We start from the raw sequence: 72,089 nt of genomic DNA, 5'->3' as shown, positions 1-72,089 counted from the left end.
GGAGTTTTAGAAAGCAGGCATTCTTTATTGCAGTGCTGGGCGCACAGGGGATCCCTCCACCTAGTGTGCGCACCGGGCTGCTCAACTATGGGAGTTATGTACAATCAGAATATACATATTCATTAGATTTCTGAGAAATGATTAGCATATTCATGTTATTTCTTGGAACTCATTAACATATGCAAAAGTCTTGAACGCATGCGCTCTTACGTTCATTGGTGGTCTTCCAGGGTCCTCTGGTGGTCGTCGATAGTCTTCCTCACTGTGTCCGCTAATTGAACTCAGTCTTTTCGCCTAGTTGCAGTAGCTGATTTCAGCATAACTTCCTTATCCATTCCACCCCTGTACGCACAGCTTCAAGGATTCCTTTTATCTATGGAATGTCCAGTCTGCAGAACATTTAGCTACTTCGCTTCGACAAAGAAAACCGTATGTCTCCTTCGTATTTCGGTATCACTGTCCTCTATGCAGTAAATAATCAAGTGTACCTCACCATCGAATCTTGTTCACTGTTGCATTTACCATTGAACTTTGTTAATTCACGCTTTAACTCACTGTTTTCTATCAATAAAGTGTATTGTTGCTTCTCTCTTACAAGTGAAGTGCAGTCTCGCTCCATCTGCAACAGTGCCTCAATGATATCAGGTCTATTCATCAAGTAGAAGCTTTCCTGGCCTAAGCTCCCTGTACACTGCTGTGCAACACAGTTACAGAACTCAGTTTACCTAGTATATTGGGTTTGCATGGCAAGGTTGTGGTAGCAGGGGCTACAGGGGTGGCTTCTGTGAGAAGCTGCCAGAAGCTTCCCCCATGTCCAATAGAGCCAATGCCAGCTGGCTCCAAGACGGACCCCACTGCTGGCCAAGGCTGAGCCAATCAGCGATGGTGGTAGCGCCTCTGTGATAACATATTTAAGAAGGGGGGAAAAACAACAGCTGCAGCAGCAGCCGGAAGAGAGAGAGGAGTGAGAATATATGAGAGAAACAACTCTGCAGACACCAAGGTCAGAGAAGGAGGGGGAGGAGGTGCTCCAAGCACCAGAGCAGAGATTCCCCTGCAGCCCGTGGTGAAGACCATGGTGAAGCAGGTTGTCCCCCTGCAGCCCATGGAGGTCCACAGTGGAGCAGATATCCACCTGCAGCCCGTGGAGGACCCCATGCCGGAGCAGGTGGATGTGCCTGAAGGAGGCTGTGACCCCATGGGTGCCAGAAAGGACTGTGGAGGGTTGTCCCCAGTTTTAAATGCAGTTTTATTGATGGGTCGGCAAAAAGTTCATGCAACCCTAGACTCTTCTGTGGAGGGTGAGTTGGAGGGCATATAATGGTTCACTTTGCATCATGGAAACGTTTTCCTGTTTTATTAGTTAGAAGCAGTTAAAGTTTGAAAATAACATCGGGTGCACATGAATTCCATTTTGGCATATTTTTCAAGAAATCAATATGAAATCAGGTTTTAAAATGTCCTGCTATAAAAAAATAAAGCTATAAAATTAAATCAATGAAAATATTTAGAATTTGTGATAGCATACATTTAAAATCGTAAATCAGTCTAGGCAGCAGATAATATAACTTATCACCAACTGGAGAAAAGCAGGAGGAAACAGAAGAAAGAAAGAAAAAAAATCATCTAATCTGTGATAATGCTCAACATGAAGTCAAAGTAAATCAGACAAAAATTAAATAGGATAGAGAAAAACTGGGAGAGAGAAATGAACTATGCAGATAACAAGATCTCACAAGTAATCAGTAACTTGTCTAGCTTTCTGTTCAAAAACTTTAAGGGAGAGAGGGAAATCAACTTTAAAAAAAAATTCCTCTTCAATTTGTTTTGCGTCTACCTGAACCCAACAAAGTGAGCAGAACCAATACCATTTAAGTCCTAGAAAACACATTTGAAGGAGAGAAAGCATCTGATGATGTATTTTAATTCAGCATGATGTATTCATCAAGTAAAATAAGTTCCCAAGGAAGTAGTGGGAAGAAACTTGCTGTTCTGTATCAGGCTATCCTCCTCACTATTGAAAAAATGGATTCAAGCATCTGCACAGAAGTGACAAAACTTTGACCGTATAAGCTTCACTGATGTACTCTTTCATTTATATTGGATTGGAAAATGTTGTTAACAGTAACATGCTATGAAAGAATATAAGGCCTCTCAGGTTATTACAAGAATGTCCCTCAATTTCTAATGGCAATAAGGAAATAATTTTTAAAAGAATTGAAAGATACTATTCCCCCACAACCTTCTGAGTAGGGAAGTGATCGTGCCCCTGTACTCGGCCCTGGTGAGGCCGCACCTCGAATACTGTGTTCAGTTTTGGGCCCCTCACTACAAGAAGGATGTCGAGGTGCTGGAGCGTGTCCAGAGAAGGGCAACGAGGCTGGTGAGGGGTCTGGAGAACAAGTCTTATAAGGAGCGGCTGAGGGAACTGGGGTTGTTTAGCCTGGAGAAAAGGAGGCTGAGGGGAGACCTCATTGCTCTCTACAACTACCTGAAAGGAGGTTGCAGTGAGGTGGGTGTTGGTCTTTTCTCCGAAGTAACAAGTGATAGGACGAGAGGAAATGGCCTCAAGTTGCGCCAGGGGAGGTTTAGATTGGATGTAAGGAAAAATTTCTTTACTGAAAGAGTGGTTAAACATTGGAACAGGCTGCCCAGGGAAGTGGTTGAGTCCCCATCCCTGGAGGTATTTAAAAGACGTGTAGATGAGGCGCTTAGGGACATGGTTTAGTGGGCATGGTGGTGTTGGGTTGACGGTTGGACTCGATGATCTTAGAGGTCTTTTCCAACCTCAATGATTCTATGATTCTATTAATAAACTGAGGTCTCCTGTCTTTCCCAGGACATACTATTACATCCTACTATTGCAGGACTGGCAGATGCAGTAGGGAGAGAAAACTATACACCTGATCTTAAATTAGGGTTTTCTGTACCAAATAACTTGTCTAGCATTCCTCCTCTTTTCCAGGGTGAGTGCTCCAATAGTAACAATTCTACAGAAATGATACTATTTCATATTTTTTCCACAAAGATTTTCTATCATAACATCACAACAGTCCACATTTCTCATTCACAGTTAAATAACATCTCTATCTGTAACTATAACAAAGATTTAATGGAAAGGTAAAGTTAATAGGAAATTATTGAATATGCTTTAATACAATTTGACAGTTGGAAACCAAGGTCATGAAATACTACAGAAATTGTTTGAGATTTACCAGTATGCATAGATGAAGGTCTCATGAACAGCTCAGCTGATTTAATAGTCTGCTGACACTGAAAACGGAAGGTCTTACACTACTGTTCCCTCCTAATCTGCTCCTCCTTCCACTACCACAACATTTAGTTTAGTCAGCCTTATTCCCTTTCCAAAAGAGTACTTTTCATGTCTTTTGCTCAGTTAATTTTCTTACAGGATAGTGAAATAAGTCAGTGGGATTCTGATGAGGGCTGGAACAGGTGCTCACAGTAAATGCCAAAAATGTGCAAGCAGGTGCTGGGGGTATGGTGGGGGGAAGTCATTAAAAAGAGTTAGGTAAATTAATTCGGTCTATAAAACTGCAGACCTGCTCATTATTTTACAAGGAATTGACAAATTTTCATATTCACTGAGTAATCTGGTTACCCCTCTATTGTTTAGGTTTTTAGGTAATTCTTTAAATCCTCACCACCAGTAAGCTAGTTTATGGTATTTGTCAGATTTGTTATCTGTTCTGCTTCTGTGTACCTACGTTGAGGGAACATACCCTTTCAGCATACAACCACAAAACCTGGAGATAAAAAAAAATACATGTGATTAATACTTATATAATGAATTTATGCTATTGGGAAGTTCACTTAATTGCATGTATTTTATATCTTGATTTTAATGTTGAAAAAATAAGTTTAGTTTTTTTAAAAAAAAGGATTTGAGGGACATCCCATAATATAAATTGCTCTCCAGGTCAGATTTATGTGACAGTTAAAAATCGTCTCTGATTAAGGACGATCATATTATTTTGACCATCTTTGTTGAAGAATTGCCAAACAAAAATAAGAAGATTCTAACAGTTTTAATAGTAATAATAATCCTTTAAAAGTAGCATTGGATTTTGATTCATACATAAAACAGTATAAATATTGCTTTCTTGGTAGGTATAAATTTTTTTTTCAAAGAGGTTTGAATTCAGTTATTCAGGAAGGATATAAAGTGGTGTCTCAATGTTGCTTTAAAATCCTGATAAAATTCCATCAACTAAAATTCTTTTTTCTGGGTGGGGGTGGTATTAAAAAACCCAAAAGCTTCAATTAAAAAGATTGCTTTCATTGGATCATGCAGTTGTTTTTAAAAATAATAATTTGCTTTTAATTCAACTTTTACAGCAATTGAAGATGATTGCCACATTGAATTCAATGACATTTTCCATTAAAAATATTTATCATAAAGATAGTATCCTCAGCATGAAATACAAGAGAGGCCATGACATGAAAAAATACAGCTATTTTAAGTAACCAAAGATTTATTTTTCATTTAAGCAGTTACTTTTGCAAAAGAGAAAAACATACTTTGTTGATGAAGGGTTACTTTAGCTTCAAACATACTGTAACCCTGATATAAAAATTCGCATTTTAGAGGGATGAAGTGATTTATTTGTTTTAAATCTTACAATCTGCTTTTGTTTGGGCAATTTAACATAATGACTAGTTTCAGATACTATATCTTATAATCAAAACAGTTAGCAACTTGAACATATCTAAGAGATAGTTTAGCAACTATCCGTCAGGCTACTGTGAATGAACAGTAAATTGCTCAATGTTGAATTACAAGAAAAAAATTAGTACATAAAGCATCTATGAAACAATCTGAAACCTGGATCTCATCTTCATTATATAATAAATCATCAGAATACTCCAAATTATAATTAATATCCCTAAGTAAGCCTTGAAGAAGCTGTCAGTTTGAGTCTTTCACAGATAGTATGCATTAAAATGAAGAAAAAAAACCCCCAAACTTGCAGTTCAGAGGAAGCTGAACATATTAAGTCCATCCTATTTTCCTGGAGGTGATTATGCAAATGCTGACCTCAATTCAAAATAAAAGTGGTTTTTTTTTTTCCCCATTTTGTGTTCTAGTCACTAAAACAGCCATACAACTTCCTTGTTTGAGAATGCTATCTTAAAGAGGGCAAATATATTCATAAAAATTAACGTGTCCCCATATCTTCTACCACAACAAAAGTGGCAACAAATGATTGATTCACTATCATCTATTCCATGTACAGTGGCTTAATTACGGTATATATATACTTTTAAAGAGAATATTACCATAACAATGTAACAACGACATGCTATGCTTAAAGTCACTGCTACCACTTGCCAAATTTTTTCAGAAATAATGAATCACAAGCACTGGTACTATAATAGCATTTAATGTACACTAATTCCGAAATATTCTCCATTCCATATACAACTAACCACTTCCAAATTAGATGTTATGATCTCTCAATTAATATTCAAATTTGAAATCCATCATGAAAACCCTACCATCTTATTCCCTTCTCTGAAGAAACGATTCATCTTCCTGCAGCCCAATGGGCCAGGAGATGCATCTCAGAACTGTGCATGTGAGAGAGAATGAGAAAAATGCATCCTTGCCTTCAGTCAGATTCTCCATTATCTATCCATTCTCACTCTATCCTGCCAGTCACTTGAATTTCCTTACTCATTCTCCAAGAAGCCCCTACCCATCACAGTCTAATCCTGGCATTCTCATTCATGTACTCCTCACTGCCTGGTCCTCATATTCTTTTCATATCTTCAATCTTCCTGGTTTTCTCTACCATATTCTTCTCACTCTTCACTTTCTTGCCTACTTCTATCGACATCCCTCATCCCTTGTTGTTCCCACCCATACTCCTCTCCTGTTTTCTGAGAAGATGATCTCACTTCAACTCCACAGGGAAGACAGAGGCAACATTTTTCCGTGAAGCATCTTCATTTGGGCCATCTACGTAGATTAAAGGAAAATGGGGACCATTTTGGTCAGATCAGGATATAGTTTTAATATCATTAAAATATCACAAATTTGCAAGTACACAATGAGTCAAAATGAGAACTAATGGAAATGGTGATGAGAGTTATGTGTCAGTTTAAATCTATCAAAAAAGCATACAAGAAACCAAGTACTTGCAATAGAGCCAAGCAATGAGCATGAACAAAATATTTTGATATCACAATTTGGAATACAGTGTTCACTCAATTTCAGTTCTTCTCCATGACGGTCCAAACCATTTTTAGAAAGAGTTCAAAACTAAATCAGTCTATACTCCTATCAATAGTCCTTTCCTAATGTTAGTTACCACATAATCTATAGTGATTGTTGTGGTTTAACCCGGCAGGAAGCTAAACACCACACAGCCATTCGCTCACTTCCCCCCCTGCAGTGGGACGGGGGAGAGAATCAGGAAAAAAAAAAATTCATGGGTTGAGATAAAGACAGTTTAATAGGACAGAAAAGGAAGGGAAAAATAATAATAAAAAAAGAATATACAAAAGAAGTGATGCACAAAGCAATTGCTCACCACCCACCGACCGATGTCCAGCCAGTTCCCAAGCAGCGGTCACCCCTCCCCCGGCTAACTCCCCCCAGTTTATATACTGAGCATGATGTCATATGGTATGGAATATCCCTTTGGCCAGTTTGGGTCAGCTGTCCTGGCTGTGCCCCCTCCCAGCTTCTTGCTGGCAGGGCATGAGAGGCTGAAAAGGCCTTGACTAGTGTAAGTACTACCTAGCAACAACTAAAACATCAGTGTGTTATCAACATTGTTCTCATACTAGAATCATAGAATCATAGAATCATAGAATCATTGAGGTTGGAAAAGACCTCTAAGATCATCGAGTCCAACCGTCAACCCAACACCACCATGCCCACTAAACCATGTCCCTAAGCGCCTCATCTACACGTCTTTTAAATACCTCCAGGGATGGGGACTCAACCACTTCCCTGGGCAGCCTGTTCCAATGTTTCACCACTCTTTCAGTAAAGACATTTTTCCTTACATCCAAACTAAACCTCCCCTGGCGCAACTTGAGGCCATTTCCTCTCGTCCGATCGCTTGTTACTTCAGAGAAAAGACCAACACCCACCTCGCTACAACCTCCTTTCAGGTAGTTGTAGAGAGCAATGAGGTCTCCCCTCAGCCTCCTCTTCTGCAGGCTAAACAGTCCCTGTTCCCTCAGCCGCTCCTCATAAGACTTGTTCTCCAGACCCCTCACCAGCCTCGTTGCCCTTCTCTGGACACGCTCCAGCACCTCAACGTCTTTCTTGTAGTGAGGGGCCCAAAACTGAACACAGTATTCAAGGTGCGGCCTCACCAGGGCCGAGTACAGGGGCACGATCACTTCCCTACTCCTGCTGGCCACACTATTTCTGATACAGGCCAGGATGCCATTGGCCTTCTTGGCCGCCTGGGCACACTGCCGGCTCATGTTCAGCCGGCTGTCAACCAGCACCCCCAGGTCCTTTTCCGACAGGCAGCTTTCCAGCCACTCTTCCCCAAGCCTGTAGCGCTGCATGGGGTTGTTGTGGCCGAAGTGCAGGACCCGGCACTTGGCCTTGTTGAACCTCATACAGTTGGCCTCGGCCCATTGATCCAGCCTGTCCAGGTCCCTCTGCAGAGCCTTCCTACCCTCGAGCAGATCAACACTCCCGCCCAACTTGGTGTCGCCTGCAAACTTACTGAGGGTGCACTCGATCCCCTCACCCAGATCATCAATAAAGATATTAAACAAGACCAGCCCCAAAACCGAGCCCTGGGGAACATCGCTCGTGACCGGCCGCCAACTGGATGTAACTCCATTCACCACAACTCTCTGGGCCCGGCTGTCCAGCCAGTTTTTGACCCAGCGCAGAGTCCACCTTTCTAAGCCGTGAGCCGCCAGCTTCTCTAGGAGAATGCTGTGGGAGACAGTGTCAAAGGCCTTGCTGAAGTCCAGGTAGACCACATCCACAGCCTTTCCCTCATCCACTAGATGGGTCACCTGGTCATAGAAGCAGATCAGGTTGGTCAGGCAGGACCTGCCTCTCATGAATCCGTGCTGGCTAGGCCGGATCCCCTGGTTGTCCCGCTCATGCCTTGTGAGTGCCCTCAAGATGAACCGCTCCATAATCTTCCCCGGCACCGAGGTCAGGCTGACAGGCCTGTAGTTCCCTGGATCCTCCTTCCGGCCCTTCTTGTAGATGGGCGTCACATTGGCAAGCCTCCAGTCGTCCGGGACCTCCCCCGTTAACCAGGACTGCTGATAAATGATGGAGAGCGGCTTGGCGAGCACCTCCGCCAGCTCCCTCAGCACTCTCGGGTGGATCCCATTGGCCCCATAGACTTGTGAGCGTCCAGGTGGCATAGCAGGTCATTGACTGCTTCCTCTTGGATTATGGGGGGTTCATCCTGCTCGCCGTCCCCGTCTTCCAGCTCGGGGGGCCGAGTACCCTGAGGAGAACTGGTCTGCCTGTTAAAGACTGAGGCAAAGAAGGCATTGAGTACCTCAGCCTTTTCCTCATCCTCAGTGACAATGTTCCCCCCTGCATCCAATAAAGGATGGAGATTCTCCTTGGCTCTCTTCTTGTCATTAATATATTTGTAAAAACATTTTTTGTTGTCTTTAACGACAGCGGCCAGATTGCATTCTAGCTGGGCTTTTGCCTTTCTCATTTCTTCTCTGCACGACCTAACGAGATCCCTGTACTCTTCTTGAGTCGCCTGCCCCTTCTTCCACAAGCGGTAAACTCCCCTTTTTTTCCTGAGTCCCAGCAAAAGCTCCCCGTTCAGCCAGGCCGGTCGTCTTCCCTGCCCGTTCTTCTTACGGCGTACAGGGACAGCCTGCTCCTGCGCCTTTAAGACTTCCTTCTTGGAGATCGTCCAGCCTTCCTGGACCCCTTTGCCCTTCAGGACTGTCTCCCAAGGGACTCTCTCAACCAGCATCCTGAACAGGCCAAAGTCCACCCTCCGGAAGTCCATGGTTGTGGTTTTGCTGGCCCCCCTCCTTACTTCACCAAGAAGCGAGAATTCTATCATTTCATGGTCGCTAAGCCCAAGACGGCCTCCGACCACCACATCTCCCACCAGTCCTTCTCTGTTTGTAAACAGCAGGTCGAGCGAGGCACCTCCCCTGGTAGGCTCACTTACCAGCTGTGTCAGGAAGGTGTCTTCCACACACTCCAGGAACCTCCTAGACTGCTTCCTCTCTGCCGTGTTGCATTTCCAGCAGACGTCCGGGAAGTTGAAGTCCCCCACGAGAACAAGGGCTAGCGATTGAGAGACTTCTGCCAGCCGCTTATAGAACGCTTCATCCGCCCCTTCATCCTGGTTGGGTGGTCTATAACAGACTCCCAGCAGGATATCTGCCTCGTTGGCCTTCCCCCTCATCCTTACCCATAGACACTCAACCATACCATCATCACAATCGTTGAGCTCTATACAATCAAAACACTCCCTAACATACAGGGCCACCCCACCGCCTCTCCTTCCTCGCCTGTCCCTTCTGAAGAGTCTATAGCCATCCACTGCAGCACTCCAGTCATGAGAGTCACTCCACCATGTTTCTGTGATGGCGACTAAGTCATATCTCTCCCGCTGCACAATGGCTTCCAGCTCCTCCTGCTTGCCGCCCATGCTGCATGCATTGGTGTAGATGCACTTGAGCTGGGCTATCGATTTCGCCCCCGGCATCGGCACGCCACCCCTAGGCTCATCTCTAGTGAGCCTGGTTTTATCCCCTTCCCCCTTCAAACCTAGTTTAAAGCCCTCTCAATGAGCCCTGCCAATTCATGAGCCATGATCCTTTTTCCCTTGTGAGACAGCTGGACTCCGTCTGTCACCAGCAGGCCCGGTGCCATGTAAACCTCCCCATGATCAAAAAAACCAAAATTCCTCCGATGGCACCAGCCCCTGAGCCACGCGTTGATCAGGTGTGTTTTCCTGCTCCTTTCAGTATCCTTCCCTGCCACTGTAGGGATAGAGGAAAACACTACCTGTGCTCCCGATCCTTGAACCAGTCGCCCCAGTGCCCTGAAGTCCCTTTTGATCGCTTCTGGACTTCTCTCTGCAACCTCATCACTGCCAGCCTGTATAACCAGCAGCGGGTAGTAGTCAGAAGGCCGTACCAAACCAGGGAGCTTCCTAGTGATGTCTCTGACCCGGGCCCCAGGGAGGCAGCAGACTTCCCTGTGGGACGGGTCCGGTCGGCATATCGGGCCCTCTGTTCCCCTCAGAAGGGAATCGCCTATGACAATTACCCTCCTTTTTTTCTTAGCAGCGGCAGTCGTAATGCGTGGGGCTGACTGCCTCACCCTAGGCAACCTCCTGGATGGACCTTCGTCTACATCCTCGCTTGCCTTGCCCTCAAGTTCCAGGGCCCCATATCTGTTGTGTAAAGGCAACCGGGAAGGTGAGGGAGGCCGGGCGGGGGTTCGCCTGGCACGCCGAGCAGGGACCCGTTTCCATCCCCCCCCGTCGCTTAGGTCCCCTCTTTCTACCTGGTGGCAAGAAGGCAGGGGATCCTCTGCTTCTCGCGGAGCCTCCTTCTGCTGCCTCTGCCTCAGGGATGATAGGGTGCAGCTCCACCAATCTATCTCCCTCTCACACTCCCGGATACTCCTCAACCTTTCCACCTCCTCCTTCAGCTCTGCCACCAGGCCGAGCAGATCATCCACCTGGTCACACCGCACACAGGTGGTGTCTCTGCCGCCCTCCGGCACAGCTGACAGGCTCAGGCACTCCCTGCAGCCAGAGACCTGGACAGCTGTATGCTTGCGTGTGAGCTCCGTCTGGGTCACCACATGCCTTCTGGCGACGGCTTTCGGCCGAGTGGAAACCATAGCCGGTCCTCTTCTCGGAAGCCTACGATAACCAGTTGAGTTGGCCTCTGGAGCCGGGAGCGGGGCTGCGCCCTGCCCGCTCGCCTTCCCTGCACGAACTGCCGCGCCACGTCCTGTTTGCCCGCCCTGTTCGCCGCGCTCCGGGTCGCTCGCGCTCCCTGGGGCTGCTCTTCTAAGTCAGGGGGTTTGGCTGCCGCCCCTCTTGTCCCCGCCCACGCTGAGTCAGAGCTGCCGCTCGTCAGGAACGCCCTCCTCCGGCTCGGGGAATGGGGGGGCTGGGGCTCCCTCTCGCTCCCTGCGCTTTTGCTTTTCGCGGGTTTGGCCGCGGTTTTGCCGCTTCAGGAAGGGTCCCCCGTCGCGATACTCCGCTCCGGAGCCCTTCGCCTCTAAAATCCAAATCGCCTCTACTAAATCCAAAACACAGCACTGTACTAGCTACTAGGAAGAAAATTAACTCTATCCCAGCTGAAACTAGGACAGTGATTAAAAATTTCCTGGCTTTATCTTTTATGTTACAATTTGAGGCAGAACTTGTAGGAAAGAATTAAAGGTCGTCTTATCTGAGGATGTATCTCACTATTAAATTGGTCTGTCAAGATCATTACTGTTTCATGTTTTAAACTGTCTTATGTCTATTAATGGATAAATATTATTAATAAACTGTAACTTCTTTGAGATTGATACTTATTTTATTTATCCATTACTTTTCACCAAAAAAAAAAAAATACTGCCATATAAAGTGTTCAAGGCAGCAGTTACCAGACTTTCTGGACCATGAACAACCCCTCAGAGTTAATTATAGACTACAAATACATCCTCAACACACATCTAACTGAATATACTAAAAAAGGTATGTGGCTCTGTAAACTACATATTATAATACCACATCGCAGTCAATGGATGACAACTTGGAACAACTCAGTTATAATGCAGACAAGCTTCCCCCATGTCCGATAGAGCCAGTTCCAGCCAGCTCCAAGACGGACCTGCCACTGGCTAAGGCTGAGCCAATCAGCGACAGTAGTAGCACCTCTGTGATAACATATTTAAGAAGGGGAAAATGTTGCACAACAGCAGCCGGAAGAGAGAGGAGTGAGAATATGTGAGAGAAACAACTCTGCAGACACCAAGGTCAGAGAAGAAGGAGGGGGAGGAGGTGCTCCAGGCGCCAGAGCAGAGATTCCCCTGCAGCCCATGGTGAAGACCATGGTGAAGCAGGCTGTCCCCCTGCAGCCCATGGAGGTCCACAGTGGAGCAGATATCCACCTGCAGCCTATGGAGGACCCCATGCCAGAGCAGGTGGATGCGCCTGAAGGACGCTATGACCCCATGGAGAGCCCATGCAGGAGCAGGCTCCTGGCAGGACCTGTGACCCCATGGAGAGAGGAGCCCACGCTGGAGCAGGTTTGCTGGCAGGACTTGTGACCTCATGGGGGACCCACGCTGGAACAGTCCATTCCTAAAGGACTGCAGCCCATGGGAAGGACTCACGCTGGAGCAGTTTGTGAAGGACTGTCTCCTGTGAGTGGGACCCCACACTGGAACAGGGGAAGAGCATGAGGAGGAAGGAGTGGCAGAGACAATGTGTGACGAACTGATCGCAACCCCCATTCCCCGTCCCCCTGCACCGCTCGGGGGGAGGAGATAGAGAATTGGGGAGTGAAGTTGAGCCTGGGAAGAAGGGAGGGGTGGGGGGAAGGTGGTTTAAGATTTGTTTGTATTTCTTATTAATCTGATTTGATTGGTAATAAATTAAATTAATTTCCCCAAGTTGAGTCTGTTTTGCCCGTGACAGTAATTTCTGAGTGATCTCCCTATCCTTATCTCGACCTACGAGCTTTTCATTATATTTTCTCTCCCCTGTCCAGTTGAGGAGGGGGAGTGATAGAGCATCTTGGTGGGCACCTGGCAGCCAGCCAAGGTCAACCCACCACATTCACTCATGTGAGATACTCTAATGTCCTAATATCCCTGAGAGTAACAAGCTGACTGGATAGCCATCCTGTAGCATTAGTCCAGCCCTTTAACACTTCCTTGGTCATAAAGGCAGTCTCTACAACATGCCATCCTCTACAGAGGATGGCAGTATGTGGTCTAGTTATTAGTAAAGGTAGCTTGGGACAAAGACCATTTTATCATGGTATTCTCCAGAAAAACAAGAAGAAACTACATGAATTCACAATCAGTTTTCTGTGAGGCGTTCATTTAGAGACACACCTATTTTTAATTTTTAACATATTAGAATACAACAGAAATATTATTTTCTAATAACAGTTTCATTTAAAAATATGTCCTAAACATATGATATTTGGCCTTCATATTTTCATTTTACCAGGGCAATACAAAGAATAAATAGCTGTACAGAGAAAAGGGTGAATCTGGTTATTTGTATTTGCTGCCAAATGCCTGAATAAAAAATGGTACCAGACAGGAAAAATATTTTTTTTCTTAATTTGGCCTTGGATGTTATTTTAACAAGATATAAATATAAATATATATATAAATATATTTTTAAATAGAAAAATGATCCATTACATAACCGTTGTCCATTTATAACAATAGACACAGCTAAAGTTATACAGGTATGCATCTTTGAGCACATATAGAAAAAACACATTTTGAAATTTTCTTAACATAAATAACAAAGTTAGGAATTAAAGCCTAAAAATGGAAAAGGACTAACAAGGGGGGGGGGAAGGATTCAATAGCTCTTTCTGTTCTCTGAGAATAATAATACTTTATTATGAAAATATTCTATTCCATTTATTTATTGCATAAATATCTACGATGAATATACACTCATAAGCACACAGGGCACTGAAATGGGTTTATGAGCAGGTAATTCATAAATATATATAAAACACTTTACAAGATTAAAGCAAAATATTAGTCATACTTAATATTCTATCAACATTCTCTGTAAGGCTGCCTCTCAGTACAATGCAGGTATGTTTTCAGAGGTAATAGTTTTTTATTGTCTCTGACTATAAACTCCATGTACAGTGCTGTATGTTGAGACCTAATACTATTTACACTAGAGTAATTCAATGTAAAATTCAAGAGATCAGTATAAAGAGGCAGAAACCAATACATATCATCACTAGTTGCATGTCTATGTTGACAACACAGCTGATCAACTAAAAAAAACCCCAAAAACAGTTACACATGTTTTGCAAGTAAAATGCTTCACTGCTTAAGTGAAGTATGTGTAATCTTAACTGGGATAGTTATGATTAAGTACGTGTAATCTTATCCGGGACAGTATGCAACCAGAGAGTTGTCATTTATATCCAAAATAAATTTGAAACTGTGAAGTTTAACAAATAATAGTAAAATGATTGAACCTGAAGGATATTATTAATAGTATTACTATCTCTTAGCTACCTAGATTAAGGTTTAAATTGTTCATGTAGAAAGCAAAACACTATGTCATATAATTGCATTCACCCTTTACAAAAAAAACCCAATGGAAAAAAATCTAAATTGAGTAACTTGAATTTCTTTATGAGAGCTTTTGCAGAAGCAGCACAAATATTTAACAATATTTAACAAATATGTTTGTGGAAATCCATCAACCAGTAATAAGATATTAATAAAACACAGACTTGAAATTGCAACTACTACCATTTACAACAAAAATTAGGCTGTTTATGGGAGAAACACATACATTGTACACATGTACACATACATTGGTTTAGCTTCCATAGAACTTGCTATATAATTTCTATTTAAAACACAACCATAGCCTTCTCATTCTGGTAGTTCACAGCTGTGAGGAAACAGTATTATTATCACTCAAGAAATCAGAAAGAACAACTGAAAGGCTTTTATAAGTCTGGATTTGTAAAGTTCACTGCAGAATTTAGTCCAGGAATGCTAACCTATAAATATGGTCCACAATGATTCGTTCAGAAATACTTGAAAGTGTTAAAGATTTAGACCATAAGAACAGTGCAATGCTCAGGGTTTGGTTTGTTCCTTTTTTTGGTAAATATTAACCATAGAGAATAGATTTCTAAAAGTAAAAATGCATATTTTACAAAGCATCTCCTTGGGAAAAGTGTGGGTCAATATAGTATATTCTGGTCTTCAGTTCTAGAAAATACCACTGCTTTTTTGCTTTTAAATATAAAGATCAAGTTGTCTATTAAGCTAGAAAAATAATTGCCTTCAACAAAATTGTGAATTTGATTGCTAGAAACATTGAAGAAAGATTTATGAAGAATCATTTAATCTGAAATAGCATTCCTGAAATCAAATCCTTAGGATTCATACAATATCCACCAGAAATATGCAGGCAGCAATGCAACTAACAATCTATAATTAATATAAATATATCTGTGAAAAGTCTTGAAAATGCCCCCTTAAAATAGAAGTAGTAGACTAAATACAACTACCATCATTAGCTATTAAAGTTCCTATCAAATGATTTCCTTTACCATTTTCAAAGAAAACAGATTGAAACATGAGCATACTGGCAAAAAATGTCTTCAAAATTTCTTCAAATATTCTATGCCCACATTCAGAAGAAATAGGAGAAAACCATAAAGCTAAGCAGGTAAATTACCTAGATACAAATGTATTCACAAAAATTAAACATACTTTTATACAGAAATTCTAATTATTATTGTATTTAAGGACAGTCACCATTTAACTTAAAAATTTCAAAGTGATTTAGAAAAGCTGATGTATCATAAATGAAATAACCACCATTTTATTATGCAAATCTGCTTAGCTCACAAAGTTGATCATTTATTTTGTTATTACCAAACTACCAATTACTACTGTTAACTATTAACTATCAAAAACTTAACACAACAACCTTTTAGGCAAGAATGCGAGGGCGAACCCCCGCCCAGCCTCCCTCACCTTCCCGGTTGCCTTTACACAACAGATATGGGGCCCTGGAACTTGAGGGCTAGGCAAACGAGGATGTAGACGAAGGTCCATCCAGGGGGTCGCCTAGGGTGAGGCAGTCAGCCCCACGCATTATGACTGCCACTGCTAAGAAAAAAAGGAGGGTAATTGTCATAGGCGATTCCCTTCTGAGGGGAACAGAGGGCCCGATATGCCGACCGGACCCGTCCCACAGGGAAGTCTGCTGCCTCCCTGGGGCCTGGGTCAGAGACATTACTAGGAAGCTCCCTGGTCTGGTACGGCCTTCTGACTACTACCCGCTGTTGGTTGTACAGGCTGGCAGTGATGAGGTTGCAGAGAGAAGTCCTGCAGTGATCAAAAGGGACTTCAGGGCACTGGGGCGACTGGTTCAAGGATCGGGAGCACAGGTAGTGTTTTCCTCTATCCCTACAGTGGCAGGGAAGGATACTGAAAGGAGCAGGAAAACACACCTGATCAACGCGTGGCTCAGGGGCTGGTGCCATCGGAGGAATTTTGGTTTTTTTGATCATGGGGAGGTTTACATGGCACCGGGCCTGCTGGTGACAGACGGAGTCCAGCTGTCTCACAGGGGAAAAAGGATCATGGCTCATGAAATGGCAGGGCTCATTGAGAGGGCTTTAAACTAGGTTCGAAGGGGGAAGGGGATAAAACCAGGCTTACTAGAGATGAGCCTAGGGGTGGCATGCCAATGCCGGGGGCGAAATCGATAGCCCAGCTCAAGTGCATCTACACCAATGCATGCAGCATGGGCGGCAAGCAGGAGGAGCTGGAAGCCATTGTGCAGCGGGAGAGATATGACTTAGTCGCCATCACAGAAACATGGTGGGGTGACTCCCACGATTGGAGTGCTGCAATGGATGGCTATAGACTCTTCAGAAGGGACAGGCGAGGAAGGAGAGGCGGTGGGGTGGCCCTGTATGTTAGGGAGTGTTTTGATTGTCTAGAGCTCAACGACTGTGATGATGGTATGGTTGAGTGTTTATGGGTAAGGATGAGGGGGAAGGCCAACGAGGCAGATATCCTGCTGGGAGTCTGTTATAGACCACCCAACCAGGATGAAGGGGCGGATGAAGCATTCTATAAGCGGCTGGCAGACGTCTCTCAATCGCTAGCCCTTGTTCTCGTGGGGGACTTCAACTTCCCGGATGTCTGCTGGCAATACAACACGGCAGAGAGGAAGCAGTCTAGGAGGTTCCTGGAGTGTGTGGAAGACACCTTCCTGACACAGCTGGTAAGTGAGCCTACCAGGGGAGGTGCCTCGCTCGACCTGCTGTTTACAAACAGAGAAGGACTGGTGGGAGATGTGGTGGTCGGAGGCCGTCTTGGGCTTAGCGACCATGAAATGGTGGAATTCTCAATTCTTGGTGAAGTAAGGAGGGGGGCCAGCAAAACCGCAACCATAGACTTCCGGAGGGCAGACTTTGGCCTGTTCAGGACGCTGGTTGAGAGAGTCCCTTGGGAGACGGTCCTGAAGGGCAAAGGGGTCCAGGAAGGCTGGACGATCTTCAAGAAGTTGCCAGCTGAGGTTAAACCACGACAGAAGTCTTAAAGGCGCAGGAGCAGGCTGTCCCTGTACGCCGTAAGAAGAACAGGCGGGGAAGACGACCGTCCTGGCTGAACGGGGAGCTCTTGCTGGGACTCAGGAAAAAAAGGAGAGTTTACCGCTTGCGGAAGAAGGGGCAGGCAACTCAAGAAGAGTACAGGGATCTCGTTAGGTCGTGCAGAGAAGAAATGAGAAAGGCAAAAGCCCAGCTAGAACGCAATCTGGCCGCTGTCGTTAAAGACAACAAAAAAAATTTTTACAAATATATTAATGACAAGAAGAGAGCCAAGGAGAATCTCCATCCCTTATTGGATGCGGGGGGGAACATTGTCACTGAGGATGAGGAAAAGGCTGAGGTACTCAATGCCTTCTTTGCCTCAGTCTTTAACAGGCAGACCAGTTCTCCTCAGGGTACTCGGCCCCCCGAGCTGGAAGACGGGGACGGCGAGCAGGATGAACCCCCCATAATCCAAGAGGAAGCAGTCAATGACCTGCTACACCACCTGGATGCTCACAAGTCTATGGGGCCGGATGGGATCCACCCGAGGGTGCTGAGGGAGCTGGCGGAGGTGCTCGCCAAGCCACTCTCCATCATTTATCAGCAGTCCTGGTTAACGGGGGAGGTCCCGGACGACTGGAGGCTTGCCAATGTGACGCCCATCTACAAGAAGGGCCGGAAGGAGGATCTGGGGAACTACAGGCCTGTCAGCCTGACCTCGGTGCCGGGGAAGATTATGGAGCGGTTCATCTTGAGGGCACTCACAAGGCATGAGCGGGACAACCAGGGGATCCGGCCTAGCCAGCACGGATTCATGAAAGGCAGGTCCTGCTTGACCAACCTGATCTCCTTCTCTGACCAGGTGACCCATCTAGTGGATGAGGGAAAGGCTGTGGATGTGGTCTACCTGGACTTCAGCAAGGCCTTTGACACCGTCTCCCACAGCATTCTCCTAGAGAAGCTGGCGGCTCACGGCTTAGACAGGTGTACTCTGCGCTGGGTAAAAAACTGGCTGGACGGCCGGGCCCAGAGAGTTGTGGTGAATGGAGTTAAATCCAGTTGGCGGCCGGTCACGAGCGGTGTTCCCCAGGGCTCAGTACTGGGGCCGGTCTTTAATATCTTTATCGATGATCTGGGTGAGGGGATCGAGTGCACCCTCAGTAAGTTTGCAGGCGACACCAAGCTGGGCAGGAGTGTTGATCTGCTGGAGGGTAGGAAGGCTCTGCAGAGGGACCTGGACAGGCTGGATCGATGGGCCGAGGCCAACTGTATGAGGTTCAACAAGGCCAAGTGCCGGGTACTGCACTTCGGCCACAACAACCCCATGCAGCGCTACAGGCTTGGGGAAGAGTGGCTGGAAAGCTGCCCAGCAGAGAAGGACCTGGGGATGCTGGTTGACAGCCGGCTGAACATGAGCCGGCAGTGTGCCCAGGCGGCCAAGAAGGCCAATGGCATCCTGGCCTGTATCAGAAATAATGATGTGGCCAGCAGGAGTAGGGAAGTGATTGTGCCCCTGTACTCGGCCCTGGTGAGGCCGCACCTCGAATACTGTGTTCAGTTTTGGGCCCCTCACTACAAGAAAGACATTGAGGTGCTGGAGCGTGTCCAGAGAAGGGCAACGAGGCTGGTGAGGGGTCTGGAGAACAAGTCTTATGAGGAGCGGCTGAGGGAACTGGGACTGTTTAGCCTGGAGAAGAGGAGGCTCAGGGGAGACCTCATCGCTCTCTACAACTACCTGAAAGGAGGTTGTAGCGAGGTGGGTGTCGGTCTCTTCTCCCAAGTAACTAGCGATCGGACGAGAGGAAATGGCCTCAGGTTGTGCCAGGGGAGGTTTAGATTGGACGTGAGGAAAAATTTCTTTACTGATAGAATGGTTAAACATTGGAACAGGCTGCCCAGGGAAGTGGTTGAGTCCCCATCCCTGGAAGTATTTAAAAGGCGTGTAGATGAGGCACTTAGGGACATGGTTCAGTGGGCATGGTGGTGTTGGGTTGACGGTTGGACTCGATGACCTTAGAGGTCTTTTCCAACCTCAATGATTCTATGATTCTATGATTCTAATGGAATTTCACTTCTTTTTATTCATGCAACATTATTAATTATAAAGATTCCACAACCAGAATCTGATAACCAACATGACTTGTTCTACATGATATTAAAAATATCTATTACCTATTTGGCTCTTTACTATTTTTATTATTTTACATGACTTACTACATTATACCACAATTTCACTGTCTAGAGACAAACAGCAGATGTGATGAATAAAGAAAATGTTTTTAACATACTGTAGTCATCCTTCACTGCAGTACCACTAAGATGTACTGTTCACATTTACAAAAAATGTATTCTGTAATAGAAACAAAAACCTCAAAGTGTCTCTTCGCATGCTACTCAACTCTGAAACAAAGAAAGGAAACAGAGCACGAACATTTAGCAATTAAAAAGTACATGGCTATACCACTGTTAAATCCATCTTGTTATGTTACCAAAAAAAAAAAAAAAAAAAAATCACGTGCAGCTAAACAGCTGAGAGCGCTCCAGCGCTGAGATGATATCTTGCCCACAATATAGTGCTAACAATTCACTGTATCACAAGGATTACACATTCTCACTTTCCATCATGTTAACTGCATTTTCACAGGTTGTCTACACATCCTTTTTTTCAGGTGACTGGATGAATGCACAAACTTCACCTAAAAATATACTGAGTCTTGCCAAGTAGCAGCAGGATGAAATATACCACAGTAACAATCCCATCTTTGTCCCAGGCTAACACTATACCTATTAACATGCTTTGATGCTTAGCCAAGAAAAATCTCAGTGCTGGGATTCTGGGTTTTGTGCCCAAACAATCTGGGTTTGTGTTTAATATAGTATAGTCTGCTTTTAAATTACTGCCAATCATTAACTCTACAAAGAGTATGTCAGATTATTTTTTATTTACAATGAATGTTATTAAGATAAAGAATACAGAAAAACCTACATTATTTTGAGAAGAATAAATGAATCATGCAATTCTTAGCACTAAGTAAATGCTCTTATTCAGAAAAATAAAGTATTTCTAAAACCAATTCTGAAGCAATCTTTCTTTCCCGTATGTCAGTTATACATGTCTGAAATACTGCATTTTTTGAACAAAATATAAAAATACAAATGAAAAAGAACACACTAGTTTCTTAAACTTATAGATAACTGAAGGATTGATTTTTACCAAAGGAAAAGATGATCATTCTTTTCATTTTCTGAAAAAATTAAAAAGAGGATCTCATCAATTAAAAAGTAACTGACCACCAGTTTTAAAGAAGAGTGGATAAAATTTAAAACATTACACTTAGCTAAAAATCAAATATTAGAATCATAGAATCATTGAGGTTGGAAAAGACCTCTAAGATCATCGAGTCCAACCGTCGACCCAACACCACCATGCCCACTAAAGCATGTCCCTAAGCGCCTCATCTACTTGTCTTTTAAATGCCTCCAGGGATGGGGACTCAACCACTTCCCTGGGCAGCTTGTTCCAATGTTTAACCACTCTTTCAGTAAAGACATTTTTCCTCATGTCCAATCTAAACCTCCCCTGGCGCAACTTGAGGCCATTTCCTCTCATCCGATCGCTAGTTACTTGGGAGAAGAGACCGACACCCACCTTGCTACAACCTCCTTTCAGGTAGTTGTAGAGAGCGATGAGGTCTCCCCTCAGCCTCCTCTTCTCCAGGCTAAACAACCCCAGTTCCCTCAGCCGCTCCTCATAAGACTTGTTCTCCAGACCCCTCACCAGCCTCGTTGCCCTTCTCTGGACACGCTCCAGCACCTCAATGTCCTTCTTGTAGTGAGGGGCCCAAAACTGAACACAGTATTCGAGGTGCGGCCTCACCAGTGCCGAGTACAGGGGCACGATCACTTCCCTACTCCTGCTGGCCACATCATTATTTCTGATACAGGCCAGGATGCCATTGGCCTTCTTGGCCACCTGGGCACACTGCCGGCTCATGTTCAGCCGGCTGTCGACCAACACCCCCAGGTCCTTTTCCGCCAGGCAGCTTTCCAGCCACTCTTCCCCAAGCCTGTAGCGCTGCATGGGGTTGTTGTGGCCAAAGTGCAGGACCCGGCACTTGGCCTTGTTGAACCTCATACAATTGGTCTGGGCCCATTGATCCAGCCTGTCCAGGTCCCTCTGCAGAGCCTTCCTACCCTCGAGCAGATCAACACTCCCGCCCACCTTTGTGTCGTCAAATATTATTGCGTTCCTTAAAGAAAATTAGTCAGACTGAAGTGTGATCTCTCATGCATTGAGGAAAAGTAGTATATAAATCAAAAGAAAATATTAGATGTACTTTAAAAGCATTAGTACTATAATATTACCTGAGAAGATGAGAAAAATCCTAATAACCAAATGACTTGATAAAACATATGATAAGGATTAATACAAAAGTGAGCATCATTCAAGGTTCTAATCCCTACAAGATGCCATCCCTGATTCTAAGATTGATGTCTATGTATTTTATGCAGTGTGCTGCGGGCAGAAGGTCATGCATGCTTTCTACAGCATTAAAACTTGCTTGTCTTTGACAGCTAGCTTCTGGCCCTGGCTTTGTAGCTGACTTTTTAAAATTGATTTACTGGGATTGTATGAGCATGCTATTTTACAAGGAACTCCATAAGCATTTGCCTAATTGAGGCAAAAATGGCAAGAACAAGTGGCCAAGGGGACAGGAAAGGAAGGTGATAATCTCTTGAGACAGTTTTATGAAAAAGAAAAAAAGAAGTTATTCAGTCCCAAGGGTAAGGATTTGTTCTGTCATTTTAGCCAAAATATTCCTTCTTCTCCTTTATCCTTCATACCACACAATGATTGTCAAATTACAGTCCCAAGGAATTTCAGTGGTTCTCAGGCTTATTTTTATGAACTTTTACTTACATGAATAGTTTCACTGGAATCATTGAGTCATGTAAACATTTGCAGAAGTAAGCAATAATTTCCATATGACTGTGGATAAATGGCAATTTATAAGTTAGCACCTTGGTTTCAAATCCATATTGAATTTATATGCCATAAGTCACTCAAAGCATACTAAACACACACAAATTAATGTGGAAGCATATCAAAACAAACATCTGACATGTAGGTAGGTATGACTGTAAGGTATTATATGGCCTGTGGGTAAATCTGTGTATGGTATCATTACAAAATTAGGATATCAATACCAGAACAAAAGATTCAGAAACCATTCCCTTCTTTCAGACACTCTTGAAATGTATAGGACTAAACATTTTTTTTTTTCCTCTTATATCTAAAGTGAATTTGTGTGTGTGTGTTTTGCTAGTTTAGCCATAGTCAAGATCAAGCAAGGCACCATAAAAATATCTAACATTCATTTTCTGGGGATCTAATTTATAAAGACACATTCACAAGCAGACAAAAAAAGTTCAGTTTATAAATTACAAAGGTAAGTTAGGTGGAAGTTTATATGTTTATACTTTTCAAAAGGCAGAAGCTTAAAACAGCTACTACATTAATCAAACACACTCAACCATGGAACTGGAATTTAAAAGAATTCATTCTTTTAAGCATTAATTTAAAAGAATACATCAAAATAAATTTCCATTTCTTCATGAAAGTCACATTAACTTAGCTTACACCAACACCATTCCCACTGTTTTTTGATATCTAGACAATGAATTCCCACCAACTTGTGTTTGTCCTTTTTCTCAACACCACGGGGGAAAAAAAAAGTTTTCCCTTTTATATCGGGTAGCTCCAGCTCACACATCTGCTTACCATAGCTGTGGCAATAGAGCACAACAGACATTCTCTCAGGTAACAGAGACTTAAAAGTATTTAGGATTCAAAAGAGTTCCACCTGCAAAACCACAGGAGGCATGCGTAAATCAGAACCAGTACAATGCACCTTGCATCAACTAGGTATTATACTGTATAATAATATTTAATAGGCCATTATTTTGTCTACCTAATTTCTGACATAATCTCTAAATTCTCCAAAGGTAGTGCCCCACTTAAAGCATGTCACAACTCTGAGTTTGAGCTGAGTTTGGGGTATTTGTGGCAAGGACTGTATGTAGAAGCAGCACCTACGCTTACGGAGCAAAACCAGGAAAATGTGTTGATCTTGATATGTGGCAGCAGCTTTCTGTATTCTTATGCTGTAAAGTCAATTCATAATTAATGGAATAACTTAATCCCTCCCTCACAGCTAATACTCCAAACTCTTTACCTCTTTATCCGGGCTGTCTTGTCCAGATTCCCACAGTGTTCCTCTAGTGAAAAAACATTATTCCTCATGTATAATGAAAATATTTAGGTAGGTGCTACCTACATAATATAGAAATTATATCTCCTATGTCATTGCCAGATCTTCACAGCCAAGTTCACATGCTTGAATTAGTATCTTCTCAAGAATTCATATGATGAACAAGCAAAACCGTCACCTAATTCAGCTACTGTTTATGATCTAGTGTATCTAGGGCAAATGACTAACCTCCTAATGAAATTCTGCTTGGACACAGGTCGATCAAGATACAGAAAACCAGGAAGACTGAAATACTGCCATACTGCTCTGTATTTTCTCAAAGTAGAATCTTTGTCAATTTAAAGTTAAAAAAAAAAAACAACCAAAAAAACCCCCCACAAACCAAAAGCCAAATCCACCCAACTTTGCATCGCAGTTGATTTTAAGTGGAAGCTTCATCAGCATATTTCATACACCTAGTACTTAAGATGATATTTTAATATACAACTTGTAGTACACTAACAGATGGGGCTCTGGAGATGCTGCTGGTAAACTCTGGCTAAGTACCCAGCAAAATTTCCAAAATATTATGGTGATTATACTATACCTAAAAATCAGAACTCAGAGCATGAGGAATGCTGGAGACCACTCAGTGGAAGTTTTACATTTACCGTAGTTTTGAAAAGCACGGAACATAAAGTATCTTAATACAAGGAAGCATAGAAGAACAAATTAGAAGTATTCAGAAGTAAAGTTGGTTGGGGTTTTTTTGGTCATAAAATACTCCCTTCCCCAAGCACAAATTACAGATCTCTAGTTACTGTCCTATTTGAAATACAGGCTACACAGAACACAATGAATTCAAATGAAAAGTGTTTTAACTCTATAGCTGCCATTTTATAGCAGTATATTACACAGATATATATACATAACATATGACAGTTAGAATCATCATTATCCAGTCTGTTTTCAAACCAAGACAATGTACTTTGAATACACTTCTCTCTAGCAAAGCAAAGATAGAGAAAAGTCTAATTTCATGTCACCACTAAGTAATTTTTTTATTTCAGTATGTGATTAAAGCTACTTCTGTATAAAATGAGAATTTCTCAATTTAACCTGTTAAAATCTTTACAATAGCTTTGTACACTTATTTTAGGGTGGAATACAAAATGGTCCACTTCAAGAAAGTTAAAACGAAACAACATAAACTGGTTTGCTGGTTTATAACTATCGATGGTTGCTAGTTTTAAAAGAATACCCATACAAATGGAGCATAATAATCACACAGCGAACATGTCTTTTTTGGAGTATGGAATGAATGATTTTAATTGTAAATATTTGTATTTTATTCAAACTTCAATGTCGGATGAAACACAAGCATTACTCAACACTTATAAATATGTAGGAATTCAAAAGTTCTAAAAAAATTGAATTCAAAATGTAGGCAGCATAGTAACAAAGATCTGAAGGTACCATAATATGAAAAAATACAAGAGCAGGAGAGACTGCAAATGTCAAGGCAATCTCATGAAATAATCTTTTATAGTAGTACAGTATATCTAGTGATAGATTTTAATCTCAGTTTGGTCCCACCTGACTTTTTTTTTTAAATTTTTGGGTTTTTTTAACATTTAACAGATGTTTTCCATTATTCTAGAACCTGGCACTTTATGGACTTCAGCACAAAAGACCTTTGGACCCAAAGTTAAGAGGTCATGATAAAAGTGCAATAGGTTTGTCTGCATTATAACCAGCTATAGCTATTATTTTCATTACGTATCCAAAAAAGAAAACTAATCAGTTTACATATGCTCATCTCAACATTTAAATGAATTTTATGTTAATTACATTGGCTTTTTTTTTTAAACTGGTACTGGATTAAATACACACAAAAAAGTACTTCTTGAATCAAGCTAGAGTACAAAAATCCAATAAAACTTTCCCACAGAAAAAGCACACTAGTCAAAACCAAAAAGGTTTCAGAGTAGCATATCGATTCTGACATAACGCTATCAGATAGTTTCTTAGTAGAATTCAACATGAGTTCCTGACTGGTTGCTAACTTGGCTAATTTTAGAGTCAATACAGGTAACCCCTCATATGAAATCAGGAAAACTTGCTTCCCAGTATTTTCAAGTAAGAAAGGCATTAAAAAATGAGCAATTGTGCTGGTTTTGGCTGGGATAGAGTTAATATTCTTCATAGTAGCTAGTATGGGGCTATGTTTTGGATTTGTGCAGAAAACAATGTTGATAACACAGGGATGTTTTCGTTATTGCTGAGCAGTGCTTACACAGAGTCAAGGCCTTTTCTACTTCTCACACCACCCCACCAGTGAGCAGGCTGGGGGTGCACAAGAAGCTGGGAGGGGACACAGCTGGGACAGCTGACCCAAACTGACCAAAGGGATATTCCATAGCATATGATGTCATGCTCAGCATATAAGGCTGGGGGAAGAAGAAGGAAGGGGGGGATGTTCAGAGTTACGGTGTTTTGTCTTCCCAAGTAACCGTTACGCGTGATGGAGCCCTGCTTTCCTGGAGATGGCCCTAAATGCCTGCTTGCCAATTGGAAGTAGTGAATGAATTCCTTGTTTTGCTTTGCTTGCGTGCGTGGCTTTTGCTTTACCTATTAAACTATCTTTATCTCAACCCACGAGTTTTCTCACTTTTACCCTTCCGATTCTCTCCCCTATCCCACCGGGGGGAGTGAGAGAGCAGCTGTGTGATGCTTAGTTGCTATCTGGGGTTAAACCACAACAGTCCTTTTTGGCGCCCAACATGGGGCTCGAAGGGTTCGAGATAACGACAGATTTGATTGGAATGTGCTACACTGAATTTATAGCTGTTATTGCTGTTTAGCTATTAATCGGCAGGCTCCTGTGCTTGCTATGGGGCTTGCTTGCCTTACTGTATATTAGAGTCTAGTGCTTGTTAGTGGCTGCTTTTTGCTTTCGCTGCTTGCTGTACCTGCTGGACTGCTTATCATCTTACTCTGCTGTGCCTGGGAACATTTTGATAACAGCAATGGCCGTGCACCTGGGCTGGCAGATGGCCAGGGCATCGCTGCTGTTTCTGTGCTGCTGTACTGGACAGGCTGGAACTCCAGTGTGAACTCGAGTTGAAGGGACTGTGACCTGTGGATGAGTCCACGCGGGAGCAGGACACCCCGAAGCTGTGGGGGTGAAAAGCGGCACGGACTCCGGCAGACACGGCAACCAAAGACCTTTATTGCTCTTTGTTAGCATCTTTTATAGCAAGCAGAAGTGTACACGCGCTACCTGCAGCTTGCAGATAGGTTATAGCCTTGTGTTCACGCGCATCTATGCTCTAGCAGATTGGCCCGTTCTTTCTGATCCTGCGAAATGCCCTCATGGTCTTTATCTTGTTTTTCTCCTTCCAGCTGCACATTCCTTTCTCCGTTGTTTTCTGCTTAAGTGCCTTGTCATGCCAGGTGGTACAGTGTTTGCTCATTAAAATCAAACTCAGGAATGTCCGTTAGTGAGATTCCCATCCCCACATCTCCCCCTTTTTGTTTTACTAGAAACACTGCTGAAACAGATCTTTCAATCATTTTTCGCATACCTTGTAACAGACACGGCACACAAACCAGGATGCAAAGGAACATTACTAAGCATAGCCCTCCTAGCTTGGCTAGTCCTTTTAACCAGCCACTTAGACCCCATTTCCCGAATAATTTATCCAACCAGTCCCAGGGGTCTTCCACTCTTAGCTTCTGTACTCCTTCCTTCAACATCTGAATGCTGCGGTGAATTGATTCTGAATGATCAGATAGGTTCATACAACACATTCCCTCCAACTCTTCACACCCATGGCCTTGCGCTAAAAGCAAAAAATCTATCGCTGCTCTATTTTGCAAAGTAGCATGTCGTATAGAATCTACATCCATTAATAATCCCGTTAGTGCTTCAGAGGTTGCATTTGATTGTTTCGCTAGCCAACATCCTAATTTATTTAATGTGACCAAACTCTTTGCTGCTGCGACACCTGGAGCCAAGATTGCAACCGCAGCTATAGTGTTCCGGTTCCATAGGTCGACAGCATCATCACATTGTGAAGTGTAGGCATGTGCTCTGCGCTTACTGCGCGTCTTAGGGGTGCTCCTCCTGTGGTCTAGGATCATAGATGTGTTTGGCATTAGTAGAGTTAATCTTCCCAACGAACACGGCCCACCTTTAATATGAGAGGGAATGCCAGGCCAGGCCCCGTCTCCACATATTAAAAAGACCCCCCTGGGTAATCCTATAGGTGCATTAGATGATTTAGATATATTGCTGCTTGTGTGGTTACACCACAGTGATTCATTTTTATAGATTCCCAGGGTAGCGTTAACTGACCAGGCTCGGGAAACATTGGCCCCTGAATAATTGAAATACAAACACCAATCCATTTTTATGGACCCTAATAGCTCGAGTTCCTGAGGTTCTATTGGCAAGTGATTAAGATGTGGCAGGCATCCATCCCAATTGTCAGTGGCGTGTCGTCCCCCCCCGCAGGCCTCCTTGAAAGGACTAATCAGGCCCAAGTCCCAATTATCTAAAGGAAGCCCCACTAGGCAGGTAGAAAAGGGGTTACCGGGGGAAGATATCGACAGGCAGATGGAATCCTGTCCTGTCTGATTGGCCAGAGTTACCCAAACATTTTCCTTCGGCTGTGAGGGTGCCCATAACGCAGCAACCGCACACAGTGATACTAGCCACAAGACGCCCCCCCATGCTGGCGTCATGGTTTACGTTCTCTTTTTGTTCCGTTTCCACCCAAGTCGTTTGTCACACTGTCGTTTGGTACTTTCCCAGTCCGTTTCCCACACAGTCCACAGCTGGGGGACACAATGTGATCTCCCACACACTAGCTGTAGATTCTGTGGTTCGGCGTTCCCGGTGGTATTCCCTTTACACCTTGTGCACCTTCCTGCCCGGAACTGAGAGTGACAATACCGGTTTCTTTCGCAATTATCACATTTGCACAAAGTCCATGCGTGATGTGTTGATCCGGGACACTGGAGGCAGGGAATTCCTGTCACCTCTCGATTATCCAGTTGACTGTTCTCTGCCGCCTGGTGTTCCCAGTCCACGGCTAATGGCAACCCACTTGGTCCCCTATATACCCCAGCACGGCCTGGTCCACTAGGTGGTTCCCCAAATATCGAATGAGATACTTTGTGTAAGTCCCAGTAATCTACTTCAAACCATTGATGCATCTGTGGGCTCCTTGGGCTCCTTGTCCAGATATGGTCGAACGCAGCGGGCAGGTATCCACCGGGGTCCACGATCTGTGGAAACACAAGCATATCCTCTCCCCCATGTTATAAGATCATAAGGGCCTTCCCATTGGCTATTTTCCAATGACTTGACCCACACCCGAGCCCTTTCTCCTACTGGAGAAGCTGAGTTACAAGATGTAAAGTGTCTCGCTATTACTGTGTTAGGGCTGCCAACTGCTGTCCTGTCTTCCCTTATTGTAAGATGATTTAACACATATATTGCTTTATGGAGGCGGGCTTGTGGTGATTCCCCTAGCATTCCCCCTTTTTGTTTTTGTAGTAGCTGCTTGAGAGTGAGATGAGCCCGCTCAACGATACCCTGGCTCTGAGGGGAATAAGGGATACCAGTGATATGTCGAATGCCCCATTGTGCCAAAAAGGCCTGCGTTTTTGCGCTTATGTACCCGGGCCCATTGTCCGTTTTGATCTGGTGTGGAACCCCTAGAGCAGCAAAGGCCCCTTTCCAGTGCCGTAAAATATCTTTGCTTTTTTCTCCGGTCTCTGCGGTCGCCCATAGAGCTCCGGAGAATGTATCGATGGAAACATGCACATATTTTTGTTTGCCAAATTCTCCGATATGAGTAACATCGGATTGCCAAATCTGTAGGGCCTTTTCTCCTCGGGGATTTACCCCTGTTTGGGGTATGGGAACTAATTGCTGACAGTCAGGACACATTTGTACGATACTCCGTGCCATGTTCCAAGTCAACCCAAATTGTCGACGCAGCATTCGGGCAGATTGATGGAAAAACTCGTGCGACAATCAGGCTTGTGTAGAAACGTCTGGTACAGGGACTGTCCATACGGGGGCAGCGAGACGATCAGCTCGCGCATTCCCTTCCGATATAAACCCTGGGAGGGAGGTATGACTCCTCACGTGGAGCACGTAATACGGGTTTACGCGGCGATTCAACAAGTCCCATACCTGTTTGAACATTAAAAACACTGGTTCGTTATCAACTTCTTTGAGCCAAGCCTTTTCCAAGCGCCTGACAATGTTGGCGACGTACTGAGAATCAGTAACCAAATTTAATGGCATCTCCCATTGGCGAAAGACCTGAATTACTGCATATATTTCCACCAGCTGAGGACTTCCTACAACATGGTGAACTTGATGTTTCCATTCCCCTTTTTCACACCACACTATAACTGCCTTACCTGTTCGTCCTGATCCATCGGTGAATAAGGTGGGTCCTTCGACAGGTACCTCCTTACTCAACGATTCGGGAATTATACTAATTTCCTCATTAAGGGAGAATAATTTGTGAGATGGATAGTGAATTAGAATTTGTCCCTTAAAATTTTCCAGCGCTATCTGTAGTTCTAGGCTATTAGCCTCACACCAATTAAGGTGGTCTTTAGTCAGTGGGAGATAAATTGTTTTAAGATCTGTGCCCGTTAATTCCAAACATCGCGCGCGTCCCTTTCGCACAAGCATCGAAAACATTTCCACCCTTGTCACTATCGTTTTTGGTGCTTGATGCGGCAGGAATACCCATTCAATGATGGCTAAGGGATCCTGGGTACCCTTGGTGTCCCATTGGCCTAAGAGGCCCACTGCTTGTCGGGACTGATTTAGGACATACAAGTTAACTCCCAATCCTTCAATTACGCGTTGTGCTTGCCTTTCGGTAAGCGCCTGTGATATTTTTTGTAGCGCTTGTTTGGCCTCTGTCGTTAATTCTCGTGGAGATGTCAACTCAGGATTACCCTTTAACAACTTGAACAGTGGGTTTAACATGTCATTATCTATTCCCAGCAATGGGCGTACCCAATTGATAGTCCCTACTAGTTTTTGCAAGTCATTCAGTGTTTTAATGTTAGATTGCAAGGTTATGGGTTGGGGCTGTATCGTATGTTCTAAAATCTTCCACCCCAAGTACTTCCACGGGGCTTGCACTTGCACCTTTTCAGGAGCTATTTGCAAGCCGTATGTCTTTAACCCCTGCAACATATCTTTCATAACTGTGACGAGTTCCTTTGGGTCTCGTCCGGCGATTAAAATATCGTCCATGTAGTGATAACAAATTAAGTCAGGATATTTGTTTCTTATGGGCGACAACGCACGCGCAACATACATCTGACATATTGTGGGACTGTTTTTCATGCCCTGGGGCAACACCGTCCAATGATATCGCAGCCTAGGCCCTTGATGGTTTACAACTGGGAGAGAGAAGGCAAATCTGGGAGCATCTTCCGGCGCTAAGGGAATCGTGAAAAAGCAGTCTTTCAAATCGATAATCACAATGTCCCATTGACGAGGTATCAATGTCGGTGAAGGCATACCTGGTTGCAATGTCCCCATATCTTGAATCACGGCATTTACTTGCCGTAAATCATGTAGAAGTCTCCATTTACCACTTTTCTTTTTTATAACAAACACTGGGGTGTTCCAGGCGCTGGTGGTGGGAACCAGATGTCCTTGACTCACTTGCTCGTCCACTAACGTTTGCAACGCGTCGGCCTTTTCCTGTGATAGGGGCCACTGATCCACCCACACTGGCTGATCGGTGAGCCATGTGAGTCGAACGGTGGGCCGAGCGCCAGTGACCCCCGCTAAAAATGTTGATGCGGATCAGCAGTGCCAATCACTAATCCCCAAGTGCTCAAGACATCTCGTCCCCACAGGTTTAACGGCACAGGAACCACAAAAGGTCGAATAGTTGCAACCTGTCCTTCTGGGCTTACAATCTGTATTAAGTTGGCACTCTGCCTGGACGTCGACAGGCCTCCGATTCCCACTAGCCCTGTGTTGACCGGGATGGTTTCCCATGATCCAGGCCACTTTGCAGTACTGATGATAGTAACGTCTGCCCCTGTATCTATCATTCCCTTCACTACCAGTTGTTCCGGTTTGCTGCCTTTATTCTTTAGAGTGCAGGTCAAAGTGGGCTGAGTTCTTTGGACAAGCTGAGTCCAAAAAATATTTGGTTCACCTGTGGACCCAAATCCACCAGCTCCCCGGGAAATAGGATCCCGATTACGAACCATACTCTTAAAAGGAACTAGCTGTGCAATCCTACTTCCAGCTGGAATAAACACTGGAGGAGAGGGGGTCCATAGCAACGCTTGCAGCTGTCCCGTATAATCAGAGTCGATAACCCCAGGTAACACAAACAAACCCTGCATAGTAGCACTGGACCTCCCCACCAATAGGGCACTCAGCCCCTGGCCAAGGGGGCCTCTCACATTGAGGGGCACCCTGTGCACAGTCTGATCGTTTATAGAGAGATTGGTGGCTGTGGAGACATCCACTCCGGCACTGCCGATGGTTCTGGCCTTGAGGTGATCCAGGCCTGCTGAGACAGCGGTCTCATGGGGTTTTGGGGTTGGGGATTTTGGGGTGGCATTTGTGTCGGTGCGCGCCCCCACCTCGCGCTCGACTTCCCGTTTCCCGACCAGGGTTGACCACGGAGATCGTACTTTGACCGGCATTGATTAACATAGTGCCTCCCCTTGCGGCAGCGTGGGCAAATACCAGGGGGCTGCTGAATTCCTTCTGATCCTCCCTTCTGTACAGGATTCTCAGGACATTGCCGTTTAAAATGCCCCGAGTTTCCACAGCGGAAACACGCTTTGTTACCGGGACGCAAGGCAGCGGCTAAACAGGCTGCAAAAACCTCATTCTTATGTGTAATTGAACCCACACGATTGCATGCGTCAAGCATGTCTATTATGGTCGGATTTCGCAATGTCTGTAAGACTCTTTTACAGTCCTCATTGGCATTCTCTATAGCCAATTTCATAAGCAATGCCTCTTTGGCTTCAGGATTTTGTATTTGTTTTTGAATAGCTTCTTGGAGCTTGTCGATAAAATCCATATAAGGTTCGTTGGTCCCTTGCTTAATGCTAGTAAAAGATTTTACCGGTCGTCCTGTATCAGGGACCTTTATCATTGCTTGAAACGCAAGGTCTGCTGATTGTCTTAAAATTTCAGGCGCCAGCCGTGCCTGCAGTTGCGGCGTATTGATAGGGTCCTCCCCCATTAACTGAGCGAGTCCCGCGCCCTGTAGCGGGTCTCCCGCTCGCCGTTAAAAGCAGTAGCCGAATCAAGGGGAATTCCCTTTCGTTTTAGCCATGAAAGCAATAGACAGAGGGTATGGTCATCATACTTAACTCCACGCTTTTCTAACAGTTTCTTAATAATACATAGTATAGATTCCTCCTCCTTAGTTAGTTGCGATCCCATTTTAAGTTTCCCAGCTGCTCACCTCTGCTCCAACGAGGCGATGATTCAAAGTTCCGGCTCCAGCTCTTTCCTGAGACTGCTCTGTCTCCCGCTGGCTATGACTCGTTCAGCTGGCTCCCCACCGGTGCTCTGTTCCAGCATTTTCGCCCCACGTTGGGCGCCATTTGTGGGGGTGAAAAGCGGCACGGACTCCGGCAGACACGGCAACCAAAGACCTTTATTGCTCTTTGTTAGCATCTTTTATAGCAAGCAGAAGTGTACACGCGCTACCTGCAGCTTGCAGATAGGTTATAGCCTTGTGTTCACGCGCATCTATGCTCTAGCAGATTGGCCCGTTCTTTCTGATCCTGCGAAATGCCCTCATGGTCTTTATCTTGTTTTTCTCCTTCCAGCTGCACATTCCTTTCTCCGTTGTTTTCTGCTTAAGTGCCTTGTCATGCCAGGTGGTACAGTGTTTGCTCATTAAAATCAAACTCAGGAATGTCCGTTAGTGAGATTCCCATCCCCACACGAAGCGTCTGTGGCCATGGAGAAGCCCATGCCAGAGCAGGTACATCTTGAGGCGTCTGTGGCCGTGGCTATGTCTGTGCCGCAGCAGATATACCTCTGAAGGGATTCTGTCCCAAGGATAAATCCACGCTGGAGAAGTTACACCTCACCTCAAAGCATCTATGGCTGTGGATAAGTCCACGCTGCAGCAGATACACCTTGAAGCATCAGGGGCTGTACATGATATCATGCTGGAGCACCTCAAAGCGTGTGGCCGTGGATAAGCCCACACCAGAACAGGTACACCCCTGGAGGGACTGCAGCAATGGGCAAGGACACGTTGGAGCAGCTATATCTCCGAAGGCATTGTGGCCCATGGAGAAGACCACGCTGGAACAGGTGCACCTCAAAGCCACTGTGGCTGTAGATAAGTCTATCCTGCAGCAGGTATACCCCTAGAGAGACTGTGGCTCATAGATAAGGCTCCACTTGGAGCAGGTACGCCCCTAAGGGACTGCAGTCAGCAGGTAAGTCCAAGCCAGAGCAGGGGCAAGGGGAGGAGTTCACTGAAATGTTAAACCCTACGGTCTGGTCCAAAGGGACCAAGGGTGGAGACTGTAATAGAAATACCTTTAAATTGTTGTAACCCATGATTTGAGTTGCATGTTAGAGGAAGTACTATAGCAGGAACCACCTGAACCAATGGAGGACAAGCCTTACAAGAAGCAGTGCAAGTGCAGCAGTGACCTGACCTGAGCTGGCTTTGGTGCCCAGTAACTCCATGCAACACACCACCTCTCCTGTCCTGAGTGACCACCTGTCATGGTTTAACCCAGCAGGCAGCTAAACACCACACAGCCATTCACTCACTTGCCCCACCCGCAATGGGATGGGGGAAAGAATCGGGGGGGGAGGGGGGGGGGGGGAAGAGTAAAATTCATGGGTTGAGATCAAGACAGTTTAATAGGACAGAAGATGAAGGGAAAATAATAATACTAATTAAAATGACAAAAGAATATACAAAATAAGTGATGCACAATGCAATTGCTCACCACCCGCTGACTGATGCCCAGCCAGTTCCCGAGCAGCGGTCACTGCCCCCCCCCCGGCCAACTCCCCCTGGTTTATATACTGAGCATGACATCACATGGTACGGAATACACATTTGGCCAGTTTGGGTCAGCTGTCCTGGCTCTGCCCCCTCCCAGCTTCTCGCTGGCAGGGCACAAGAAGCTGAAAAGTCCTTGACTAGTGTAAGCACTGCTTAGCAACAACTAACACATCAGTGTATTATCAAAATTATTCTCATCCTAAATCCAAAACACAGCACTGTACCAGCTACTAGGAAGGAAATTAACTCTATCCCAGCTGAAACCAGGACAGTATCCACCCCTTATCCTATACCATCTACGTCATGCCCCGGTCCCCACACTTTCCAATACATTCCCATTAATCACCACCCCTTTTCCTGTCTTTTTTATATGTATAGACACAGATATTACCTTAGTTTATGGGTCATCCCTATAAAGTGTTCGTTGAGTTCATTTAGTCCATGCCTTTGGGTTCCATCTGTCATAACAGTCCTTCAGGGCAGAAGAGATGGTGCTGGCGTTGCATTGTTGCATGCTGAAGACACTTCTGGTTCTACCATCGCTGCACTTTGCTCGGTTTGATCAAAGTTCATTCTTCATTAATCTAGGTGATTCTTACTGTGATACCCTTGATATGGCATATAGCCACCACAGAAATGATGACATACACTATTACATAGTAATTAACACCATGCAATTCAAATCATTGGCTATTCTCACCCAAAATCAAGTCCCCTTGAGGTACACATCGGACTTGCCCATCCTTCCGCATTATCCACCAAGTGCACCCAGGTCCTTGAGCAAAAGCAATCCCACGGATGGGTTTGCCTCTGCCCGAGGCAGGAATAACCCAGACTGTCTTCCCCAGCATATTTTTTATGTGCACTACAGGGACTTTATTCCCATCTACAGTACGTAAAAGTTCTGACTGGGCAGGGCCTGCTCGATTGGCAGATCCCCGAGTGTTGACTAACCAGGTGGCCTTTGCTAAATGCGTGTCCCAATGTTTGAACGTCCCGCCACCCATTGCTCTCAGTGTAGTCTTTAACAGTCCACTGTATCATTCAATTTTCCCGGAGGCTGGTGCATGATAGGGGATGTGATACACCCACTCAAAGCCGTGCTCTTTGGCCCAGGTGTCTATGAGGTTGTTTCAGAAATGAGTCCCGCTGTCTGACTCAATTCTTTCTGGGGAGCCATGTCGCCATAGGACTTGCTTTTCAAGGCCCAGGATAGTGTTCTGGGCAGTGGCATGGGGCACGGGATATGTTTCCAGCCATCCGGTGGTTGCCTCCACCATTGTAAGCACGTGGCGCTTGCCTTGGCGGGTTTGTGGGAGTGTGATATAATCGATCTGCCAGGCCTCCCCATATTGATATTTCAACCATCGTCCTCCATACCAGAGGGGCTTTAACCGCTTGGCTTGCTTGATTGCAGCGCATGATTCACATTCATGGATAACCTGCGCAATAGTGTCCATGGTCAAGTCCACCCCTCGATCACAAGCCCATCTGTATGTTGCATCTCTTCCTTGGTGACCTGAGGTGTCATGGGCCCACTGAGCTAGAAATAATTCACCCTTATGTTGCCAGTCCAGATCCACCTGAGCCACTTCAATCTTAGCAGCCTGATCCACCTGCTGGTTGTTTTGATGTTCTTCAGTGGCCCGACTCTTGGGTACGTGAGCATCTACGTGACGGACTTTTACAACCAGGTTCTCCACCCGGGCAGCAATATCTTGCCACAATGCGGCAGCCCAGATGGGTTTGCCTCTGCGCTGCCAGTTGCTCTGCTTCCATTGCTGCAACCACCCCCACAGGGCATTTGCCACCATCCATGAGTCAGTGTAGAGAGATAGACCACTGGCCACTTTTTTCATTCAGCAATATCTAAAGCCAGCTAGATGGCTTTTACCTCTGCAAACTGACTCGATTCACCTTCTCCTTCAGCAGTTTCTACAACTTGTCGCACAGGACTCCATACAGCAGCTTTCCACCTCCGATGCTTTCCCACAAGACGACAGGACCCATCAGTGAACAGGGCATATTGCTGCTCATTTTCTGGTAGTTCATTATACACTGGGGCCTCCTCAGCACGCGTCACCTCCTCCTCTGGCGATATTCCAAAATCTTTGCCTTCTGGCCAGTCCATGATCACTTCCAGGATTCCTGGGCGACTGGGGTTTCCTATTCGAGCCTGTTGTGTGATCAGTGCGACCCACTTACTCCATGTAGCATCAGTTGCATGATATGGACAGGGGACCCTCCCTCTGAACATCCAGCCTAGCACCGGCAGTCGGGGTGCCAGGAGGAGCTGTGCTTCAGTGCCAATCACTTCCGAAGCAGCTCGAACCCCTTCATAGGCTGCCAATATCTCTTTTTCAGTTGGAGTATAGCGGGCCTTGGATCCTCTGTGTCCCCGACTCCAAAACCCTAGGGGTCGACCTCGAGTCTCCCCTGGTGCTTTCTGCCAGAGGCTCCAGGTAGGGCCATTCTCCCCGGCTGCGGTGTAGAGCACATTTTTGACATCTTGCCCTGCCCGGACTGGCCCCAGGGCTACTGCATGAACTATCTCCTCTTTAATTTGTTCAAAGGCTTGTCATTGCTCAGGGCCCCATTTGAAATCGTTCTTCTTCTGGGTCACTTGATAGAGAGGGTTTACAATCAGACTGTAATTTGGAATATGCGTTCTCCAAAAACCCACAATGCCTAAGAAAGCTTGTGTATCCTTTTTGCTAGTTGGTGGAGACATGGCTGTTATTTTGTTGATCACATCCATTGGGATCTGACAACATCCATCTTGCCATTTTATTCCTAAAAACTGGATCTCCTGTGCAGGTCCCTTGACCTTACTTTGTTTTATGGCAAAACCGGCCTTCAGCAGGATTTGGACTATTTCCTTCCCTTTTTCAAAAACTTCTCCTGCTGTGTTGCCCCACACGATGATGTCATCAATGTATTGCAGGTGTTCTGGAGCTCCACCCTGCTCCAGTGCACTCTGGATCAGTCCATGGCAACTGGTGGGGCTGTGTTTCCACCCCTGAGGCAGTCGGTTCCAGGTGTACTGAACGCCCCTCCAAGTGAAAGCAAACTGTGGCCTGCACTCTGCTGCCAAAGGGATGGAGAAAAACACATTAGCAATATCAATTGTGGCATACCACTTGGCTGCCTTTGACTCCAGTTCGTATTGTAGTTCTAGCATGTCCGGCATGGCAGCACTCAGTGGTGGCGTGACTTCATTCAGGCCACGATAGTCTACTGTTAGTCTCCACTCTCCATTAGACTTCCACACTGGCCATATGGGACTGTTAAAGGGTGAACGAGTCTTGCTGATCACTCCTTGGCTCTCCAGTCGACGAATCAGCTCATGGATGGGAATCAGGGAGTCTCGGTTGGTGCGATATTGCCGCCGGTGCACCGTGGTGGTAGCGATTGGCACTTGTTGGTCTTCGACCTTCAGCAACCCCACAACAGAGGGGTCCTCCGAGAGACCAGGCAAGGTGGACAGCTGTTTAATTTCCTCCATCTCCAAGGCAGCTATACCAAAAGCCCACCGGTACCCTTTTGGGTCCTTGAAATACCCTCTCCTGAGGTAGTCTATGCCAAGAATGCACGGAGCCTCTGGGCCAGTCACAATGGGGTGCTTCTGCCACTCATTCCCAGGTAGGCTCACTTCAGCCTCCAATACAGTTAGCTGTTGGGATCCCCCCGTCACCCCAGAAACACAGATGGGTTCTGCCCCTATATAGCTTGATGGCATTAGGGTACACTGTGCACCGGTGTCTACTAGAGCCTTATACTCCTGTGGGTCCGATGTGCCAGGCCACCGAATCCACACAGTCCAGTAAACCCGGTTGTCCCTTTCCTCCCCCTGGCTGGAGGCAGGGCCCCTCTAATCCTCATCACAGTATTCGTTTCTCATTTCTTGTACACACGAGTCAGAAGTCTCTTCATTAAGATCAAAAGTGAAATCAGCCCTTCTACTCTGTCTGGGGAACTGCTCACTGGAAACTGGAGCAGCAATTTTCCTGGAAGAACCCCCTTTTGTGATTGTTTTCCCTTGCAACTCACCCACCCGTGCCTCTAGGGTTGAGGTAGATTATCCATCCCACTTCCTCATGTCCTCTCCGTGGTCAGACAGGTAGAACCACAGGGTGGCCCATAGTGTATACCCACTGTATCCTCTCTCTTGAGTAGTGGGACACTTACTCCTGATATTAACTCCATCCTAGCCGAAACTAGGACACCACCATAACTGATGGAGCCCAAAGTCATGGACTAAATGAGCTCAATGGACATTTTGGCTGGGATAGAATTAATTTTTTTCGTAGTATCTAGTATGGGGCTATGTTTTGGGTCTGTGCTGGAAACAGTGTTGATAACACAGGGATGTTTTAGTTACTCCTGAGCAGTGATTACACAGAGTCAAGGCCTTTTCTGCTACTCCCACTACCCCACCAGCAAGCAGGCTGAGGGTGCACAATAAGTTGGGAGGGGACACAGCTAGGACAGCTGACCCCAACTGGCCAAAGGGTTATTCCACACCATATGACATCATGCTCAGTATATAAAGCTGGGGGAAGAACAAGGAAGTGGGGGATGTTTGGAGTGATGGTGTTTGTCTTCCCAAGTAACCGTTACGCGTGATGGAGCCCTGCTTTCCTGGAGATGGCTGAACACCTGCCTGCCGATGGGAAGTAGTGAATGAATTCCTTGTTTTGCTTTGCTTGCGCGCGTGACTTCTGCTTTACCTATTAAACTGTCTTTATCTCAACCCACGAGTTTTCTCACTTTTACTCTTCTGATTCTCTCCCCCATCCCACTGTGGGGGGAGTGAGCGAGCAGCTGTGTGGTGCTTAGTTGCTAGCTGGGGTTAAACCATGACATTTGTCCAGAGCTAGTTTATTTGAATGAAGTGTTACAGTACTAAACAGAGACATTTTCCAGCGCTCTAAAAACAGCCCTCGATGGTACATAAAAACTAATATATCCAATTGCAGTGTTGAAAAACCGGTACACTGTAAGAATGACTGCTGTGTTAAACCAGACTTTAAATAGAGGACTAGGAAGCCTTCACATTCTGTAAGTCTCAATGGTGGATGACCATCATGTGTTACCAGAGATAAAAAAAGCTACAAAACTCAACCTTACAACTGTGTAGAAAGACGAAGTAAAACATGATAAATACATATAAATACTTTTCATTTTTAACTCATAGGTAAAAATAAGAAGTCATCCCATACAAGGTATCAATAAGTGCCCACTGTAAAAAAATCTAACTTAACTCTATAAATTAATCTGCCAAATGAAACTAAGAATTGAGAAAGCAATAGGCAATTTCATCTTCCACAGTCGGAGATGGGGCGGGGGGTGGTATTTTTAACACAATACTAAGCTATCAACATAGTGACTGCAAAACTGGAATTGAGCAGAAAAAAATATAACTGTAAAAAATCTGAAGGAAAAAAAACACAAAAATAAAACACGATACTTACCTGCAACTAGTTGTTTTCTGTCTTAGTTTCTTCCTCTTGAAGTGGCTGCTTAACAGTTTTACTCATATACATTTTCAACTTTTTGGCAATGCGTTCTTTTTACTCGAAATCTCTCATTGCTAGCAGCTTCACCATCTACACTATCAGCATATTCATCACGTTCTTCTTCCTCCTTGATTTTAAAACGATAAGACTTCTCCTTTAGCTTTTTTTTTAACTACAGAATTTTGAATATAGAAAGTTTTTTTTTAAAATATAATCCCTTAATAAAAGCAAAACAAACTGTTTCAAAGCAAACCTTTCTAACAAAGGTTCAGAGGGAACACAAAATTAGAAATACGATAATTAAACATTTTTTTCATACACAAATTAAATCTTTTTTATATCGCTTAAGAAAAACCCTAAAACGGTCTAGTCTAGGCTATAAACCCTTACAGGTCTGCAGAACACCTCATAGCAATGTGGTATTAGTCTGGTCATTGTTCACAGATTAATATTTGATCAAGGGAATACATTCAACACTTCCTTCATTTTTCCATTGAAAGGAAACAAAAATCATTAAAAGTTTCCTGCCACAGGGCTATGCTACAGTAATAGAATCATTAAGCTTGGAAAAGACCTCTAAGATCATCGAGTCCAACCATCAACCCAACACCACCATGCCCACTAAACCATGTCCCTAAGCGCCTCATCTACACGCCTTTTAAATACCTCCAGGGATGGGGACTCAACCACTTCCCTGGGCAGCCTGTTCCAATGTTTAACCACTCTTTCAGTAAAGAATTTTTTCCTCACGTCCAATCTAAACCTCCCCTGGCACAACTTGAGGCCATTTCCTCTCGTCCTATTGCTAGTTACCTAGGAGAAGAGGCCGACCTCCACCTCGCTACAACCTCCTTTCAGGTAGTTGTAGAGAGCGATAAGGTCTCCCCTGAGCCTCCTTTTCTCCAGGCTAAACAACCCCAATTCCCTCAGCTGCTCCTCATAAGACTTGTTCTCCAGACCCCTCACCAGCCCCGTTGCCCTTCTCTGGACACACTCCAGCACCTCAATGGCTTTCTTGTAGTGAGGGGCCCAAAACTGAACACAGTATTCAAGGTGCGGCCTCACCAGGGCCGAGTACAGGGGCACGATCACTTCCCTACTCCTGCTGGCCACACTATTTCTGATACAGGCCAGGATGCCATTGGCCTTCTTGGCCGCCTGGGCACACTGCTGGCTCATGTTCAGCCGGCTGTCAACCAGCACCCCCAGGTCCTTTTCTGCCAGGCAGCTTTCCAGCCACTCTTCCCCAAGCCTGTACCGCTGCATGGGGTTGTTGTGACCCAAGTGCAGGACCCGGCACTTGGCCTTCTGGAATCTCATACAGTTGGCCTGGGCCCATCGATCCAGCCTGTCCAGGTCCCTCTGCAGAGCCTTCCTACCCTCGAGCAGATCAACACTCCCGCCCAACTTGGTGTCGCCTGCAAACTTACTGAGGGTGCACTCAATCCCCTCATCCAGATCATTGATAAAGACATTGAACAAGACCGGCCCCAAAACTGGGCCCTGGGGAACACCGCTCGTGACTGGCTGCCAACTGGATTTCACTCCATTCACCACAACTCTCTGGGCCCGGCCGTCCAGCCAGTTTTTGACCCAGCGCAGAGTACACCTGTCTAAGCCGTGAGCCGCCAGCTTCTCCAGGAGAATGCTGTGGGAGACGGTGTCAAAGGCCTTACTGAAGTCCAGGTAGACCACATCCACAGCCTTTCCCTCATCCACTAGGTGGGTCACCTGGTCATAGAAGGAGATCAGGTTGGTCAAGCAGGACCTGCCTCTCATGAACCCGTGCTGGCTGGGCCGGATCCCCTGGTTGTCCCACTCATGCCTCGTAAGCGCCCTCAAGATGAACCGCTCCATAATCTTCCCCGGCACCGAGGTCAGGCTGACAGGCCTGTAGTTCCCCGGATCCTCCTTCCGGCCCTTCTTGTAGATGGGCGTCACATTGGCAAGCCTCCAGTCGTCCGGGACCTCCCCCGTTAACCAGGACTGCTGATAAATGATGGAGAGTGGCTTGGCGAGCACCTCCACCAGCTCCCTCAGCACTCTCGGGTGGATCCCATCTGGCCCCATAGACTTGTGAGCATCCAGGTGGCATAGCAGGTCATTGACTGCTTCCTCTTGGATTATGGGGGGTTCATCCTGCTCGCCGTCCCTGTCTTCCAGCTCAGGGGGCCCGAGTACCCTGAGGATAACTGGTCTGCCTGTTAAAGACTGAGGCAAAGAAGGCATTGAGTACCTCAGCCTTTTCCTTATCCTCAGTGACAATGTTCCCCCCCGCATCCAATAAGGGATGGAGATTCTCCTTGGCTCTCTTCTTGTCATTAATATATTTGTAAAAGCTTTTTTGTTGTCTTTAACGACAGCGGCCAGATTGTGTTCTAGCTGGGCTTTTGCCTTTCTCATTTCCCCTCTGCATGACCTAACGAGATCCCTGTACTCTTCTTGAGTCGCCTGCCCCTTCTTCCACAAGCGGTAAACTCTCCTTTTTTTCCTGAGTCCCAGCAAAAGCTCCCCATTCAGCCAGGCCGGTCGTCTTCCCCGCCTGTTCTTCTTACGGCGTACAGGGACAGCCTGCTCCTGCGCCTTTAAGACTTCCTTCTTGGAGATCGTCCAGCCTTCCTGGACCCCTTTGCCCTTCAGGACCGTCTCCCAAGGGACTCTCTCAACCAGCGTCCTAAACAGGCCAAAGTCCGCCCTCCGGAAGTCCATGGTTGTGGTTTTGCTGGCCCCCCTCCTTACTTCACCAAGAAGCGAGAATTCCACCATTTCATGGTTGCTAAGCCCAAGACGGCCTCCGACCACCACATCTCCCACCAGTCCTTCTCTGTTTGTAAACAGCAGGTCGAGCGAGGCACCTCCCCTGGTAGGCTCACTTACCAGCTGTGTCAGGAAGGTGTCTTCCACACACTCCAGGAACCTCCTAGACTGCTTCCTCTCTGCCGTGTTGGATTTCCAGCAGACGTCCGGGAAGTTGAAGTCCCCCACGAGAACAAGGGCTAGCGATTGAGAGACTTCTGCCAGCCACTTGTAGAACGCTTCATCCGCCTCTTCATCCTGGTTGGGTGGTCTATAACAGACTCCCAGCAGGATATCTGCCTCGTTGGCCTTCCCCCTCATCCTTACCCATAAACACTCAACCATACCATCATCACAATCGTTGAGCTCTAGACAATCGAAACACTCCCTAACATACAGGGCCACCCCACCGCCTCTCCTTCCTCGCCTGTCCCTTCTGAAGAGTCTATAGCCATCCATTGCAGCACTCCAATCGTGGGAGTCACCCCACCATGTTTCTGTGATGGCGACTAAGTCATATCTCTCCCGCTGCACAATGGCTTCCAGCTGCTCCTGTTTGCCGCCCATGCTGCGTGCATTGGTGTAGATGCACTTGAGCTGGGCTGTCGATTTTGCCCCCAGCATCGGCATGCCACCCCTAGGCTCATCTCTAGTGAGCCTGGTTTTATTCCCATGATGAGATGAAGGAGGTTTGCCTGTCAGTCTCCGTGAGGAAGTTTACAAATACCACATTGATCAAAAGAGGTTGTGAAAACCTGTGGAATCAGTCATCCTCAATTGCTATAGAGGTACTATGCTTCCAGGCCTAGCAAAGGAAGGAGAAAGGGGATAAACCACCTCGGTTCAAAGACATTTGGAGGAAGAAATAAAGTCATTCCTCTCAGCAATGAAGAAGCAGCCTGACTAGACCAAGGGATCTAAGTTTGACTACAGCACATCAAAGCTTCCGTGAAGAAGGAAGCCTGCATGAATCTTCATGGAAGGATGCCAATTCAAAGACTAGATGGCACATCTCTCTGTATTTATTTTGGAGTGGTGCTAATTAGCCAAATAGAAAGCGTAAGATGCTATGTGATTGTAATTTTAACCACACAGAGAGAAAGGACAGACTTATAAACGGTATTCAAGAGGACTGTACTGTATCCAGGAGACAGCCAGGACATCAGCACTTGGAGAGGAACACTCTAAAGACAATGTACGTGTCTTGGATGTGACTGACAGGTAGGAGGAGGAGTAGGACAAAGACTGTGTCCATAAACATGGAGGGGGAGAGGGGAGAAAAATAAAAGCAGCAAGAGGCACAATTTTGGGAAGAGAAGAGAAAAATCAAGAGCTGGATTTCAGATGTTGAATTTGAGTCACTCTTTCGGAATCTTCAGACTACCAGGTTTTGATTTTAAATTTAGACAGGAAAAGACCAGTCAGGAATAAAAAATGAAATCTGTAAATATTCAGCACAGTAAAATAGCAGAATATTGTCAATGAAATAACTGAAAGGTTGTTGTGGGGGTTTTCTCTTTCCCCTATTTAAAAAGAACAAACAGAAGTGAAACAGGATCAGTGTTTCACTTAATTTCCCATAAAGTTATTGTTTGACAGAGGATATAGTGAAACTTTCCAAAGGATTTACTTACTTGATAAATTATCATGGAGACAGAATGACAACAGACCTGAATGGCAGGGGACAGAATCCAGAAAAGGAACATGGCAAGACTGTGTTCAAGGTGTTTAACAGTCAAGGATGAAGACAGACTTCTGGGGGAGGCAAGAGCATTTCACTGAAACAAGTAGCTGGATAGGAGAATTTCTAGAATAAAAATGGACGACTCTAGACAAATTGCAATTGCTCAGTAGTAAGCTAATTAAAAAATTACAGAAACGTGAGTAATGGGAGGGGGGTTCCACAGATACTGTTTTAAAATGGGAGAGATGTAATAGTTCAACTTGTCCAACTCGGCTGAGCCCGCTACTTCCAGAACCTTCCATTCCCCTCACTCTGGACAGGATTTCACCAGTTTCTTCTAAAAAAAAAAAAAAAAAAAAAACACCAACAAACAAACAAAAAACCCACCACACTGAGAAAATATGGTATAACCCTCCTCCCTCAACCCTTTCTCTCCTGCAACTCTTTCTCCTGCCTAGTCTCCTCCTTCAGTCCCTCTTCTGTCCTCATTAACTCCATCTGATCTCATATCTTTAGACTCATTTTTCTGAAGTCTCATTACCAACTAATAGATTTAACACATTTCCAGCCCAGAGTGGGCTACTTAACTCAGAAGGGAAGCAGCTGTTCAGGTGGACAATGGTATTCCCCTAGTGACAGAGAAATGCAAAACTGCCTGTCTGGAAGCTATACTATTTTTTACTGTTGTTAACTGAGTGGAGTTGCCCTATTCTGTTCGTTCTTGGAAACAAAAATGTAACAAGAAATTTTGTGTCAGAGTGACTTATGGCTACTGTATCTAATGTAATTTTGCCATTTGAGAAGAGTATTGATTGGGGAGGTAAAAATATCAAGTTTTAGCTATCCATACTATTACATGAAACTTACTGTTCATTAACTACCTAGCAAATGGAGAGGGGAAAACGGAAACAGTGGAAGGTCACTGGTGTAAAAAAATTTCTGTCTTGTGAACACATTACATATTATGTTTTCATTAATGACTTAGGCGCAAAAAGAGGCTTAACAAATAGCAATGAGGTATTGTTAATACAAAGGATCTGACTCTCAAAGCATGAAATCTATGACCTTGAGGACTGCAGTAAGAGAAACAGGATGATATTTAATAGCATATAGGGAGGATATTTAATAGCATATAGGGAATAATAACTCGAGTTTCTCTTACATGCTAGGGACTTGTTATTTGGGGGAGGTAGGGAGATCTGGAAGAGTTATTTGCTCATAGGATGACTATAAAACTACCAACGTATTGCAGCCATGTAAGTGTGAAAGTGATCCTGCGATGTGTTAACTGAAATCCAAGAGAGATGATAAAGTACTAGTACCACTTTACAAGGTTCAGTTAACTGCCTGAAATGCTAGATTCTAGCTAATATCGTTCAATGAAATGAAATGAAATCTAAGGAGAGCATCTGCAGGAAAAAAAGCCTCTCCATTTCCTACTTCATGACATTATTATAACAACAGCAGATTAGTTCAGCTGAAAAATAAAAATTGAAATAAATATACCTAATATGTCCCTGTTCCATATTCCCCAAATCCAGTTCATTTAACAAAGGGCTATTTGAACATCTGAAGAATTATTCATTAAATACTGTTCTCAGAACCCTTCTAACACTTAAATGCTCCTGCACAGCAGGAATTACAAAGGAGAAGAGTCCAAGAACCTGATCTCATACTATGCTTTGCGGAAAAAGCAACAGAGTGGAAGCGGACTGTTTTCTTTTTGTTTAGGCACAAGAATGGGAAAGACTGTGTCCTTCCTTCACTTCCACAGTGCATCGCTAACAGTGCGGTACCTATGCATGGTGGACAGATACGTAAAACAGTACTTTTCAGAATTCAGTTTGGGGAATGAGAGATTACGTTCCCAGGCAAATATTACATCCTTGTCTCAATAGCAACTCAAAGGACTATCCCCATGACCTATGGCTGGAGTCAAAGACATACTTCAGCTAGCAACCTTATTCCACACCATGTATGACAATCTCCTTTTAATTAAAACAAAATCATAGAATCATTTAGGTTGGAAAAAACCATTAAGATCATTGAGTCCAACCATTAACCTAACACTGTGAAGTCCACCACTAAACCATGTCCCTAAGCACCACACCTACACGTCTTTTAAATACCTCCAGGGATGGTGACTCAACCACTTCACTGGGCAGCTTGTTCCAATGCTTGACAACCCTTTTGGTGAAGAAATTTTTCCTAATATCCAATCTAGACCTCCCCTGGCACAACTTGAGGCCATTTCCTCTTGCCCTATCACTAATTACTTGGGAGAAGAGACCGACACCCACCTCGCTGCAACCTCCTTTCAGGTAGTTGTAGAGAGCGATGAGGTCTCCCCTCAGCCTCCTTTTCTCCAGGCTAAACAACCCCAGTTCCCTCAGCCACCTGCTCCTCATAAGACTTGTTCTCCAGACCCTTCACCAGCTTCGTTGCCCTTCTTTGAACACACTCCAGCACCTCAACGTCCTTCTTGTAGTGAGGGGCCCAAAACTGAACACAGTATTCGAGGTGCAGCCTCACCAGGGCCGAGTACAGGGGGACAATCTCTTCCCTACTCCTGCTGGCCACATTATTTCTGATACAGGCCAGGATGCTATTGGCCACCTGGGCACACTGTCGGCTCATGTTCAGCCGGCTGTCGACCAACACCCCCAGGTCCTTTTCTGCCAGGCAGCTTTCCAGCCACTCTTCCCCAAGCCTGTAGCGTTGCATGGGGTTGTTGTGGCCGAAGTGCAGGACCCGGCACTTGGCCTTGTTGAATCTCATACAGTTGGCCTCGGCCCATCGATCCAGCCTGTCCAGGTCCCTCTGCAGAGCCTTCCTACCCTCGAGCAGATCAACACTCCCGCCCAACTTGGTGTTGCCTGCAAACTTACTGAGGGTGCACTTGTTCCCCTCATCCAGATCATTGATAAAGACATTAAACAGAACTGTCCCCAGTACCGAGCCCTGGGGAACACCACTTGTGACCGGCCGCCAACTGGATTGAACTCCATTCACCACAACTCTTTGGGCCCGGGCATCCAGCCAGTTTTTTTACCCATGTAAAAGCCTCCATGTTTGGTTGTTTGTCCGTTTTACTACTGCTCCATCAATACTATTTTTAGTGATAAATATTCACAGAAATTTTGTTTCCAACAGGACTCTCGCTCATACACAGATTTCCCCTCATGGACTGGAGTTATATCGTTATTCGTGATAAATTTAATCTTAAAAAAAAAAAAAAAAAAAGAAGCAATTTCAGGGCTTTTATTAATGGTTTGTCACTCTGTGGTACATAACCTCCCATATACCTAATTAATGACCGAAATATCTGTTCAGCAGTTTTTATAAAATGCAGTAAGTAGTATGCAGTAGTAACTCTACCCTGCTGTGAATGTTCACAGTGGCCAAACCTTAGAGCTCGGAAAGGACCTCCAGCCTTTTGCTGGAAATCTGACTTGAGCTAGTTGTCAAAAACCTCAAGAGTAGCATTTGTTCTCCTAGGAAAATCTAATTCACACACAGTAAGAACAGACTTATTTGTAATATAATTAAGTTACTTACCTCACTCAAATCCCTTTCTTCACTTGCTGCTTCACTAAAAGAAGAAAAATAAATCATAGTTACTTTGAAGTACTAGAGGAGATTTAAAATTGTTTAAGAAAAAAAAAAAAACAGTTCTTAAATAAAAAAAATTTGGTTTTGTTAGCTACTTGAAATTTTAGTCAACCTAGTCATTTATATCATCCTCACATTCATCCTAACAGTATCAATTAATTATATTTTCTATCATTTGACTGTCATAATCCTTTCTAACTGTAAATGTTTAAAAACACATGATAAAACCACAGACTATCATACAATGGATAAATTCTAACCATCCAGACAAAACACTAATGTATACAGTCTCTTGAAAGATGAAGAATTATAACAACAACAACTATTATTAGTATTTAAAGTTTAAACCAAACAATTTTGGTTCAAGAAAGATGATAGAAAGTAGATAGAAGACTATGGGATAGACCTAGAAATCAATCTGGAATAACAAATAGACAGTCAAGTGCTATGACACAGTATAAGTGCAATATCTTACAAGAGTAAACAAAAAAAACCTAAACAACAGTACAAGAATACTGTCAGACAAAATACACAAATGAGTACACCATCATGTTTTTTGACTGTCTGCGTTGCATTGCAGTTAAAAGAAAAAAAATTATAACTCTGTTAAGATGGACTTTTTTTTTTTAATCTCATATATCAAACAATTCCTAGCATTTAATTGCAAATAGTCTATATTTAGGAAAGCTTTCTTTATATAGGTATGTTTGACATGCACTATACTGATAACTAAAGCTTAACATCAGAATTTTCATTTGTTATACAGCTACAGTTTAGTGTATTAAAAAAAAGGAATTTATTTGAATATACTAACATATCCACTGTTAATTGTCATAAACTAATAATAAAGACCCTTGAAGATTTTTCCATCCCACAATTTAAAAAAAAAAAAAAAGTTATGTTAGAGAAACAAAAGCAAGGAATATTAAAGGAGTCCCCAAAGTCAAGGCTTTGAAGTGCACTCTAAACCATCAATAAGTAATCAAGGTCATCAAAGAAACCATAAATTTGTTGGAACAAATGACATTAATTTAATTTAAAAAAAATTAATCCAGAAATTTCTATTAAGAAATACTTCCACAGAGGAGATTATAATTAAAAAACAAACAAAACCCCAAAGTATTAAAGAAAAGATTTTTGAATGCATCCAGGTCTGTAATTCTGATGTCAGTACTGAACAAGTAGAAGCTATAGTAGGAGATAAAATGACCTACTTGGGATTTGTGACATGGCTATAGAGGGAACTGCCTTACCAACCTCTGGGAGAGTTTTGAAGGGGCTACATGTGGTTGTGGATGATCCCTCTGATATATTTGGACTCACACAGAATCTCTAACCAAAGGTTTTTAAGGAAACTAAGTAGCCCTGGGGTGATGGGGAAGGTCCACGCATGAAGAAATAAATGGTTAAAAGACAGGAAAAAGTTCAGAGCAAACAATCACTTCTTGCAATGGAGGAAGATCATTAGTGTATATACACAGTAGCCTGTGCTAGGACTTGAGCTGTTCACTGAACTCAGTAAACAAAGCAGGCAAGCAGCCAGGTCATTTTTTTGATAATACTAAGTTACTCAGGATAGTAAAGACAAGAGCAGACTAAAGAACTGCTGAAGGACCTGAATGATGAGACAATAAAATGACAGATGAAATTTGAAGTAGATAAAAGTAAAGCTACACATATGGGGAAAAAGAATCCCACATACAGGACAAGGAGCTCTGAGATGACCATCACTGATCATAAGCAAATTCTTGGAGTTGATATGTTTTTATGGAAATGTCTCAGCTCAATACTCGACAGTGATTAAAAAAAGCAAATCAAAAGTTAAGAAGTATTAAAAAAAGAAACTGAGAACAAACCAAAGACAATCTTTACGCAAGCATATAGATTTACGATTCACCCTCATTTTTAATATTTAATATGTTGTATAGATTTAGGGGTGCCGTGGTTTAACCCCAGCCAGCAACTAAGCACCACACAGCCACTCACTCACTCCCCCCACAACGGGATGGGGGAGAGAATCAGAAGGGTAAAAGTGAGAAAACTCGTGGGTTGAGGTAAAGACAGTTTAATAGGTTAAAGCAAAAGAAGGAATTTATTCACTACTTCCCATCAGCAGGCAGGTGTTCAGCCATCTCCAGGAAAGCAGGGCTCCATCATACGTAACGGTTACTTGGGAAGACAAAATGGCATAACTCCGAATGTTCCCCCCTTCCTCCTTCTTCCCCCAGCTTTATATTGCTGAGCATGTCGTATGGTATGGAATATCCCTTTGGCCAGTTTGGGTCAGCTGTCCTGGCTGTGTCCCCTCCCAGCTTCTTGTGCACCCCCAGCCTGCTCGCTGGTGGGGTGGTGAGAGAAGCAGAAAAGGCCTTGACTCTGTGCAAGCACTGCTCAGCTGTAACGAAAACATCCCTGTATTATCAACACTGTTTTCAGCACAAATCCACAACATAACCTCATACTAGCTACTATGAAGAAAATTAACTCTACCCCAGCCAAAACCAGCATGGGGGGGGGGGAATTTAGAACAGAAAGGGGGTCAGAGAAGAAAAACAAGAATAACCACAGGTACAGAACAACTTCTGCGTAAGGAAAAGTTGAGTAGACTTTAAAAGTTCAGGATAGAGAAGAGATGGCCTAAGAAGGGATTGTGGTAAAGAGAGGTATAAAGGGACTGACTGCTCACTGTCTCTTCCAGCATAAGAGTTAGAAGTTATCAAGTGATAGTAGCAACCAGGTTCAGAACAAAAAGGGGAGGTACTTCCTTCCTGCAACAGACAGGAGGACGTGAACGTAAAAAAAAAAAACCAAAACAAAAAAACCAAACAACACAACAACCCCCAACCCCCCCCCCAAAAAACACATTACAAGAAGAGACTGAATAAGTACTTTGAAGAGAGCTCTATTAAGGATTACTAAATAGATGAACCACATCAAACTCTGACAATCCCCTGAGCTGAAAGTAGATGGAGGCTGGGAGACTACTCAGGGAAACAATGTTTGTCCTGCTTTTATTTTTTATTGGACATCCACTGATGGCCACTGTTGGTGACAGCATAGTGGGTTAGAGGAACATTTGGTCCGATCCAGCATTGCCATTCTTACTTTCTTAAAGAGTAACAGACAAACAATGAGCATACACGATGCTAATCAGGTCTAAAAAAAGTAAATCTGTTCTGGAAATCGGAAATCATGTATTAACCTTTTGACAGCAAGAACTGAGCTTAGACGTGGATCATCCTTCAGGAGATCATGACTACTTTTACTTTTTCCTTTCATGCTGTTAAGAAAAAAAAAGTGTTATAAATTTCAGTGTTTGAGAGAGTAGATGGTAAAAAAAGGGTAACGGTAAGAAAATGATAACTTCTTTCTCATTACTTTTAGCCTAAGCAGTAAGCATAAATACTTCTAATAGAAGAACAACAGAGAAGGCATTCTTTTCGCGTGACTAGTTCTAGAAAGAGGAGCATCAAGTCCATGGATTTAAAAGGTATTTTGGCAGTAACAATGCACTTAACTTTAAATTAAGGAGAAGAAAAGTAAGGAGAAGAAAAAAAAAAGATTGTCTAATCATCACAATTATTACACATCATAAAGATACATGGTCTAATACATTATATACTTGAGTGAAGAGGTAAATGAAGAGTTAAGAACTCGACTTTCCAATAATGGCATATGGCAACTCGGAGAACTACCATGTACAAAGCACTACTTATCACTCAGTAGGACACAAATTACATCCCTAGGAAGGAAAAAAAAAAAATTAACAACCTGTAATATATCATGCAGGAATCATCTACTGAAGCAAATAATCAAATAAATCTAACAACACATAAGATATTCAGGCAGAAAGAGTGCAATAAGAAAGCATTTCCTATGCTAATACAAGAAGTACAGTCTGATTTCAGTGAAAATCTGTTACAGAAACAGTCTGTATTGTGACCTGAATGTCTCCATTTCAGCTGCATCTTATAATCCTTTTAGGAAGACAGTAATAGTGTGGATAATAAAATCTTACAGATTTAAACACACCTTCAATTTTTTTTTCTACATAATAAAAAAAGACTAACATTCAGCAACATGAAAAATTACTTCCTTCAACAAGTAAGTCGGTGTGTGTGTTCAGGAGCTAGATGGAACCTAAGACAGGTGCTTAGCACTTTTGTAAACTGCTCCAAGCAAGTACAGGCAATTAAATGAGCAGTTTAGACACTGAAAGCTTCAGTTTAACCAGTAAGCAACAACCAGTGGGGGCCACACTGTCAGGTCCCGGAGTGCAGTAATAGCCTTAATAGCCCTGAGGAGTCTTACCTGGAACTCCTCTGCCCATGAGCACAATTTCAGCTCAGGCCTGGGAATCCAGTCGCTGCCTGGGCCATGTCAGAGCTGTACCCATGTCTAACCCCATCTTCTGGATGGACCTGTTGGACTTGCATTGTAGCCTTGTCTCCAGCCCCATCTCTTGCTGCTCCCGACTGGACTCTCTGGATGGGGACCTTAGTCTTGGTTATTGCTTGCCTTGTCCAGGACCATTGACGGGCCCTGTTACCAGCAACTAACTGCCTGCTGTATCCAGACCTTGTAGGACTGTGCCCCTGTCAGTGAGCACACTGCCTGTGCTGGACTCACTCTTGGCTCCTGGCTCACGCTCCCCTCATGCAGCCATCCTGCTCATGCCACTCCCTGACACAAACTTCCCCAATCCTGTGATCTCTGCTTTCTATAGCCTCCAGAGGTACACATTTTCTAAGATTCTTACCCTCTATAATATAATAATTTAGAGACCCTCCTGATACAGGAGACAGAATTTGACCTGTAACATTTAAGAGACACCAATGATCCTAATCCCTTGTCTAATCTTTTTGAAAGTATTCATACTTCTCACTGTCATCATGTTCTGTGGCATAAGTGTTCACAACTTAAATTCCAAGAGGGAAAAATACTTTTGCTTTGGTACTTTATTTGCTCATTTATCTTTGTGTCTCAACTTTCATATTGTGAGAAATAGGGAATAATCATTCCCATTTCCCCCCCCCCTTTTTTTTTTTTTTAAGTTACCATTATCCATATCCCCAATTATCCTTCATTGCACTTCTTTGTACAGTTTCAGGGACAAGACTCTAAACTGCAGTTACCATGGATCTGGTGACGCATTGCAGACTTTCCTCTCAACCTCAGTCCTTAAAGTTATACCCTTCTTAAGAAGAAACAAGCAAGACTTACTGCATCTGGCAACCAAAAAAAATTTACAGAAGGATTCTGAATTTGTAGATGCAAGAATTCCATTCTCAACTTTGACCTTCAGTTTTTCTTATTGAAGATGATATGTGGACTTCAGTACCAACTTTCATTCTCTAAGATTATGTCCAGACCTACATAGATACTAATCTAGACTATTAAAAGACAAGCAGTGAGGTTTGGAAAAAGTTTTCATTCCATTATAAAGAATGAATAGAAATTCTTTATAAACAGTTGATTGTTATTTTCCCAGCTACAGCTAGTCCAGAATTTAGTCAGGACAAATATGAGGATAAGATTAAAACTGAGTTGGAAGACAGCACGACAACACTGAAACTGGGCTTGTCATGAAAGAGATGTTCTATTTTAAACTGAAGAGCGAGTATTTGGGATGAAAGGGAAGAACATCAAAGCAACTGAGTTAAATGCAATATTACAAACCAGACATATACCAAGAGCAGAATGGCAGATAGGCATGTTAAGGTAAACAAGCATAGTTAGTCTGACTGGTAAGTTGAAACAAGAAAAAAAAAAAAAAAAGTTAAAACTACTGTTGCGATAAGCCTCTACTATCATCCTGACTGATACTGTCTCACTGTAATATTGTCCATCACTGTATTTACTGTTGTCTTTTGTATTTTACCTAAATCCTTAGGGCTGAGGACCATTTTTTCCATTTGTGTTGGTACAGGACTCAGCACCATGTAGTCTGATTGCTAACTGAAGCGGGTAGGTACCTGAACCATACAAATAGGTTGGAAAGCCTAGAGCCCTAGAGAAATCATTTGGTCAGCAGTAGAAATGAGAACGACAACTTGCCAAAGAAATTTTTAAACTAACCTTATTTAAGTGGCAAAGTCAGGTAAGGAAATGTTAGATCAAAGACTACCTATGCAACCTTAGTTCTGTGAATGTGGACAATTCATAATAGTGTAATATTTAATTATGATAACGTACTATTTTCCCCACAATAACACTACCTCATTCTGTGCACAGAATGGATATACGTAAGAAAATTGAACTATTTCAAGTTTCAAGTATTTTACTATCAAATCACATTCTTATAATTAAGGAGGTGAAGAAGAATAAAGTACCTATCACCTCCGTGAATTTTAAATAGCAGACATAGCTCTACCCTATGAAGTATGATATATTATGTTTATGGAAATGTAAAAGTTATCATGCAGTAAGTGAAGGCACCTTCAAAGTTAGAAAAGTTAAAAACCTGGTTTTTTTCAACATGTCAAAATAGTAGAATCATAAAGACTAAAGTAATTTCTAGTATTATTGTTCAAAACTCAAATATAAGAACAAGATTAAGAACTTTAAAACTTTTCACAAACATGTAAAAAAAGGCAATTTTAAGTTGAAAAGAAAAGTGAGGATGATTTGTTACAGTACCTGACTAACTCTATTGACTGCTTCCTCTTCTTCAGCTTCTTCCCCAAAGGAAAGCAGCTTAAAATTTCTTTAAGAGAGAAAACACATTTTCTAGTAAAACTTTAAATACTATTTTATTAACATTCTGTAAACTTTAAACATGTTACTTTTATATGTGATTTTTAAATTTTTTTTCTGCTAAATGTGCCGGTTTCAAACAACTGTAACGTTGTTTTGCAATAAACCACCAGTATTTAGAGAGGGATGTTTCTATTCTGTTCCTGAGACAGAACAATCAGGATAGTTAAGCATCACTTAGAAAGTGTTAAGACGGAATTTAAGAAATTCTGCCTTGACTAACTTTCACAGACTCTTAAATGCCAACAGCTCTGAAAACAGAGCAGTTGCATGAATTAAAAAAAAAAAAAAAAAAAGATTTATTCAATACAGCAACATTCAAGTACCAAACACAAAATTTTCAAGATATGACAGCTCAGAAAGGTATCAAATACACACACACATTCACAGGACGTAATTAAAAGAAATAATCTTTAAGTTTTTTTCAAAATTAATTTTTTACATTATGTTGGAACCAGTCGCAACATGTTCTATTTCTGTCCAACAGAACTGACAGCATACACACAGCTTAGATTTCCTACTACTTTTCATTGCATGTTTATAACTACCAAATTTCATTCACAGAAACTGAAATCTCCCATGTCAAAATGCTTGCCTTTTGCTGAGTATTTTAGCGGGAGAGAAGTGGTAGCTGATAAAATAAGTTCAAAAGCCTTAAACAACTGAGCTATGACCAAGTTACTAGTATGTATTAACTTCAGTGTCATCTCAGTCACAAAAGAATGATTGCATATTCTTGCCTATGGGAAAGGCTTAAGCTACCTTTTACCTCTCTTTTGCAACAATCAGCATGCATGAAACAGTCACAGCTCAGCTGATGCACAGATCTCTTCAGAAACAGAGAAGTAGGTTTTGCTAAGATTAGAGAACATTCCTCTGTGCATTTTGGTAAAGCCTTGTGTTTCAAAAGCAGGGATAGAAAGTTACCAAGCTGCAAATTAAAGGTGAAAAAAGAATTAACCACCACTAATGTTACGTATAATTACTTTGTACCTTTTACTTTGGACTTTTTAGTTTCTTCTTCTGGTTTGTCCTTCTTCAGTTTTCTATTCGGTCTTGGAACAAACATCAAACGGATTAAACAAAACCTATTAAAAAAAATTTAATATTTTAGACACATCTTTAATAAACATTTTGTTATAATTAAATGATTCAATATTTTAAAACAATATATAAAAAGACATGCCAGGTTTTCATACTAGAACACAGTTGTCTGAACACTACAAACAAAAGAATTTTAAAATTTCAAACCAGAACATGCTCACCTCACTACTACTTACTTTGTGTGGACTGAGAGGTCTCTCCTCCTTGTCAACTTCTACTTCAGCCAGTCATAACGTTATATATTGTATCCCCTTGTCACGGATGGAGTGAGACTGCACTTCACTCATAAGAGAGAAGCAACAATATACTTTATTGATAGAAAACAGTGAGTTAAAGCGTGAATTAACAAAGTTCAATGGTAAATGCAGCAGTGAACAAGATTCGATGGTGAGGTACACTTGATTATTTACTGCATAGAGGACAGGGTCAGACAAAACTGTCAGGGAGACCCTCCCATTGAGTCGTGAGGTTCAGAAAGGACCCCCTTGCTTTCTAAACTCCGTCTCAGAGAGGAGTCTAGGTGCGGCTGGATCCAATCCTAGTCCCAGCCTTGGTCAACGGTTTATGTCTAAAGGATTATATATGCACAATCAATCTTTTATATCACTTAGCTAAGATTTCAAAGTTTAGCGTGCTATTAGTCACTTACCGAGGATCTGTTGCGGCAAGGAAACTCTCAACCTCGAGGAGTAACCTTGAGAGGCATTCCCTACTCAAGGGAAGATCCTACCATGCAGGAGAGCTCAAAGGGCTCTTGGGCTGCTCACTATTTATAGGGGTAAGATCATAGAATCATAGTCATATTTGCATACCAATCACTGTGGTTAGGTGGGTGTATTTCTCACAATAACCCTTGGTTATTGTGGTGTTATCTGGCTCCCAAATCCACTTCGAATGGACACAGCTGTCACTATCAGCATCCATTAACGACTGCCCCTGGTAGTTATCACTTGAGCAGGGTTACAGGAGATAAAGGTCAGGTTGGGTGGGGGAGCACACCATCACACCCCTGTAACCTGTCAAATTTATAAAAAAGGTTTGAAAGTCCTTGTCTATAATTTTTGTTAATTATTCTACAAAATGTAAGGCAATTATTACATAAAGAATTTTGAAAATACAAATGATATAGGAAGTACTGTAAGCACGTAAGACTTTTAAAAGACAGCAAGTACAATGTACAAGTTTGTTTTTTTTTTTTTTTTTAATTTAACAGCAAAAGTTGAATGAACACAGCTAAACCTGCATTTTTGAGAGTGTATGCAGGGGAAGATGTCAAATTCTTACTGTGAGCTGTGAAACAGGAAAATCAAAGACACTGAAAGAAAATAAAGCAACTTTTTTTTTTTATGTCAAGTAAACCATGAGAGTGGTAAATTCATCTTATGTTTTTCATTTTTCTGATTCTTCTTGGGTAATTAGAATTTACAAACAGAATTTTATAAATGTTACTAGTATTAGATGAACTGATTAATAAGACCGAGCCATAATAATTTTAGTAAGAGATTATTCAAAGGAAGCAAAACACAAACACATCTTTTAGAAGAACAACAGCAAAGTAGATAATGATGGGAACAACCCATAGAAACATTTCTACCAGACATGGGAAACAACGGGAACAAAGACAGCTTAGAAAACAGTGAAATAAGTTTCAAATGCATGTAGCAGCAAACAACGCTCAAGTAGCCTTTGAATACAGAGAAACTCACAGTAGCTTCTGTCAAACTCAAACTAAGACTCTAGTCCATGTAGCAGACTTTTCCAAAGATTGTGTGCTTGTTAAGTTCATCTGCACGACCCAACATAAAGAAAAATTGATTCCCATTATCATGGGGCCCAGCATTTGCCATAGCAACAAGTCCTCTTCAATTAAATCGTAATCGTTAGTGGAACTCATCCTGGCAAAGACAAAAGAGAAAAGAACAGGATTTAAGTATGTAACTTTATTTTTTTTCCCCACTTCTTTAGCTACTGTGTATTTACATCAATATGTACACACAGAAAATATGCCATTAATTTTCTTTTAAATTCACAGTAATAAAACCAAAGTATTTTGTAATTTAATGCCGAGATTGTATTTAAAAGCTTGTTTTCATCAGAAAAGATTATTTTTAGTCAATCTGTTTTTTCTTCTTAGTTCCTATAATAATGCAAACAAGTGAACAATCTTCTTTCAAAAAAAAAAAAAAACCATAAACACATAACCAACAAACACTCAAAGAAAAAATTTAGAAACTAGTAAATCATGTTTATTTGTAAATCAACAAATTTGTATTAGTAAATCAAGGGGATCAAGTGCACCCTCAGTAAGTTTGCAGACAACACCAAGTTGGGCGGGAGTGTTGATCTGCTCGAGGGTAGGAAGGCTCTGCAGAGGGACCTGGACAGGCTGGATCGATGGGCCGAGGCCAATTGTATGAGATTCAACAAGGACAAGTGCCGGGTCCTGCACTTCGGCCACAACAACCCCATGCAGTGCTACAGGCTTGGGGAAGAGTGGCTGGAAAGCTGCCTGGCGGAAAAGGACCTGGGGGTGCTGGTTGACAGCCGGCTGAACATGAGCCGGCAGTGTGCCCAGGCGGCCAAGAAGGCCAATGGCATCCTGGCCTGTATCAGAAATAGTGTGGCCAGCAGGAGTAGGGAAGTGATCGTGTCCCTGTACTCGGCACTGGTGAGGCCGCACCTCGAATACTGTGTTCAGTTTTGGGCCCCTCACTACAAGAAGGACGTTGAGGTGCTGGAGTGTGTCCAGAGAAGGGCAACGAAGCTGGTGAGGGGTCTGGAGAACAAGTCTTATGAGGAGCGGCTGAGGGAACTGGGGTTGTTTAGCCTGGAGAAAAGGAGGCTGAGGGGAGACCTCATTGCGCTCTACAACTACCTGAAAGGAGGTTGTAGTGAGGTGGGTGTCGGTCTCTTCTCCCAAGTAACTAGTGATAGGACGAGAGGAAATGGCCTCAAGTTGTGCCAGGGGAGGTTTAGATTGGACATGAGGAAAAATGTCTTTACTGAAAGAGTGGTTAAACATTGGAACAGGCTGCCCAGGGAAGTGGTTGAGTCCCCATCCCTGGAGGTATTTAAAAGGCGTGTAGATGAGGCGCTTAGGGACATGGTTTAGTGGGCATGGTGGTGTTGGGTTGACGGTTGGACTCGATGATCTTAGAGGTCTCTTCCAACCTTAATGATTCTATTATTCTATGTTTCTTTCTATTATCGATATAAGAGAAACCTCTAAGTTCTGTCTTATTAACTTTTTCTTTTTCCAAGCATCGCCTAATAATCAATTGTTAATTGTTATTTTTGTTGGAATTAATTCTCCCTCCAATATTAAAAAAAACCAAAGCATTTTTCAAAGTAACTGCATTGCATGTTTTTCTTGTGAAACTATCATTCTTATTAACCGCTTGTAGGACGCAAGAAGACTTAGTCATGGTAACCCAGGATAGTTCACCTCCCCCATCCGAGTATGTAGAGTCCAAAGCACCTTATCTTGCTGTCACAGTAATCCAGGATAGTTTGCTTCCCCCCCATCTGCACATACCCTTGCATGGGTGCCAAGTGGCAGCCAGCTGTGGATCTCGGAATTCAGACAACAGCACCTGCATTACATCAGCAAGTTTGCTAATGAGCAAAACAAGACATTGCATACATATGATATGTTAATCAGCACTAGTTTTATTATCCACCCCTGCGGTGATTTCCCTTGAGCCTCACCCCCTAGCAGGGCTCCGCTGTGTCGGGTCCCCATTTTGACTAGTGTCAGTGTCTTGGGGCTCCCACCATAGTAATGCTACACTTTCAAGAAAGCCAAAGCTTTCAACTGCTGAGTGTCATGCCTCGTCCCTGAGGGATCCACACCTGCTTTTCACACATAACACCGCTGTAATTTAGGGAAAAATCCTAATTCATGTAAAATAACTAGAAGCTCAATAACAGATTGCAATAGTACAGTATTGCACAATTCCATATGAAGAAGATTTTCTGGACCATGTTAAGACAGAATAGGACTACCTTCAAAGCATGGTGAAAGCTATGAGTAATATATTAATACCATGGTAGTATCACGATTCTAAACACTGATATTGAGATACCACTAATTTTAAGCAGCGATGCTACTACAGTATCAGTAATATTTGTTTTGTTCTCTGCTCAGGTACCAATCCCTTCCACAAATTTCACGTTTGTGTTACATGCATGAGTCTTCTAGCAGCAGGGAGATGGAAGGCCCAGACAGGCTATGCAGCTTCAGTCATGAGCTAAAGGTGCTTGCCCCATCTGAAATAAAGCAAATCAGGCAGAACAGAACACAGCTGCTGTGCATGTGTAGCTTCACTCAGGATCTGAGTCTCCTGGTTAAGAGATGAGCCATGCCAGTGTCAACAGCAATGAACACACATACAACATTCAGAGACCTTTGCTAAATGAGATACAGTGTGCGTAAACAATGTACATTTCTGCATCTGAGTTTGCCACATATCAACATCTACTCTTCACTCTTTCCCTCCCTATTTTTCCTTGTGAAGTTCATGCTAGTAAGGTTAGACATTTATCATAACATCAAAACAGCTAGATTTAAGAACTCTTAATTCAAAAAGGCATATTCAAAAAATACTGAAGCAACACGTGAAAGCAATTACTGCATATGAATAACGCTGCATTTCTAATATAAGGTTTGCTTTCTTACAACCGAACACAGTAGGAAGAACAACTGATAGAGAATAACTAAAAATTAATGCATAAGATATACAGATATGTACCTTGAAGGGAGCTCTATAGATTGAATCTCCTCCTGATCCAGTACCAGTGGGATCACCTCCCTGCACTATAAAGCCAGGCACTACTCTGAAATGCTGTGTTATTGTAATTATATTAAATATATTTAAGCAGTCTCAAAACCCAAACTTCCATATAGATTATGCAGTTATCTGAAGTTCCAGAAAACAAGTACTGTAACTGGATTCTGCCATTTCCACTGGGTTCTCTCCTCTTCCACTGTCTTGTTCAGTGTGACTATGTCATCTACAAAGTATTGCTGATGACATTTATGAAAAAAACCTGTGGTGTCACATGTGCAGTGCCTTTTGCAGCAGAAACATCACTGACAAGATGATATTGATGAGTTATTTTCTTTTCAGCTTCTCAGTATTATCACTGGAATGATACTACCAACATACATCAGTTTAAAAGGAGAGCTAAAACTACCATGCTCTATCCCAGCCAACATCTCACATATATAGTTATCTATATCCATACACCAAATGGTTAGCATTTTCACTCACCAACATGGAACACGGGTGTCATCCCTTTCACCACCTACACTGTAACCCAAATGGATGATTTTCACAGAATGAAATATGTAATACATTTTGCTCCCTAAGTTATCTTCTTTAATTGATAGATACGCACACATATATATATATATATATATCAGATAAGGGTTATGAGATCATAAGGAGGAAAAGAAAAAGGAATAAAAATTTAACTTTGACACATATTTCCAGTTGATTTTTTAAAATAAAATAATAATAATAAATTTTAATTAAAAAAAAAAATCTACAGCATGCCGCAAGACAAAGCAAATGCTGCAAATGTTGCAGCATAGCTAGATATGTTCATGAATGGTTATACACTAGGGTACTCACAAAAGAAATACTCAAATTTATCATACAAAGCATAGGATTGTACACAGCAGTCAGACAAATTCAGAAAGGAAATAAACCCCAGTTCTTTAACACTGAGAATAACTGAAGGTAACTCTCAAGACTTACCAAGGGCTAAGAAGTTGATTTACCATTGCAAAAAAATCTCCACATTAGAACATGGAACAGGCTTGATCTGTGCTGGAGGCACAAATCTCAGACTATTATTTTTCCTGAACAGACAAAGGCTAAAAGAACTCCTAACTGCCCTATAAATGCATAAATGGGATAATAGCAGCAGCTAGAAAACACATAGAAGTATTAGGTCCTTCACAAATTCTTGGTACAGTTTTCCCAATAGGGAACTACTCATTCTGGCACCCACTGCTTCAGTGAAGAACATTACAGAGCTTCAGTCAACAAAAAACTACAGCAAGTGAAACATTAGAAACACTTATGAAAAAATGAAAAGGTAAAAAGGATAGTGATAGGGAAATGAGGTTTTTGGAGGATGTCCAAGTATTACATCATTGCCATTTCATACATTCATTAAAGGAAAAGTTAAACTTTGTAGAGACTTGCCAAAAATAAGCCTTTCCAAGCCTCTGATGTACAGCTTTTCAGTAAATACTATGCTATCTACTCCATTTAAGAAAACCAACTAAAAAATTTATATTTTTTTCCACTGGGTTCCTTAATAACCTTGAAAAACATTCTCTTTCTGGGTGCTCATTAATATTTTCTAAATACAAATAAATTAGTTAACATATTAAAGTTAAAACATAATTACAACCTCTATTTTACAAAAAAAGGCACAAAGATATCAATATCACACATGAAATAATTTCAACTCCTATCCATTCAGTCATTACCTTCCATACAAAGCTGGATGAAATTTCAACATGTTTTTGGTGCTTCTTTTGACCATAATTCTGTATTGATACCTCCTGCTGTTGTTCTCAGCAAAGCCTATAAAAATATAGATAAATACATCATTAGTTTTATTGCAACTTAGTCACTGATCAAAGAATATCATTATTGAGTTAAAAAATACTTCTGAATTCACGACATTAGTAGCAGTAGTAGATACTCAAATATACCAGGTAACTATTGTTAGTCCCACATAGTATTTCCAGTACTTAAGATACAGTTCTGAACCGGTAAGTATAAGACTTCAAGGCCAATGACCTGGTATCTGACACATGACAAACTTAGATACCCTTTATCACTTCCACAATGAAACAACATGGAAAAAGAATAATTATGCCTTAAATCTCCAAAGGCATATACCTCTCTTACAAGACAAGTAATATCATTAAATTCAGCGAGAGATCATAATAAAATTAAGGTAATGTCTTCAAGAGCTATAACACCTCAAGCTAACTTTAACCAAAACAGCACTACAACACAGAAACCATCACCCCCACACACCATATTCTCCTCACCTGTTCCCCTCCACCCCTGCAACATACAATTCCTTCACACCCCCTTCAAAAGCAACCACAGCGCATAACCCCCCACCTGCAGTCCCCCCACACGCAGAGCACGCAACCCTTTCACCCGAATAACCCCCCCACGCGCACATAGCGCAACGCCCTCGCCTGCAAAGCTCCCCCCGGAGCGCACAATTTTCTCACCAGTACCACCCACAAGTAGCGCACAACCCCCTCAGCAGCACTCTGCCCGCACACCACGTGCAACCCCCTTACCTACGCTGCAGTACAGCTCCCCTCCTCCCGATGGTCTACCCCGTGCCCACCGCAACCCCTGCCTCCGGCGCGGGCGAGCCTCATCTTACCGTTAGTGAGGGGCTCCTGGATGTAGTTGTTGCTCGTGATCAAGAAAGAAACGTCCCAGCAGGTGACCACCTGAGACTGACACTCAGCTATGCTTCGCCTCTAACTCTTTCTACCGCCCTGAACCTCCCACCATCTTGGGCGCTTCTGTGCAGCCCAGCGAGGTGGGGGGAGGGTGCCCAAGACAGGAGGAAGGGATGAGTCCCTAATCAGAGTCTCTATGGGAGTCACTGAGGAGGAAATTCGTTTCAGAAAGACCTGGAAGCTTCTCCAGACACCTGCAGTCCCTCCCCATGGCTCCCGCCCGGTACTAAAGTCCCCCGCCCACCCTGTGAGTGGCACGGTCCGAGAGTACACTGGGCAAAGCCTTCCGGCGAGGAGAGACAACGCTGCAGGCCTGGGCTGGGCCGGCGAGGATGGCGGCAGGAGGTACTATGGCTTTGCTGGGTGAGGGACTCCTGGCCGGGTCTGCGGGGAGAGGAGGGGCAATAGCTAGCTGACCCCAGGGCCAGCATGTTGGGAACGTGAAATAAGTGGTGGGTTGATAGAAAATTACGTGGGGAGGGCGTGTGACCGCGCGTCGCAGTGGAAAGTGTGAGGAGGGGAGGGTGGTGCATCTCCCTAACGCCGTAGGGGCTGCAGGTGGAGAAACATTGCTCTGGTCTGCACAGCTGGTTTTCTAAACTAGCTGTCGTTGGGATAGCGGGAAGGAGGGAGATGGCCGGGGGTAGGTGAGGGGATGTCAGGCCAGCCGTTGGTGAGTGCAGCCATGCAGTTGCTTTCTTCTAGGCCTCTCCCCAACGTTTTGGATGAGTGATGACCAAGTGCTATGTTTCTATCATCTGTTAGTATAAGCCACCTTCTTTAAAGTTTGATTCAAAGAATGGTTATTGTCACACTTGCTTTTCCTCCTCATGTTTTGTTCTGGATTAACATTTGTGTCCCACTAGATTATTGTTTAAATAGAGCTGTTGAGAATGATGGTGAGACAGTACAGGCAGAAATGCTTGCACTATTTACAAGGTATTTAGATCTACGTCAGCCAAACATGTAGCTGTTGCTTCATAATTTTTTATCGATCTGAAGACATGAGGAGTGTTTCCTTGGAGAACAGCTGAACAAGCCTGAACTTTGGTAAGAGGTAAACATTTCTCTTAAGAGAAGACCTTAATAAGCTTGTTTCCATTCAGGGGGGTGGGTGGGGAATGTCTTGAGGAAGACATCTCATGTTTGCATTCAAAGGTTTGCAAAGCTTTTTTTGCAACCTTGTGCTCAACTGAATGAATGAGGTCCTTAGTAGTGGTTGCTGCTGTATCAGTTGTTAATTTTCTTGAGGATTGACACTTGGGAAGAAGGGAGTGAGAAAAGAAAGCTTCTAGTAGTTTGTTTGCTTTTAATCATCTAAAACTTTATCTAGTCTAAAACCCTGCTTCTAGCATTATTATTTAAAGCTAAAAATAATAATCAAATTTCAGTCTCAAGAATTTGGTGGGAGCAAGGAAGATCAAGCTCTGTACACCTGTCCTCTAGCTAGGTAAAGGGGCCTTAACTTTTTCAGAAACTGTCAACGGGTTCTAGGAAGATATCAGAGTCTTGGTTGGGATTCCTGTTTCTACTGCTATGTAAAGGTTTAACTCCTATACACTTTTTGGTTGGGTTTTTTTTTTCTGATCACCAGTGTGAAACACAGACTGTGTCTTAGTTAAAAATGTATTTGTGTGTCATGGTTTAACCTCAGTCGGCAACTGAGCACCACGCAGCCGCTCGCTCACTCCTCCCCCTGCCCCCCCCCCCCCCCCCGCCCCTGGTGGGATGGGGGAGAGAATTGGAAGAGTAAAAGTGAGAAAAACTCATGGGTTGAGATAAAAACAGTTTAATAATTGAAATAGAATGATAATAATAATATGATGATAATAATAATAATACACAAAGCAAGTGATGCACAGTGCAATTGCTCACCACCTGCCGACTGACGCCCAGCCAGTCCCCGAGCAGCAGCCCCCCCGGCCAGCTTTCCCCAGTTTATGTACTGAGCATGATGTCACATGGTATGGAATGTCCCTTTGGCCAGTTTGGCTGTGCCCCCCTCCCAGCTTCTTGTGCACCTCCAGCCTTCTCAGTCGGTAGAGCATGGGAAACCAAAAAGTCCTTGGCTAGTGTAAGCATTACCTAGCAACAACTAAAACATCGGTGCGTTATCAACTTTGTTCTCATCCTAAATCCAAAACACTGTACCAGCTACTAGAAAGGAAATTAACTCTATCCCTGCCGAAACCAGGACATTGTGTTGTGAGATGTAACTTTGTGTAAAGATATCCAACTTGCATCTGAATAGCTATTCCATTAAAACTGGAGCTGGCGTCAGCTGCCTGACCTGCCAGCTTTACCAAATTCAGCAGTGAAGTACTATTCTTCTATTACTGTTCTGCTGGGTGATTCTATTGGAAATTCTGACAAATGGCACCTGCATATGTTACGGGAGATTTTGTAGCATGTGCATGACTGTACTGACTTCCCTTGCATGGAACACTGGATCTTTCTGTACCTACAGGTCAGTTACACAGTAGGGCTGAAGTTTATTGAATATTTCAGAAAACTGAGACAAAGTAGGTAGCTTGAGTGATCTTGTTTTCTAGTCCCAAGGTGTAGTGAACAAGCAGATGCTGTTTTGAGTATTTTTTTTTTATATGACATTGCAACATACAGGTATACTTTTGTTCCTTGCTTCTTGGCACTCTCTTTTGTTTTCCCTACCCCCTTACCTCTCATGGGTTTCCCTCAAAAGACAGTCAGTTATAAAACGGGAACCTAAACACTGCTAAGTTTATAGACCCCAGAGGGGGTATGTAATACTGAGGTTTTGGGATCTGCAGAAAACCATTCATCATAATGGAATGTATGTATCGCTATTGCTCAGTTTTCCAGTGCCCTTCAGGGCATAGACCAGTTAGTTTTCCAAGTTTCCAAGTTAGTTTTTCAACCTGGGGTTTGAAGGTTTCTCTATTATTTTGAGTAGAATTTTCTAAAGACTATGCTTGCCTCAGTAAATCAAAGTTTAAATTCATGGAGCTGAACTCTTTCTGGTTCTCTAATTTGTGTCATGGATTTCTTATGTTTGCTTATTTATTTATTTAAATAACCTAGTTATTCAGAAAACTGTGTATATAACTGTTTAAGTCACTGTTTTTTTCATACTCTATTCAGTTGGAAGATAGAAAGGCACCCTTTGATTTTGGAAATTGTTGTGACTTTCATTATGAATAGGCTCAGCTGATTAAAAATATGACTGATCTGGTTTTGGGGGGTGGGTCTCTGGGGTTTCTTTTCTTCTGAGTCATGTCTTATTATGTCTATTTAACTTAACTGTGGGCTCAGATGGGAAAATAACACACTTCCTAGACCTAAAATTTGCACTATTCTGGTCTTCCTTCCTGCATAGCATCTACTGACTTTTCTGTTATTCTCTTCACTTTATTCCCCATTTGCTTTCTTGCACCCATTAATTCTTTATATTTGGTGCCATGTTGCCTGGATTCAGAATCATTTAACAATTTGTTCAGCTAGTTTGGGGTTTTTTTTATTATTATTGCTTCTATCTGTCCTTTTGCCATTTTTTTCAGGAGTGATTATTTATATTTTTTTTAATTGCCTATTTAAGACAGTTCTTGTAATTAAAATATAAATTACTTCAGAGTTTCCAGTGAATGTCTGTCAACATCCACACACTGCAAGAATTTATAAGTACATGTGTAGTGCACAGTTATGGATCACTGGAATGTCAGCTAGCTATTACCATGTTTGTACTGTAACTGAACAAATGCATAAGCTTTAAAAGAAGTGGAATAATTATTAACATTATAATGGAAAGGTCATAATAAATCAAATGAGGATTTGGCAATAAGTTATGTGAAGCTAAATGATCTGTACCAGTTTATACTAGCCAAATTTGTTCTGATAGATTACTGCACAGAAAAGTGACCTTAGAAATGTACTGTTTTGCTTTTCTTTAAGTTTTTTTAAGATATCTTTAGTGTTCTTAGTATTCTGAGGAGTGATCACTCCTATCTGTGTATTGACATTATCAAGACAGATTTAAAAGAAACTTGAGAGTTCTGTTTAGTGACACCTAATTGATGGAATTTTCTCTTTCAGGTGGACATAAGGATAACATCAGAGCGGGATGCAAGAAATGTGGCTACCATAAGTCTGTAGTAAGCAATATGAAGTTACAGTGTTTTCTTCAATTTATGATGTTGGAACTGCCTTACAGTGTTTTCTTCAATTTATGATGTTGGAACTGCCTTTTGGGGGGGGGGGGGAAGTGTTCTCCCTTGTTGCCCAGACATTTGTCAGTTTAAGTTACTGTATTTCCCCCCCCCCCATTCATTCTCTGGCTCCTCACCTATTGCTGCTTTTGAAAACCCTTGAGTTTCTCAGCAAAAAAATAATAGTATGCTATTGTATTCATATATACTACACTTGCAATGCAATTACTTGAGAAACTTTGAATTTAAAGCATGGTCTTTGATATCTACTGTAGTACTTACTGAGATGAGCATTTGTGCTCCTTCCAAGTCCCACTGCAAACTTAAGCAGGCATTTCAGCTCAAGTTAAGTCCAATCTGTTTTGAAAGAAAAAATAATTTAAAATCTATATAATCTTCTACACTAAGAAAACCTACTTCTTTGTGCATTCTGTATTTCAAGAAACAGTTTATTTTGTTACTTACAAGTTCTGTAGTTAGTATTTAGCTCATGCTTTGCATTATGCTCTAATCATATAAGCATGTCTGTGGCTACTCTCCTCATGAATGGAGATATGTCTTAGTGAAGATTTTAATTTGTTAATCACCGAGTCTTATTTTTAGAACGATGGAGGGGTGGACACTGTTTTGCAGTGAATTGCGTTGAACTCTTAACACAGTGATTTAAGCAATTTTTTATGAGCGTTATGTGGGGTGAAGGGAAAAAAAGCTTGCTTCATTCTTTCACTGTAGACTTTGCCACCAAAAAATTTTGTCAATGAATTGCTTTGTGTATCTGTTCTTCCAAAGGAATATGGTTATCAATTTAGATTTAGTGCTTTATTTGTAGGTGCAGGATCAGAAGCTTTCTAGAAGAGAAAGAAACTTGTAGTCAAATCACACAACCTGTATTTATGTTCCTAAAACCTCTGCCTTCAAGATGTAGGTATTTTGATACAAAGATGATGAGTTTGTTTCAATTGCTACTTGAATTCCTGTATCTTTAGCTTAGTTTCTCCCAAACCATATCTTCAATTTGTTTTATTTTTCTTTATTATTCCCATAGGAGTATTCAGCAGAAAGCTTTCTAACCCTGGGAATGATTATTGAGATGTAACCTAGAAAACTAAAAATACTAGTCAAGTAGTACCTTAGTCAATATTATGTACTGGTTATTAAAGATAAATTGTATCTCATAAGGGAATAGGATTATTCTATTTCACCAGAGGAAGACGAAAGAGCAATATAACACACTTGCAGTAGTTTTTTTTAAATATTTCACTTAATGCTTGTAAGTAATTTCTTAAGGAAGGATCTGGGACCATTAAAAAATAGAAAGTAAAGGTTGGACAAAACCTTCAAATTAACAGAAATATGAGGGAAGTCATAAAGCACCATTAAATGGAATACCATAGCACAGCCTCTCAAAATTCTTTGAGGCTCTTTCAAAGTAAGCCTTCTCCCTCTTCATTCATAGATTGTAGCCTAGTCTTATTTTCACTTCTCAAAACTGAATAATACTAAAATGGATGTTCTTTAGCTTCTGATTTTTTCTGTAAATTGTGATTTTTCCTTTTTGAATATTTGTTTTGTTCAGCTGGTCATCTGACATTTGAATGCCGAAACTTACTCAGAGTAGATCCTCAAAGAGATGCTGTTTTAGATGTTAGCGGCACTAGCAGTGAAGACAGTGAGGAAGAACTACTACAAAGATTGCACGCCATGTGTGAATAAAAGAGTAAGTTTGGTTTGTTTGTTTTTGTTTTTTTTTCTTTTAAGAGTAAATTAGATAATGGTCTTCTGAAGTACTGGGACTCTCATTTTATTCTTTTTTGAGAACTACTATTAGTTCTTTTAGCCTGTGCTTTAAAAGTAGGTCTTTTACTTCATGTGTTCGGACTTCAGAGATTTGATACACCCATGTCTATCATTATTAATTCCTTTCATAGGAAATTAATAATGTACCCATTTGGAACATCTCAAAAAGGGCTCCTAAATACAAAAGATTGTAAGACTGCTACTAAGAAGCTGCTTAGCAGAAAATGACATGGGTGTTCTCAGTGAATCCTTTGATTATGGCATGTAGTTTAAACACTTTAAACTTGATAGTAACTCTTAAAACTAATGACAAATATGGCAGCTGAGTTTCTCTCCAGGTTCTAAATAGTATTTTGATTGAAACAGCTAGTGAATTGAATTTGAACATTCATATTTGGAGAAGTACTGTTCTCTGTTTGGAAGGTCTGAGGATATGTTTGTCAGAGAGAGAATAGGTAGACTAACTAGTTAGCAGATACTTGAGTTCATGTGAATTTGGACTCCAAAGAGTCTGTTCCCCTAAGTAAGAAGGGGAGGTTGTTCCACCATAGCATGTTTGAAATAAATTACCTCCCCCCGCAAAAAAAAAAAAAAGGTGGGATGGGGGAGAGAATCGAAGAGTAAAAGTGGGAAAACACGTGGGTTGAGATAAGAACACTTTAATAATTTAAATAAAATAAAATACTACAAATAATAAAAATAAAAGAATATATGAAGCAAGTGATGCACAATGCAGTTGGTCACCACCTGCCAATTGATGCCCAGCCAGTCCCCAAGCAGCGGCCCCCCTCAGCCAGCTTTCCCCCAGTTTATATACTGAGCATGATGTCATATGGCATGGAATATGCCTTTGGCCAGTTTGTGTCAGCTGTCCTGGCTGTGCCCCCTCCCAGCCTCTCGCTGGCAGGGCATGAGAAGCTGAAAAGTCCTTGACTAGTGTAAGCACTACTTAGCAACAACTAAAACATCAGTGTGTTATCCACATTATTCTCATCCTAAATCCAAAACACAGCACTGTACCAGCTACTAGGAAGAAAATTAATTCTATCCCAGCCGAAACCAGGACAGTATCTACCCCTTATTCTATACCATCTACGTCATGCCCAGGTCCCCACACTTTCCAATACATTCCCATTAATCACCACCCCTTTTCCTGTCTTTTGATATATACACGCAGATATCATTCCCTTAGTCTATGGGCCATCCCTATAAAATGTTCGTTGAGTTCATTTAGTCCATGCCTTTGGGCTCCAACTGTCATAACAGTCCTTCAGGGCAGGAGAGATGGTGTGTGGTGTTGGATTTTTTTACATGCTGAAGCCAGTTTTGGTCCCATCACTGCTGCACTTGTCCGGTTCTATCATTGCTGCACTTTGCTCGGTTTCATCAAAGTTCATTCTTCATTAATCTGGGTGATCCTTACTGTGATACTGTTGATATGGCATATAGCCACCACAGAAGTGATGATATACAGTATTATATAGCAATTAACATGATACAATTTAATTCATTGGCTGTTCTCACCCAAAATGAAATCCCCTTGAGGTACACATCGGACTTCCCCATCCTCCCGCATTATCCACCAAGTGCACCCAGGTCCTTGAGCAAAAGCAATCCCACGGATGGTTTGGCCTTTGCCCGAGGCAGGAATAACCCAGACTGTCTTCCCCAGCATATTTTTTATGTGCACTACAGGGACTTTATTCCCATCTACAGTACGTAAAAGTTCTGACTGGGCAGGGCCTGCTCGATTGGCAGATCCCCGAGTGTTGACTAACCAGGTGGCCTTTGCTAAATGCGTATCCCAATGTTTGAATGTCCCGCCACCCATTGCTCTCAGCGTAGTCCTTAACAGTCCATTGTATCGTTCCATTTTCCCAGAGGCTGGTGCATGATAGGGGATGTGACATACCCACTCAACGCCATGCTCTTTGGCCCAGGTGTCTATGAGGTTGTTTCAGAAATGAGTCCCGCTGTCTGACTCAATTCTTTCTGGGGAGCCATGTCGCCATAGGACTTGCTTTTCAAGGCCCAGGATAGTGTTCTGGGCAGTGGCATGGGGCACGGGATATGTTTCCAGCCATCCGGTGGTTGCCTCCACCATTGTAAGCACGTGGCGCTTGCCTTGGCGGGTTTGTGGGAGTGTGATATAATCGATCTGCCAGGCCTCCCCATATTGATATTTCAGCCATCGTCCTCCATACCAGAGGGGCTTTAACCGCTTGGCTTGCTTGATTGTAGCGCCTGTTTCGCATTCATGGATAACCTGCGCAATAGTGTCCATGGTCAAGTCCACCCCTCGATCACGAGCCCATCTGTATGTTGCATCTCTTCCTTGGTGACCTGAGGTGTCATGGGCCCACCGAGTTAGAAATAATTCACCCTTGTGTTGCCAGTCCAGATCCACCTGAGCCACTTCAATCTTAGCAGCCTGATCCACCTGCTGGTTGTTTTGATGTTCTTCAGTGGCCCGACTCTTGGGTACGTGAGCATCTACGTGACGGAC

At 43.0% G+C, this 72,089-nt stretch overlaps 1 pseudogene; it reads right to left on the bottom strand.

The window, feature by feature from the left end:
- Positions 1-40,101: 40,101 nt before the first annotated feature.
- Positions 40,102-63,657, bottom strand: LOC143172242 (spliceosome-associated protein CWC27 homolog; annotated as a pseudogene).
- Between the last annotated feature and the right edge of the window lie 8,432 nt (positions 63,658-72,089).

Source organism: Aptenodytes patagonicus, chromosome W (assembly GCF_965638725.1).
Source record: "Aptenodytes patagonicus chromosome W, bAptPat1.pri.cur, whole genome shotgun sequence".
NCBI classification, from domain to species: Eukaryota; Metazoa; Chordata; class Aves; order Sphenisciformes; family Spheniscidae; genus Aptenodytes; species Aptenodytes patagonicus.
The sequence above is the reverse complement of the archived record's forward strand: the minus strand, read 5'-3'. Positions and strand labels throughout refer to the sequence as shown.